We start from the raw sequence: 60,948 nt of genomic DNA on the forward strand, positions 1-60,948 counted from the left end.
CCCCCTGCTCGTCCCACTTTAGGGTGAGGAAGGCTCAGAGGAAGAGCTCGGAGCGAAGCCCGCTGCGGGGCAGGGAAAGGGGAGCCCGTGGCAAGGGGTGCAGCTGGGAGGGACACCCCAAAAATCCCCCGAGCACCCCACTCCCCGCCCGGGGGGCAGCACGGGGGGCTTGGGGGGGGACGATCTGCAAATGGCCCATCAGCACGTGCTGGGGGCATCCCGCCCGCAGGCAGGGGGGGCTGGCAGCAGCCTGGGGGGCGCGGCTGCACCCCCCGCCCAAAGGTGGGACGGGGCCACCTCCTGCCCCCCCCGGCCACCTCCTGCCCCCCCAAACCCAGCCCCCCCGGGATTTCTTGTGCCCAAAGGGCAGCGGCGCAGCTCGGGGGGGCGAGCTCTGCCCCCCTCCCCGTCCCCCGAATTTACAAAGTAAATCATAGAATGGGGGGGGGCTCAGCGCCCTGCGCCGAGCAGGGAAACTGAGGCACGGAGCGGGTGAGGGGCGCAGGGCGTACGGTGAGGGGTACGGCGAGGCTGGAGGCGGCATCGGGGGGGGGTCCCACGCCCTCCCGGGGCTACCCCCTGCCCCGTGGAGGCCCCCCCCCGCCCGTGCCCCCTTCCCCACACCGGGCACCTCCCCGCCCGTGCCCCCCGCCCCACCTGGGGCATCCCCCCGGCTGTGCCCCCCTGGCCCGGCACCCGGGGGGGCTCCTCATTTTCACCTCCACTAATTAGAGCTGCGCCCCCCCCCCCCCCAGCTGCCTCCCACCCCACGGCCTCGCGGGGCGGAGGCCACCGCGCCTGGGGGGTCGTTCAGCCCCACGGGGGGTCGGTCAGCCCCAAGGGGGGGTCGTTCAGCCCCACGGGGGGTCGGTCAGCCCCAAGGGGGGTCGTTCAGCCCCACGGGGGGTGGGTCAGCCCCAAGGGGGGGTCGGTCAGCCCCAAGGGGGTCGGTCAGCCCCACGGGGGGTCGTTCAGCCCCACGGGGGGTGGGTCAGCCCCAAGGGGGGGTCGGTCAGCCCCACTGGGGGTCGGTCAGCCCCACGGGGGGTCGTTCAGCCCCACGGGGGGTGGGTCAGCCCCAAGGGGGGGTCGGTCAGCCCCAAGGGGGTCGGTCAGCCCCAAGGGGGGTCGTTCAGCCCCACGGGGGGTGGGTCAGCCCCAAGGGGGGGTCGGTCAGCCCCACTGGGGGTCGGTCAGCCCCACGGGGGGTCGTTCAGCCCCACGGGGGGTGGGTCAGCCCCAAGGGGGGGGTCGGTCAGCCCCACTGGGGGTCGTTCAGCCCCAAGGGGGGTCGTTCAGCCCAAGGGGGGGGTCGGTCAGCCCCACGGGGGGTCGTTCAGCCCCACGGGGGGTCGGTCAGCCCCACGGGGGGTGGGTCAGCCCCACGGGGGGGGTCGGTCAGCCCCAAGGGGGGTGGGTCAGCCCCACGGGGGGGTCGGTCAGCCCCAAGGGGGGGTCGGTCAGCCCCAAGGGGGGTGGGTCAGCCCCACGGGGGGGTCGTTCAGCCCCACGGGGGTCGGTCAGCCCCAAGGGGGTCGTTCAGCCCCAAGGGGGGGTCGGTCAGCCCCACGGGGGTCGGTCAGCCCCAAGGGGGGGTCGGTCAGCCCCACGGGGCGCGGGCTTTGTCTTAGCACAACAGCAGAAAAAGGCAATTTTGGTTTGGTGCTTGCGCTCCTGCCCCCCCCGCTTCTCTTCCCACAGCACCTCAATTTTGGGGGTGACTCTCCGGGGGGGAGGCAGAGGAGAGGGACCCCAGCATGGGAAAAGTCTTTGTCCTGCAAAAACGGGCCCTTTTCCGAACTCCAAACTCGTGCGTTTCCTGAAAAAAAAAAAAAAAAAGCAGAATTTTGATGCTTTGGGGTAAAATCGCGGCGCATTTGCACCCCAAAAAGCTGCGGGCTCGGAGCTGCTGCAACGCCCCCAGACCCCCCAGGAGCCCCCCCGCCCGCCAGGCTGGGAACTGGGGAAATGCAGGGAAATGCAGGGAAATCCAGGGAATTCCGGGCGCTCGTGGCCTGGGGCGAGGGGAGCAGCGCTGCCGCTGGGGGGGCTCCCTGGGACCCCCGGGAAGGGGCGGGGCAACCCAGGGAGCGGCGGCGGGGGGGCGTGGCGTCTGGCTCCGGGGGCGTGGCGTGGCGGCTAGGGGGCGTGGCGTGGGGGGGGGACGCGGGGGCGTGGCCTATCCGGGGCGGTTTGGGGGCGTGGTTTGACGGTCCGGGGGCGGGGCGTGGAAGCTAGGGGGTGTGGCGAGGCCTCTCGGGGGCGGGGCGGGGCGACCCGGGGGAGAGGCCAATCAGGGGCGGGGCGGGGCGGGCGCTTCCGGGGCGGGGCAGGCGGTGGGGCGGGCCCGGGCGGGCCGGTGGGGCGGGGGGCGGGCCCGGGGCGGTCGGTGGGGCGGTGGGCGGGTCCGGGGCTGTCGGTGGGGCGGTGGGCAGGCCCGGGGCGGTCGGTGGGGCGGTCAGTGGGGCGGTGGGCGGGCCCGGGGCGGTCGGTGGGGCGGTCGGTGGGGCGGTGGGCGGGCCCGGGGCTGTCGGTGGGGCGGTCGGTGGGGCGGTGAGGCGGGCCCGGGGCGGTCGGTGGGGCGGTGGGCGGGCGCAGGGCCGGGCCGGTGGGGTGGTGGGCGGGCCCGGGGCTGTCGGTGGGGCGGTCGGTGGGGCGGTGGGCGGGCCCGGGGCGGTCGGTGGGGCGGGGGGCGGGCCCGGGGCGGGCCGGGCGGCGGTGGCGGCGCGGGGCGGGCCGGGAGCGGGCGCTGCCATGGCGCTGAACCTCAGCAAGAACGGGCGGGCGCTGCAGGAGGCCTACGGGCGGGTGGTGGCGGCGGGGAGCCCCACCGACTGGTGAGGGGGGGGCCGGGGGGCGGGAGAGGGGCTGCAAGGGATGATTGGGGGGGGCGCGGGGGGCTGTGGGGGGTGCTGGCGGGGATTGGGGGGCATGGGGGGGCTGCTGGGGGGCTGTGGGGGGTGCGGGGGGGGCGGTCAGGGGGTGAGGGGCAGGGAGAGGGGCTGTGGGGGTGGGGGGGTGTTTGGGGGGGTGTGAGGTATGCAGGGGGGGATCAGGATGCCTGGGGGGGGTGGGGTGCATAGGGGGGATCTGAGGGGGTGGGGTGGGGATGGGGGGGTAAAAGCGAACCCGGGGGGTGTGGGGGTGTCTGGGGTGGGGTGGGGGGCCTGGGGGTGTGTAGGGGAAGATTTAGAGCAGGGCCAGTGTCTGGGTGGGGATGTGGGGTGGAAAGGGTCAGTTAGAGGGTGTGGGGGTGTCTGGGGGGGATGTGGGGTGTGTAGGAGGGGCGCGAGCTGTGGGGGTGTCTGGAGTGGAGGTGTGGGGTGTGCAGGGGAAGGGGGGTGGGATACAGAGAGGTCAGGGAGGGGTGTCTGGGGGGGGGATGTGGGGTGTTGGGGGGGATGTGGGGTGTTGGGGGGGGATCAGGAAGTATCTGGGCTGTGGGGCAGGGGGTGTGCAGGGTGGGGGGCCCTGTGGAGCTGTGCATCGGGGGCGTCGGGGGGGATGCGGACACCCTGGATGGGCACTGTGAACACGGGGGAGTTTTTGGGGTGCGCTGCAGGGGGTCCAGAGGAGTTGGTGCGGGAGAGGAGGGTGCTGACAGGCTGTGAGGTTTGGGGCAAGCGTTTCTCACCGGGCTGGATAAAACCTCTGCTTCTGGCTTTATTTTAGGGCTCTGTTCACCTACGAAGGCAACAGCAACGACCCTGCGCGTGGCCGGCTCCGGAGGTGAGCGTGTTAGGGGACCGTGCCCTCGTCCCTGGCGCTGCCGGCCGAGGCTGGGGCTGCTTGCAGGGCTCAGCTCACGAGGTCTGGCCGGCTTTTGTCGCTCAGCGCTGCTGGCGGCATCCAGCCTCTGCCTGGAACAGCTCCAGCGGTGGGAAGCGGTGCCTCGCTCCCTCGCCCCTCAGTAAAGGGTGATTTTTGGTTTAATCCCCGAGCCTGTTCTCGCCCTTCGACGCTGGCGAGGGGTGGCCTTGGCGGTGGGGCGAGGGCGCGCGTCTGGGAGCACCAGAGTGTTTGGTGCAGTTTCTGAGTGAGGAAAATAGAGAATAGTCTTGGCGGCAGGCGGGAGAGGCACATGCGTGGCTCTGTCTTCTTCTTCCCTTTGGTTTTCCTCTGTTCTGAAGGATCCAAATTTCAGGTCCGTGTGCCTCTTTGCAGTCCTGAAGTATTTTAGATCCCAGCCGGCCGCAGCGCAAGATGAGGGAAGGACCACGAAGTGCTTCCAAGCTGGCTTTCTCAGGCTGGCAATTCCATCTCGCTGCTGCTAAAGTGCCTCTTCTTTCTTTGGTTCCCTGTTTTGTGGGACTTTTTTTATTTTTTTATCCGGCTGCCGATTCCCACACAAATGCTTCTTGATGCAAAGCTAAAGCTGGTAGAAAGCAACACATCCAGGCAGGTTTCTCCACTCGCTAGATTTGCATCCTCCAGCGCTCAGCTGTGTTCCCTCGCCGGCTGCCTTTCTCATTTGCAAGTGTTTCTCACAACCCACGAAGCTCGCAGCGACTGTGGTCAGGTGAGACGTTTCTGGGCAGCTTTGCAGGGTCTGGTGAAGCCCGTGTTGCGGGTGGTTTGGTGCTGGCGCCTTTTGTTCCGCAAAAAAACCCGAGCTGCAGGCGAGGGCTGTGGAGCCTTGGGAGGCTGCAGAGGATGCAACTGCCTGAGCACCAGATCTGTGCTGGAGCGCGGCTGCGGGGGCCTGCCGATGGGGCTGAGACACAGATTTGCTGCTGTCGAAGAGTTAGGGTTGCATGGGAGAGGGATCTGAATTTAGGGCTCGTGCGGGTGTTAGCTGCTTGGCGAGTTTTGTGTGCAAATTAAAAAGTCCTGTGTGGTTTTTATGCTGGACCCTGCTTGGTTGGGCACAGAAAAACTCTGCCGCTCCCTGCTACCGGACCTCTCCGCAGAGCTCTGCTCCTCCCAGCACTTCCCTTTGTGTCCTTCCGTGCCCGCCGCCGCGGCGTTAAACATTGACCCGGCAAACACCCGGGCCCGGTCCCCTCCCAGCAGCCGGCGAGGGCTGCCGTCAGCCGACCGGCTTCAGACTTCCAGCCTTAAACTTTTCTGCTGGGCTTGGAAACCACCGTGCTAAATTTAAAGCCAAAGCATAAATATTTAATAGCGGAGAAGAAAATGATCTGGGGTCCTGCTGCAGTGCAGAGCAAAACAGACTCGGCTGTGCAGTTGCTGCCAGTGTTTGATGGTAAGCAGTAGCTCGCTTTCCGCTTTTCAGAGGTCAGACAAACCAAAGTAGGAGGAATCGTGGTCTGTGGGAATTTTTTGAAACGAGAGCACATTTTTGCCTTTTTCCTCCTTTTCTGGTGGTTTTTTGGCATACGCTTTTAGCGAGAGCAATGCTACGGTTCGTGGGGCAACGTAGCACTTTCCATCGCTCGCCTGTCTTGCACAACCCCTCTGCTGAGCCTTGCACAATTCTTTTTTCCTTCTGTGCAGAGGTGGGCTTTCTCTCCTCCTTCACCCCTGAGCTCGTAGCTGAGAGCAGCCCCTGCAAAGAGGTGCCTGGAGGGGCCCTGCGGGCTTAACACCAGCGAGGAAAGCGCGAGGGCAGGAGGTTTCCTCCTACGGTTGGTGAGCATGGCCGTACCCTGTGCTAGCGTTTCGGTTTCTTCTCTACTTCCCATTTGACGAAGCAGGGCTCGTCACAGCCGCCACCGGACTTAGAAGGTGAGATGGGAACAAGGTGTAGCCAGTTCCTCCGCCACTTCTTGGGACCTTTCCGATCATCACTGAGCTGTTTTCCGGCGGTGGTGGTGCTCGCCAGAGACCTCACAGTGCGGTTTCATGTAGGAACCTGTGGGCAGAGTTTGCAGCTGCCTGCTCTGGTTAAAGCCTCTAACTTACGTCTGGGGCATGTGAGCATCACCTTTCCCTTCTCTGTCGTCGCTTGGCTTGTGTTATGGACCCGGGATCTTTCCATGTGTGGATTTGTGCTTGTCGCAGCAAAGGTCTGAGGAAGAGGAACTCTGGCGGTGAAGGCTGCTGGGGAGGGAGGCGTGGGTGAGAGCAGGCTGAGACTCGGCTCCTGCACAAACGAGCAGGTGACGGAAGGACTAGGGCAAACGTGAGGGGTCTGAAGTACTCTCGGTGTAGGACAGGAATAATCTTCAGGAAATAAAGAGCCAGGAGGCTGCAACCTCCACAGGCTGGGCCGTTCCCACCACGTGTACGTGATCTGCTTTTCTCACGCCCTCTCGTTTCTCTCCCGGGACAGATGGTGGCCTGGAGGAGATGGTGGAGGAGCTCAACAGCGGGAAGGTGATGTACGCCTTCTGCAGGGTGAAGGATCCCAACTCCGGCCTGCCCAAATATGTCCTCATCAACTGGGTGAGTGGGGACCTGGGGGGGACGTGGTGGAAATAAACGACCGTTTCTCCCTTTGATTCTCTCTCGAACCGTAATTGCCGAACGCTCGGCAGCCAGCACGTTGAATCCGCTCCACCAAGCTGCAGTACCGAGGGCGTACCGTGCTCACTGCTGTGGGCGTGTAGTCCAGACCCCGTGGACACAGGTGAAGAGAGGCTGGGAGGATTCTCTTCCCCGTTGCGTCTCTTTGGCCACGTAGCTCGCCCAGCTGGCAGTGACGCTGCCGGTAAATGGCCCTGAAGCCGTCTGAGACGGGTTGAATGAGGCGCTTGAGGATGAGCAGGAGCCTGGAGCCCTCATTGTCCCTGGGCAGGAGGCTCACCGTCTCCCTTGGGGCAGCGCTCGCTGCAGAGCAGGGGCTTTTTCCACGCAGTAAACACTGGTGAGGCCCTCGCCGTGGCCAGCATGGATGATTTGCAGGCTTAGATCAAGGTGCTGCTGCTATAAAACCAGCCTGGGATGGGATTCTCAGGTGAGCAGGTGCCGACGGTTTCTCTTTGCAGACTGGCGAAGGCGTGAATGACGTGAGGAAAGGAGCCTGCGCCAACCACGTCAGCACTGTAGCAAACTTCCTAAAGGTCTGGTCCCTTTCCATTGCGTCCTCCCCAGATCGGTGGGCCCCCGGCTCGGGAACCTGCGTGCCGCGTGGCTTGCGCTGCTCTTTGGGGTGGCACGGAGGCGTCTGTTTGCAGGCAGGACCGTGCCCAGGAGAGGCTGGGCAGCGCTGCCCCGGCGCTTGGTACTCCCTGCGGTGCGTAACCCAGGCGTGCGTTTCAGAGGCTGATTCGCAACGCAAACCTCTCGCAGTCGAAAACGGCTCTGGAGACTGCAGAGGAGGTGAAACGAGCCTCTCGCTCCCTCGCAGGCATTTGCTTTCCCAGAGTTGTGTTATCTTAGAGTGGCCGGTGACCTCCCCTTGTCGCCTGAGCCCTTTTCCTTCCCTTGGGAGCTCGAGGAGCGCAGGCAGGGCCCGTCGAAGCCGCGTGGTGGGTTTAGTGGCCCCTGGAGTCGCCCTCTCACTCCTGTGCCGGCTTTCTCCCTGCTCAGGGGGCTCATGTCACCATCAACGCGCGCGCGGAGGAGGACGTCGAGCCCGAACTCATCATGGAGAAGGTCGCCAAGGCCTCTGGGGCCAACTACAACTTCCACAAGGAGAAGCAGCAAGTTCCAGGACTCGGGCCCTCAAGCTCCCGTGGTGAGTTTGCTCTGTGGGGGCTTTCTCGTCCCTCTGGGCTCGCAGTCGGGAAGGGCAGGGTCCGGGACCGCCGTCACCCTGGGGTGGAGGGGGCTCCCCGTGCTTTGACGTGACCGAGGAAGCACCGATGACTTTGCCGAGGGCTGGTTCCTCTCTCGTTGCAGAGTGAATCAGGGCAAGAGCACGGGGTGGTGGCAGAGCTGAGATGTCCTTGCAGCAAACAGAAGGACTAAGCTCTCCTCTGCATAGGCCCAACCATTGTTTTTTTTAAGCAGGACTGATTCCCCGCAGTTCTGTTCAGGTTTTGAGAGACACAAAAGCTCCAGCTTTTCAAATTTGCAGAGGATCTGCGAGGCCTGGGGCTTCTCCGAGGCTGTGGTGCAGCCGAGGGACAGGGAGCAAGACGTGTCAGTGCAGTGGCATTTTGACCTGCTTGCAGGCGAAAACTGAGGCTTCCCTCGGTGCTGTGAAGTGTCGAGGCCAGAGATCTCAGCAACTCCCTTTCTTTCTACGTGGAAATGTTCTGTAGGAAGGTGTTTTTTTAACACACACACCAAGCAAGTGAGGTTTCTCAGCTGTACAAAGGAGAAGCTCAGCTGCACATGCTCTCTGACTCTGAATTGCTCGCCGCTGCTCTGAGATGTGGGTAAAGAGCAAATCTGAGCATGCAAGACGCTCGCTCTCCCCCTGGCCCCGCTTTGGTGTGGCAGTGCCAGGTTCCCATGTGTCCTGGTCGCTTCTTTGCTGGCTGCTCCAGCCTGGGCTCCACTGGCGACCTGATTTTTGCTTGAGGCATGATGAAAACTAGGTTGGAAGTCCCTGTTTTTGGTGACATGCACATCACTGGGCCTTGGCCGGCCCGTCTTTAAAGTCTGGGGCAAAGCATCGGGTTGCAGTAACTTTTAAAAAGTCACAGACTGTGCTGAAATGCGGGACCGTGCTGGTTTTGCTGTTATATTCTACCACAAAGTGTCTCTTTTTTTTTTTTTTTTTTTTTTTTTATTCTTCATGTTATGTATCTTCCGTTGACCCTTTCAACCCAGCCTGCTGGCCCGTGCTGTGTGGGGCTGGGTGCCCTCTGCCAGGGGAAAGCAAAGAGGGTCTGGCCGGTCCCGCAGCAGCAGGAGAAAGCTGCCAGAAAGCCATGGGGACACATTTCTGCAGAGAAATGAGAAACTGTGATTGCTCAGTGACTACTGCTCACATGTGCCACCTTCTGCCTCCCCCCAGGGCTCTGTCTATCAGAAGACGAATGCAATGTCCGAGCTCAAGAGAGTCAATAAAGATAATTTCTGGGCCAAAGCTGAGGTGAGTGCTGCCGCTTCTCTTCAGCAGCCAGGCACGAGCAGGACAAGGCATTTGGATGTAGCTGGAGATTCTCTCCGTCTGCATCTTCCCTCTCTAACCTGGGCTCTCCTGCCCAGAGATCCAGACCTCTGGCAAGGTGGGGATGATGGATGGGTCGGAAAGCAGCACGGGGCTGGGCTGGCTGCAGAGGTCCTGCTGCCTCAGGTGGAAGGGGAGGAGGAAATTGGTCTTGAAGAGCAAGATGCTTTTTATCTCATCTTAATTTGGCTCAGGGCTGCTGGGGCAGGCGCAGGGGGAGAGGGCTGGGCTGCAGCCCAAGCTCCCAGTGGCTGGCAAACTCCATTTGGGTGAGGGGGCTGGCTTTTGACCTTCCTGAAGGCAGCTCTCCAAGGCTGAGCAGCAGGGCAAGTCTGCTCTGTATTTGCTTCCCATTCAGGTTGCTCTACACCGGGGGTTTCACAGGGGTTTAGCAACAGTGCGTGAAATCTTCAGGCTGCGGAAACGTTACGGGCGCCGCACGTCCTGGAGCTGCCAGGAGATCTGCCGTGCCGGCTGGTGGCACAGCGCGGTGTGCAAAGAACAGGGGGGGGTTCTCAGAGCTGGCAGCATTAAACCCACAACTTGATGCACGTCTCCCATTAGAAAGATGAAGAAAACCGCCGGCTGGAGGAGAAGAGGAGAGCGGAGGAGGAGCGGCAGCGGCTAGAGAGAGAGCGTCGGGAGCGAGAGCTGCAGGAAGCGGCGGGGCGAGAACAGAGATATAAAGCGAGATCCAATGAAATCGAAGCCCAGAAGTGAGTCCCTGCTACTGCTGAGCGTTCGTAATGATTCCCAGAGCCCGTCCCGCGCTCTGGGAATCTCTCGGCTTTGCTCTCAGTGGTGCTGTGTGCCCTTGTCACCACCTCCTCCGAGCTGCTGTCCCCTCTCCAGCCCCTGCGCTGCCAGCGGGTTGCTCCTCAGGGAGTGGCAGATCGTGTCCATGCGTTCCATGCTGCTGCAATCGCTGCAATTCCAGGAAACCTCTTTTAAGACAGCAGCTGCGGAGGGGATCTGCCTTGGCTTGCGCTGGGGCAGGCTCAGCCCGGCCGCCCCCACGGCACGCTGCCCTCGGGCACGGCGATCCGCAGGTCCGATCCTCCTGATAGCCCCCGCACAACCCGAACGTCGGTCTGCTCCTGCCGACGTGCGAATGAGTTGTGTTCACCTTTGCTCACCTTCCTGGAGTGGTGGTGGAGGTTCGGCCTGGCTGATCGGGCTGACCTGTGGGCTCCTCCGGCTGGGTGTTCCTGAGCAAGCCCCTGGGGTGGAGAGCGCATCTTCTCCCCGGCCAAACCGCCGACAAGCCTGGCTGCTTGTCCAGCGTCACCCATGGGTCTCCCTGCCCATGGATCCTGCCCCCAGGACCGGGTCACCCCCTTGCAGGGTGCTTCTGAAACACGTTGTTGAAACCTGTGGCCACCATTCATGGGGTGCCGGAGGTCCGGGCCGGCTGGTGGAGGGCTCTGCGCCCTGCAGAGAGGAGGCAGCGTGTGCCGGGACTGGCATTGTGCTGATTTCCTTCCTCTCCGAGCCCAGCGTGACCCCTGTTAGGTGGTGGAGTTCGCTTCGGCGAGCAGGAGTGGGCACTGCCTTCCTGTTTTGAGCTCAGATGGGGAACTCTGCCCGGCCCTGCCATGCCGGGTGCCCTTGTCTGTGCCCCTGAAGGAAGAGATTTCCCCAGTTTGGTCCCACTATTTGAAGCAGTTCCTGCTACTCTGCCCCTCTCTCCCCCTGCATGGCTCCGGGGGTGGCCTGTGGCTCCTCGTCTGGCCTCGGAGGTGAGGGGGATTCTCCTTCCTTTGGTCTTCCTAAAGAAGCAAAGCGTAGCTGCAGCAGGGTGAGGTCCCAGGGCAGCCCTGTGCAGAGCAAACCGCTTGTCCTGCCTGTTTTGTTAACCCTGATTTGTCGTTTGTCGCCGCAGGAGACTCCAGCAGCAGCAGGAGGCAGAGAACAGGGACAGGGAGCAGCAGCAATGGGTGAGCTTCGGCGTTGTCCCCCGTGGCGAGGTTTCTTCATACATCCCCCGTGACGGAGAGGACAGGGTGCCGTGGTGCAGACCGTGCTGTGGGCAGAGGCAGGGGGTGGTGGAGGAGCACCCTGGGTGTTGTCACGGCAGGAGGGGGAGGTGGAAAGGCCCACGGACACACTCTGGCAGGAGAGGTGCCACGAGCTGGTCCTCCAGGTCTCTTGTCCATCCTCGATTTTGTTGGATGGGCTTGGGTTTCCTTGGATCTCGCTTTATATCTCTGCTCATGCTGGCTGTGTGCTCCCAACGGCCGGTCCAGCCGCAGCCCCTGGGGAAAGCAGAGTTTAAAACTCTGGAAAAGAGCCTGGGGACACCGGAGGAAACCAAGTGCTTATCCTCAGCCCAGCAAAGCTCCTGCGCTCCCTCCCAGATCCAGGGGGTTTCCTCCCCATTCGCTCTGCATGGCCGTGTCTGTTCCTTGTTCCCATTTCTCGGTCCTTGGGGCTGGATTGGGGAAGGAGGGGGCTGGCTTGGTGCCCGCCAAGGCTGTAGCAGACCCTCTCTTGTGCTGCAGAAGGAGCAAGCCGAGGAGTACGAGGCCAGGCAGCGGAAGGGCTTCAAGAGAAGTGAATCGGTGGAGAAAGCCCAGGTACGCTGCCAGGAGCCCGAGCGCTTTGCTGGGGAGGCTGCGTCGGCTCGGCTCCCCGCCTTGCGTGGCGGTGGGGGTGCTGCTCCCCCCCATCAAGGCCTTGACCGCGGGGTCTGTGCGCTCTTCACCTTCGCAGGAGGCTGCGTCGCTGATAGCGCAGAGGGCGGTGAACCCCCGGGACATCTTCAAGCAGAGGGAGAAGTCGGTGCCGGCGGACACGGTGACGGCTTCCCAGCCAGGTACGGCGCGGGGCGCAACGCTCATGGCGGGTCAGGCAGTGTGAGCCGCTTCCCGTTCCCTGCACCGGGGGGAATCTGTGCACGGAGAGCGCTCCCAGTGCGGGGAGCACGTGTTTGGGATGGGCGCGTTACCCGTGAGGCCATGGTTCCCACTGAGCACGGGTAGCTCTCATCACACCCGGTGCTCTCTGCCATAGGCAGAGCAGTGTCTCACACCCAGCTCGCGCAATGTTTTTTCATGGTAAGGCTCTCGCTGCGGGCTGCGCCAGGTTTTAACAGCCGAGACTGAAGTTTTCCGTACTTTGACTCGACACGTGAAGCGTAAATTTAATTTTTAAAATGAAAATTAAATATATTAATGCCAGAAAGGGACCACTGTTGCAATCTATCCTGAGTACCGTAAATTCCGCCCGATCTTTTTGCACTGCCTGAACCAACAGGAGTGTGTCCCTTTAGAAGAGACTGATCTGATCTACCAGATAGAAACCAGGAAGCTGTGAAAAGCAAAGCTGAAACTAGCTGAGGAAGTCACTGAGAACACGTGATATCCCTGGATGAATGTCTCCTCCTCAGCTCAACCTCCCTGAAAGTAGCTTGAATTAATTTGGAATAAGCGCTTTTGTTTTGCGATAGGAGCACAAATGTGCTTTCTTGCGTAGGCAAGCCATCAGTGGGACAGGGTGAAACCCCACGGCAGGAAAATGTCTTTCTTGCTGTTTAAACATCCTGGGGGGGAGGCCTATTTCTGAGGGTGAGAAATCCCTTGGGATTTCCCATGTTTGAGTTGGTATTTGATGTTTTTCAATGGAGGAAGGGAAGACAAATGCCCTGGCACTGATAAAACCCATGGACGAAGGGTAGGCTGGCCAGTCTTGGTGCTTATTCACTGCTGCGCTGGGGTAGGGCTTGTCTCGTAACTCTCCTGCTTTGCTTTTGTTTGCGTTCTTGGCATAGATGGGGGAGATAACAGCGAGTAGTTACCTTCTGCCAAAGGAAAGCACGCTGGCTTAGAAGGCTGGCAGCAAGCACTTCGAATCGTGCCTCTCCCAGTTGCCGGTCCTAATGTCTGTGAAATCCAGGGTGCTCTGAAAATCACCGTAGAGAGGTGGAGAGCAGGACCGGGGGGGTGGTGTGCTCCAGCTACTCTTCCTCCCCAAAACTGTGTCTTTTTTTTTTTTTTTTTTTTTTTTTTGCTTGGCTGCAGCTACTGCTGTAACCAGTAGACAAACTTGTTTTCCACAACCAGGATTAGAGCTGGAAAATCCTGCTTAGGAGGATAACCGAGCAGTGGGCTCCTAAGGCAAAAAGCATCCAACAACACCCTTCAGTGACTAACTCCTGGGGAGCCACGGGGCTGTCGCCATGCGGCTGGAAGCCTCGACGCCTGCCCGGCTCCTGCAGCACGTTTGATCCTTTTCTAGGCAAGCTTCGCAGCCCTTTCCTGCAGAAGGAGGTGAATTCTGTGCCAAGTCCTGCCTCTCCTGTCTCTCCTGCCCGGGATGCTCCCCCAGCCTCCTTCACCCCCTCCTCTGCTTGGGGGACTCCTCCAGCCTCTCCGGTACCCACCGCAGGTGCGTGGCTTTGCTTCCTCGGCTACCCAAAGCTTTTCACCTCGCCTCTCCAAATAGGTCCCCGAAGTTGGGCATGTTGAGGCCAGGCTCCGAGTTTCCGTTCCGTTTTGCCACACCTCGACAGAGCGCGAGTGGATCTTTAGGTCACAAACCCGCAGGCTTTGTCTCTGGCCGAAGGGGACGGCAAGGGCTGAGCACGATGCTGGGGCTGGGGAAGGAGGAGAGTTATTGCTGCCTGGTGCAAAGGCCCCTTCCTTTTCTTCTCAGACTTAGCGGGAGGTTCAGCAGCCAAGGGGATGAGGACATCTCCTGGCTGAAAGGCTGAAATTCAGCTATGTGCACTCCCAGAGCCCCTCTCTGGACCTCCTGTTGCAGGGGCTTTGAGGTTCGCACTCAGACCTCTCCAAAATGCCTTTGAGACCCAGCAAAGGAGGCTTTCTGCCCCCACGCAGTGATTTCCCTCTGGGCAGCAGAGCGCGGTGACAGCAGCCAGCTCTAGCAGTTAGACGGGGCTGGGTTTCGCCATCCCAGTAAAGCCCAGAGGATCGTGTCGTTGATGCAGGGCTCCAGTGACACCAAACTGGGTGGGAGTGTCGATCTGCTGGAGGGTGGGATGGCCCTGCAGAGGGACCTGGACAGGCTGGACCGATGGGCCGAGGCCAACTGTGTGAGGTTCAACAAGGCCAAGTGCCGGGTCCTGCACTTGGGGCACAACAACCCCACGCAGCGCTGCAGGCTGGGGGAAGAGTGGCTGGAAAGCTGCCTGGCTGAAAAGGATCTGGGGGTGTTGGTCGAGAGCGGCTGAACATGAGCCAGCTGTGTGCCCAGGTGGCCAAGAAGGCCAACAGCATCCTGGCTTGTGTCAGGAATGGTGTGGCCAGCAGGAGCAGGGAGGTGATTGTGCCCCTGTGCTCGGCGCTGGTGAGGCCGCACCTGGAATGCTGTGTCCAGTTTTGGGCCTCTCGGCACAAGGAGGACATTGGGGTGCTGGAGCGTGTCCAGAGCAGGGCAGCGGAGCTGGGGAAGGGTCTGGAGCACAGGGCTGGTGGGGAGCGGCTGAGGGAGCTGGGGGTGTTCAGCCTGGAGAAGAGGAGGCTGAGGGGAGACCTGATCGCTCTGCAGCTCCTGACGGGAGGGTGTTGGGCTCTTCTGCCAAGTAACAAGTGATATAGAACGAGAGGAGATGGGCTCAAGCTGCGTTGGGGACGTTTAGGTTGGATATTGGGAGAAATTTCTTCATGGAAAGAGTGGCCAAGCATTGGAACAGGCTGCCCAGAGAGGTGGGGGAGTCCCCATCCCTGGAGGGGTTCAAAAAATGGGCAGAGGTGGCACTGGGGGACATGGTTTAGTGGGCATGGTGGGGTTGGGGTGACGGTTCGACTGATGATCTTAGAGATCCTTTCCAACATTCATGATTCCTAGTTTTTACTTTCATTAGAAATAATCCAGCCACCAAGCCAGGAAACATGACATTATGACTCTGCCCTTAATGGGTTGAGTGGTGGACTTGGTAGTGTTAAGTTAACTGTTGGACTGGATGATCTTAAAGGTCTTTTCCAACCTAAACGAGTCTATGATTGATGACTCTATGATTTCTGTCCCGTCCACCCCAGCGGCCGAGGGCCCGGGACGGCTCCATCGGTCCCCGGCTGCAGTCACCGCTAGATGCTGCTCTTGGCCAGGGTCTCTGCGCCGAGCCTTCCCCGACAGCTTTGGTGCTCAGCACGAGGAGCAGCTTGGAAGTGGTTCATCTTGAGCGCGCTTATTCCTGTCCCCCTCGCAGATCCTGGATCTCTCCCTCGTCCTTTTTATCGTTCCCTAAACCCCTGCTCGCCCCGTGGCTGGGTTCGTGCTTGCTGGACCCATCCCCTTTGCAGGACAGGGCGCCCGGGTGACATCCAGCTCATAGCAGGAGTTTGGTGGCACTGCAGCCTGGAGCAGGAGTCGGATGAACGAGGGGACAGGGAGAGGTTTTGGTGACGGATATCGTGGCGACATACTGTGCGTTTCTTTTGCAGGGCGAGACGCTGGGTACAATTCAAGCGTCCCGGCTTCCCACGCAGAAGAGGCAAATCTGTACGAGGAGCCGCCGGACCCCTCGGCCATCTATGAAGAACCGCCTCAGGTTGATGCATGGGGGAGGATAGGGGGGGCAAGGGGAACCTGAGAGCTGGCCAGGATCCTCATGCAAGGGAGCATGGCTTTGTCTCATCTTTTAGGATGAGTCTGGAACCCGCTTACGAGCGTCTCTTTGGGTACAAACTCACCCTCCGGTGCTCGGAGCCCGGCTGCCGGGGCTAAAATCAGTAGGGAAACGAGAAACCCCAGAGCTCGCACGCACTCGGGCTGCGTCCGCACGGCGAGGGGATGCGGCTGCGTCCCTTCCCAGCGCTGGCAGCGAGAGACGCTGGGCTGAGCGCCCGTCGCCCGTCCGCACCCTGTGCCCTGGGCGCTCCGCTGGGGTCACCCCCCCGTCCCGGGGGCAAGGGGAGAGCCTCTCATCGGCCTCTTTGCCAAAGCACTTTCTCCTCCTTCTCCGGCTTCTTTGCGCGTCCAAAGCCAGAGGAGCTGACAAAGCCCAGCTATTTTTGGCACGTCCATCAGATTCTCCAGCGTCTAATAGCGGGGTTGTGTCATGCTGCAGTATTTCCCTTGGAGATGTGGTGGCCGTTTGGTTTCCTCTCCTCTATTCATCCCTCTTGTCCCCCTCCCCTCGCAAAACCATAAGCGTTTCAAACATACTTAATTTTCGCGTTCTCAAATTTGTCTGGAAGCGTCCGGCTGGTTCAAAAGGAGCGGGAGATGGGCTGAGTGATCGCCTCAGCCTTTCTGTACGAAAGGAAAGTCAAAAGCAGCCAGCTCAGGTCTCAAAATAGTAATGAGAGAGAAATGCTTGGAAAACTGGAGTTGGAGCTTGTCCAGCTGCAGCAGGCTTAAACGTGGGGGTGATGAACCACTGTCTGCAGCGGAGGTCCCGAGGGATCGGCTTCCAGAAGCATTGTCTGCTGCTGGTCTCCGGTATTTCTGGTTGTGACGCTGGCTGCTGGGCCAGAGGCACTGCAGGATCGGTGCCGGTTTGTGAGCCAAACCGGAGAGCTGGCCGCCTCCGCTCTTCGGTGCGAGGCTCGTTTGCACGCTCAACTCCTTTACCTCCTGGCAGCGACGCGGGGAGCCCCCAGAAACAGCGTTTTTATTCTGGGGGTGGCACCTGGGACCTCTGGCATGCAGTTCTCCGAGGCTCGGGGTGCTGATCTAAATCTCTGGGTGTTGCATGGTGTTGTGCTACTCCCTCCCACTGTTTTCTCCTGCAATTCCCGGTGTGCAACACCTCCTGATCCACCCGGGAAACCAAGCAGGGCTGCAAGCAGCAGAGCGGGGTGACGTGCACCCCGTGTGACGTGCGTTGGGGTGGCGAGACCCCGGCCCGCAGACCCTTTCTGTGGCTAATGAAGCACGAGCTGCTTGGCACAGCATCATTCACGCTGGTAACTCGCTTTTCTGCCTCTCTCCTGAAGGAACAAGTTGATGATGCCAAATACGAGTACCCGGTTGAGTACCAGCAGCCGCCGGACCTGACGGGGAAGGGGCTGTGCGCGCGGGCGCTGTACGACTATCAGGCTGGTAAGGGCTGCCGAGCGCTGGCTTCCCCTGAACTGGGCAGGGGTTTGCTGGGCCCGGTCCGTTCCCGGAGAGCTGGGCAGGAGCCATCACCCATCGTGCCGGGCGATCCCGCGGCAGGGTGCTAGATAGGGCGTCTCCCATCCAAATTGGAGCTGGAAAAGGAAGGAAGCAAGCTGATGGCTTCTCTTTTTTTTCTTTTTTTTCCCCTAACATCTGTTTCTCACTCACCTCCCTGTCTTCCCTCCCCTGCCTCCTGCCCCGGAGCCTGTTTTACCCAGATATTCACATCTTCTAATTTACTGCACCCCCGGCCTTTCACAGCAGCAGCGGGGCTGAGCTCTCCTTGCTTTTTTCCAGCCGTAAAAACAGCAGGCTGCTGTGACGAGTGGCTGTCGAGGGGTTTGGGCCCCGGCAGGACACAGCCCCAGGGAAGCCACCTGGGTCACGGACCCCTTTCTTTGAGCATGGGGGTGTCCGGCGGGGGGGCTGCGTGCCCGGCGCGGCGTGTCCGGGCAGGAGGGGCTCCCAGCGTCTCCGGCTGTGCTGGGGTGGGGATCGGGTTGGGTTTGACCCCCTCCCTCGCTCTGTCTCGTTCCAGCTGATGACACCGAGATCTCGTTTGATCCGGAAAACATCATCACCAACATCGAGATGATCGACGAAGGCTGGTGGCGCGGCTACGGTCCTGACGGCCACTTCGGCATGTTCCCCGCCAATTACGTGGAACTGATAGAGTAGGGGGGCTGTCGGGGGCTGCGGGGACCAGCGCCGCTCCGTCCCCCCGGGAGCACTTGGCTCCTGCCTGATTCTTCCAAATGATACGTGGCTTTTATTTCTTTTTTTTTTTTTTTTCTCCAAGTGAAGTGCCATTGCCCTGCTCCCTCAGCAGCAGGGCTGACGCAGGCGCTGCTCTCCTCCGCCCTCTCCTGTGCCCCGTAGCTGGCCCTGGGTCAGGATGAAGGGTCCGATCCCATCCTGAGCCCCTGCAGTGCTGATCTCCCCCTCCTCCCTCTGGTTTGGAGTGTGAATTCTCTTTCAGGGCTGTAGGAGGAGATGACAAATCCCTTATGGGGCATTTTCAGGGAACAATTTGCCTCTCCCCCCGCGCTCCCTCTGACCCTGTGGCCTCAGAACCAGCGTGGCCACAACGGAGACACTGCTTTTCCCATTTTGGCTCGCTGACAAAGCTCACTGGATTGCTTTTAGCATCTCGCAGGCTCCAACACCACCTCGAGAGCCAAAACCTGGCTCCACAGCATTGCGGCCACCACGCTGAGCACCGAGAGCTTGCCACCGGGGCTGCCATGAGCGTCCCTGCATTTTCCTCCCTGCTCTCCCCACCACAGGGGTTTTCTCTGCCCTCCCCTCTCCCCAGACCACGCTGCGGGGATTTGAATCGGGTGTGAGCAAGCTCCCTGCAGCGGAGATCAAACCAGGCCAAAGCGGGTGGTTTGGGTTTGGGTTTTTTTTTTTTTTTCTTAGCAAAACCTGTGAGCGTGGGATTCCCCCTGCCCATCTCCCTAAATTCACTGTGAACAAGGAAGAGCCCAGCCCAGCTGCCACCTTCCCCCCCTTGTTGAGTTCCTTTCCTTGGTGTTGCTTTAGAAGTAGAAGGAGTTTGGAGATGCTGGCGGTCCCGGCTCGCCCACCCCTCCCACAGCTGCTGGGGGACGCGGTGGCTCCTTCGAGCCCCTTCCCCTGGGGTCGCGTGGGCTCCTTCCCCCCTGCTCACTCCTCCTGTGCCGTCCCCGTCCCTCCCGGCAACAATAAAAGGGCTTTTCTTTGGTGATGGCTGCAGCAGGATCCGGCCGTGCGGTCCCAGGCGTGAATTGGGGTGAAATGCCGGTGTTTTGGCACGGGGCTGGGCAAAGCTCACGTATTCCGAACATCAGCCGCGAGCGCTAACAGGAAATCTTTTAATAAGGCGAAGCCGAGCCACCCATGTTTTCGCAACGGGTGATCGTGCCCAGGCTTGTGCTCCGGAGAGGGGAGCGAAGGGAAGGGTAATTAGGTAAATAATTAGCCCCAGCGCTAATTATTTGAGTCTAAGGGAGGGAGATTCGGTCAGAAAAGCAGCCGGAGGCAGCGGCTGGCAGAAATGAGCAGGCAGCGACGGGGGTCCCGGGGTCTGGACGGCCCTGGGCGTGTAGAGGGGCTTTAGGGGCGTTTTGGGGATTTTGGACCCCGAGGACATCAGGGATGCAGGGACCATGGAGAGAGCAGCGGGGTGGGGACAGCAGGGACATGGAGGAGAGGAGTTTGGGGATGCAGGTACCAGACAGGCAGGGAAGCTGGGGATGTGGGGACGCTGGAGACCCAGGGCTGGCAGCCAGGCGGGTGCCAGGGGCCATCTCCCGCCTCTCCCAGCCGCGTTGGCTCACGCAGGGACCAGGGCTCCCCGGTCACCTTGTCACCCACGGGCGCTGCCAGGTCCCGGGGGACATCGTGCAGCAGCGAGCATCACCCCGTGGGGCAGAGGCCTGGTGCCCTCGTGACGCGCGTGGCCTTGCAGGATGCCGCCGGGGGTGGCATCGCGGTGGGGTGCTGGGGACATCTTCCCCCGCGCTGCCGCAGCCCTGCCCTGCCTGCGTCCCCTCCTGTCCCCAACCCTGCCCGTGTCCCCCGGTCCGCACCCGGCGCAGCGCGACGCACGGCTTGGCACCAACCCTTTATTCGCCCGGGGCCGGGCACGGGATGGGGGAGACGTGTGGGCACGGGGGTGGCACGGGTGTAGAGGCAGCGTGGGGACAGTACGGGCGTGACGGAGCACGGGGGTGGGACAGCGTGGGCACGGGGGTGGCGTGGGCACGAGCAGGAAGGTGGTGAGGGCGTGAAGGCGGCAGAGGTGCGGCAGCGGTGAGGGTGCGGGGACAGCGTGGGCATGGCACGGGCTTGGGGATGGGAATGACGGGCATGGGGTGGGCAAAGGCACGGGCTTGGGCATGGCATGGGGGTGTGCATGGAGATGGCGTGGGCATGGGGATGGGAATGACGGGATGGGAAAGGGATGGGGATGACGGGATGGGAAAGGGATGGGGATGGGAAAGGGATGGGGATGACATGGGGATGGGAATGATGGGGGCATGGGGTGGGCAAAGGCGTGGGCTTGGGCATGGCATGGGGGTGTGCATGGAGATGGCGTGGGCATGGGGATGGGAATGACGGGATGGGAAAGGGATGGGGATGACATGGGGATGGGAAAGGGATGGGGATGGGAAAGGGATGGGGATAGGAATGGGATGGGGATGGGAAAGGGATGGGGATAGGAATGGGATGGGGATGACATGGGGATGGGGATGACATGGGGATGGCAATGACGGGATGGGAAAGGGATGGGGATGACGGGATGGGGATGGGAAAGGGATGGGGATGACATGGGGATGGGGTGGGCAAAGGTGCGGGCTTAGGCATGGCATGGGGGTGTGGATGGAGATGGAGATGGCGTGGGCATGGGAATGACGGGATGGAAATGGGATGGGAATGACATGGGGATGGGAAAGGGATGGGGATGGCATGGGGATGGGAAAGAGATGGGGATGGCATGGGGATGGGAATGATGGGATGGGAAAGGGATGGGGATGATGTAGGGATGGGAAAGGGATAGGAATGACATGGGGATGGGAAAAGGATCGGGATGACGTGGGCACGGGGTGGCAAAGGCACAGGGGTGTATGGGCATGGGGGTGGCACAGGGGTGGTGTGGGGTTGGCACGGGATGGCGTAGGGATGAGAATGACGGGGATGGGGATGGCGTGGGTTGGGGGCGGCATGCGGGTGGGAATGACGTGGGGATGGGACGGGGCTAGCACGGGCTGGGGATGGCACAGTCGCGGGGACAGCTGAGCAGGGCACAGGCGTCGGCAGGGAGCTGGCAGAGCCGGCACAAGCCTGGTGACGCCGCGGGCCGGGCGCTGGCCCTGTGGGCACCCGCTCCCTCACTTCCAGCTGGTGAAGAACTGCTTGAAGAGGGGTGTCTCGCGGCCCTGGGGCAGGATCTCCACCTGCCGGGACAGGGACGGGGACCGGGATGGGGTGACATTGCCCATGCCAGCCCCCAGGCGCCCCATGCCGCCGGCACCCACCTGTGTGCGGGGCGAGTGGCCCATGCGGGCGATGAACTCCTCGGCCACTTTCAGGGCCGCCTGGCGCTCCTGCTCGTTGGCCTTGCGCCCTGCGGATGGGGATGTCAGAGCCGCGCTGGGGGTGGCCCCTGTCCCCACATGTCCCCTCCCCGTCCCCCTCCCCGGGCACCTTTCCAGACGTAGACCTTCCCGCCGGCGCCGTTGTCCAGCACGAAGCAGTCGTCGGAGCAGAGCAGGCTCTGGCTGAAGGGGCTGCTCGCGGCCACCTGGCTCAGGTCCATGCGCCCGGTCGCATCCGACACCTGCCCGCAGCCGGGACGTCGCCGCGGGGCCACCTCGGGGCCCCCCGGCCGTGCCCAGCCCCGTGTCCTCCCCACGCAGCTGCTACAGCGTTCCCCAGCTGTGCTCTGCCCCAGGGCCACCGTGGTGTCCCTTGGCTGTGCCCAGCCCCATGGGCCCCCCAGGGCCACCATGGTGCCCCCTGGCCGTGCCCATCTCCTAGGGCCACCACAGCATCCCCCGGCCATGCCCAGCCCCAGGGCCACCACGGTGTCCCCTGGCCATGCCCAGCCCCAGGGCCACCATGGTGACACTCAGCTATGCCCAGCCCTGGGGCCACCGTGGTGTCCCCGAGGTGGCCTTGCCTTGTAGAGGACGGCTGCCCTCGCGTTCTTCTGATCGGCCACGACGTCCTCCTCGGGGCTGCCCTCCTGCAAGGTGGGCTTGGGGCCCAGCACCTGCCGGGTGACGAGGCGGGGGGTCTCAGCCATCCGCGGTGACACTTGGGTCCCCCCCTCCTCCCAGTGGGGACCTGGCGTACCTGGAGCATCTCAGGCGGCTCCTCGCCGTCCGCCACGATCTCCAGGCGAGCCTTGCCGCCCCGCTCGCCGTCCCGGATGGCTGCGGCCAGCTCCTGCGCCTTGTTGCGCTCCAGCACGTTGCACCTGGCCCCGCACCAGACGAAGAGGGTCTGGGGACAGCGAGAGGGACAGCGGTGACGGAGCCATCCCACCTCCCCCGGGCCACCATGGTGGCCCCCAACCCACCTCGCCCAGGTCGAGGATGAAGCAGTCGCCGGTGTTGAAGCTGGCCCAGCTCAGGCCCCGCTCGCTCGCCCGGATGTTCTTCTTGCCCTTCACCTGGTAGAGTTTGCGCACGGGGCCGGCGCCGGCGCCGGCACCGGCACCGGCGCCGGGGTGGGTGGGCTTAAACGCCGAGTCCACGCCGCCCTCCTGCCAGCACAGGGGTGCTGAGCGCCCGGTGGGGGTACCCAGCACCCGGCGAGGGTGCCGAGTGCTTGGCGGGTGCCCAACACCCAACAGGGATGACAAGCACCCAGCACGGATACTGAGCACCCGGAGGGGAGGCTGAGCACGTGGTAGAGGTGCTGAGCACCCAGCGAGGGTGCTCAGTACCCATCAGGGATGCTGAGCACCCACCAGAGAGGCTGAGCACCGGGTAGGGATGCCCAGCACCCAGCAGGGATCCCATGTGCCCCGTGGGGAACAAGCAGGGTGGTGGGGATGCTGAGCACCCGTTGGGGATGCTGAGCACCCGTCCGGGATGCTGAGAGCCTGTTCGGGAGTGCTCAGTGGGGATGCTGAGCGCTGGGAGCACCCGGAGCACCCATCAGGAACGCCCGGCGCCCGTACCTGGTAGGTGATGCCGTGGGGGAAGTACTCCATGAAGACATCGGACTCGTTGCCCTGCACCTCGCGGTGCGTCACGGGGCGCTCGCCCAGCAGCGTGTTCAGCTGGGTGGAGAGGAGGGCGCAGGCGCCCTGCTCGTCCCGCGAGGAATCCCGGCCTGCGGCGGCAGCCAGCGCTGAGCACCCCGCGCCCACCGCCGCCCGCCCTGTACCCCCACCCCCCGGGGCTCACCCATCCAGAGGTGGAGGTGGGCTCGCTCCTCCGGCCCGTTGTGCAGCACCAGGTAGGCGTCCCCCGAGAAGAAGATGCCCCACGTCGCCTCGGGGACTTCCACCGGCCGCAGCTTCTCCACGCGCCAGATGTGCAGCCCCGGGCGGGTGGCGGTGGGGCCGAAGGGGGAACCGCTGCGGGGCGAGGCGCGGCGTGAGCCGGGGCGGGGGAGGGGAGGGGGGGTGGGGAGCGGGGTGGTACCTTTTGGGGAGCGCGGTGTACATGGCGTCGGGGAGGCGGTGGAGCGGAGGGATGGACGGACGGACCTGTGGATGGAGGGACACCGTGAGGTGGACGGCACAAGAGGTGGAGAGCCAGGAGGTCGGGGACAGCCCGACAGGGAGATGGGTGCCCCAGCGGACAGATGGACACCCAGGACAGACAGCCACCCCAACAGGCACCCAAAGGGGCAAGTGGACACCCTGATGGACACCTGGAAGGATGGACGGACCCCTACACACAGATGGAAGCCCCTATGGACAGGTGGACACCCCATGGACGGACGGACACCCCAATAAATGGACACCCGGGAAGACAGACAGACACCCCAATGGCCAGATGTACCCCGACGTACAGCTGGACGCTTGGAAGGACAGACAGACACCCCGGCGGACAGACAGACACCCCAGTGGGTGGGAAGCCCCCAGGACAGACAGCTGGACAGCCCCAGAGGCGCACACCCCGCGATGGACAGACAGACACGCCAAAGGACACCCTGATAGACAGACACCTGGCTGGACAGATGCACAGCCCGAAGGACACCCACATGGACAGACAGACACCCCAACAGACATTTCCCCACCCCCCCCCAATGGACAGACAACCACACAGACAGACACCCTGGCGGACAGACGGACGCCCCGACAGTCAGACAGCCCCTCGCTCGGGCGGACGGCAGCAGGCCGCGGCAGGACAGACGGACGCCCCGACAGCCGCAGAGCCTCCCGCCAGCCGCGGGACACCCGGAAGGCAGCGGCCGTGACTCAGGCGGCAGGAAAGGGTGGGGACGGGGGGGCCGGGCCCCACGTGGGCCCCCCCGGGGGGGCACGTGGCCTCGAGTGGGGTCCCTCATGCTCGGGGTGGGGGCACTGAGCCCTGGGACCCCCACCCCGCTGGGACCCCCACCCCGCTGGGACCATCCCGCCCTCCTGGGGACCCCCCACTGCTGGCACCCCCACCCCACTGCTCTCCCCACCCTCCAGGGACCCTCCTGCACTCCTGGGACCCCCACCCCGCTGGGACCCCCACCCCGCTGGGACCCCCACCCCCCTGGGACCATCCCGCCCTCCTGGGGACCCCCCACTGCTGGCACCCCCACCCCACTGCTCTTCCCACCCTCCAGGGACCCTCCTGCACTCCTGGGACCCCCACCCTGCTGGGACCCCCACCCTCCTGGCACCCGCCCCCCCCTGCTGGGACGCCCACCCCCCTGGAACCCTCCCACACTCATGGGACCCCCACCCTCCTGGTACCCGTTGTCCCCCAGGGGACTGAGTGCCACCCATGGGCCACCCCCCCCGAGGGGGTGGTCCCAGCCCTCCACCCTGCCAGGGGCTGAGGCAGGTCTGGGGGGGCTTTACTGGGAATACTGGGAAGGGAGGGGCTGCACTGGGTGGGGGATACTGGGAGCTGTACTGGGAAGGGAGGGCTGCACTGGGGGGGGGCACTGGGAGGGCACTGTACTGGGGGAGATGTAACTGGTGGGGGGAGGCTGTACTGGGAGCGGCATGGGGGGGACGGGGGGGCACTACTGGGGGCTGCAGGGGCGGGGCTGCAGCGGAGGCTCACTGGGAGCTGCACTGGGAGGCACTGGGAGGCGCTGGGAGCTGCATTGAGAGGGACTGGGAGGCACTGGGAGCTGCATTGGGAGGCACAGGGAGCTGTACTGGGAGGGACTGGGAGGCACTGGGAGCTGCACTGGGAGGGACTGGGAGGCACTGGGAGGCACTGGGAGGGACTGGGAGGCGCAGGGAGCTGCACTGGGAGGCACTGGGAGGCATTGGGAGGGACTGAGAGGCGCAGGGAGCTGCACTGGGAGGCACTGGGAGGCATTGGGAGGGACTGGGAGGTGCAGGGAGCTGCACTGGGAGGGACTGGGAGGCGCAGGAAGCTGCACTGGGAGGGACTGGGAGGGACTGGGAGGCACTGGGGGGCATTGGGAAGGACTGGGAGGCACAGGGAGCTGTACTGGGAGGCGCAGGGAGCTGCACTGGGAGGCATTGGGAGGGACAGGGAGGTGCAGGGAGCTGCACTGGGAGGCATTGGGAGCTGTACTGGGAAGCACTGGGAGGCATTGGGAGGGACTGGAAGGCACTTGGAGGGACTGGGAGGCGCAGGGAGCTGCACTGGCAGGCACTGGGAGGCACTGGGAGGGACTGGGAGGCACTGGGGGGCATTGAGAAGGACTGGGAGGCACAGGGAGCTGTACTGGGAGGCGCAGGGAGCTGCACTGGGAGGCACTGGGAGGCATTGGGAGGGACAGGGAGGTGCAGGGAGCTGCACTGGGAGGCACTGGGAGGCATTGGGAGGGACAGGGAGGTGCAGGGAGCTGCACTGGGAAGCACTGGGAGGCATTGGGAGGGACAGGGAGGTGCAGGGAGCTGCACTGGGAGGCATTGGGAGGGATAGGGAGGTGCAGGGAGCTGCACTGGGAGGCACTGGGAGGCATTGGGAGCTGTACTGGGAGGGACTGGGAGGCGCAGGGAGCTGCACTGGCAGGCACTGGGAGGGACTGGGAGGCGCAGGGAGCTGCACTGGCAGGCACTGGGAGGCATTGGGAGGGATAGGGAGGTGCAGGGAGCTGCACTGGGAGGCACTGGGAGGCATTGGGAGGGATAGGGAGGTGCAGGGAGCTGCACTGGGAGGCACTGGGAGGCATTGGGAGCTGTACTGGGAGGCACTGGGAGGCATTGGGAGGGACTGGAAGGCACTGGGAGGGACTGGGAGGCGCAGGGAGCTGCACTGGGAGGCACTGGGAGGGACTGGGAGGTGCAGGGAGCTGCACTGGCAGGCACTGGGAGGCACTGGGAGGCGCAGGGAGCTGCACTGGGAGGCGCAGGGAGCTGCACTGGCAGGCACTGGCAGGCACTGGGAGGCACTGGGAGGCGCAGGGAGCTGCACTGGCAGGCACTGGGAGGCACTGGGAGGCACTGGGAGGCGCAGGGAGCTGCACTGGGAGGCACTGGGAGGCACTGGGAGGCGCAGGGCGGGGGCCCCCCCAGCTCCCCGCAGGCCCCAGCCGCAGCATTGCTGGGAAGTGACTCACGGCCGGGGGGGGCCACGCGTGTGACGAGTGCGGGCGGCCTGAGCCCGCCACGTGGCCTCCGTGCGGCCCGGGGAGCCTGGGGGGCCAGGGCGGGGGGGGCACCCACTGCACCCCCTTAGCGCCTGGGGTGGCACCGCGGGGGGCTGGGGGGGCCAGGCACCCACCCTGCCCCCCCGTCCCCGGGAATGGGGCGGGGGCCACGCGTGTGCGTGCACTGCCGGGTGCCCCGCATCCCGCGTGCAGCGCGTGGTCCGTGTGCGCGGTACCTCCTCACACGCAGTGCGTTCTGTGTGCTCCACGGGCAGTCGCCCACGCGTGTGCAGGCTCTCATGTGCAGTGCATGTCCCGTGTGCAAGGTCTCATGTGCAGGGCGTGTGCAGTGCGTGCACAGCGCGTGTCCTGTGTGCAACACCTTATATGCAGCGTGTGTCCCGTGTGCAAGGGCTCATGTGCAGTGCATGTCCCGTGTGCAAGGTCTCATGTGCAGGGTGTGTGCAGTGCGTGCACAGCGCGTGTCCTGTGTGCAACACCTTATATGCAGCGTGTGTCCCGTGTGCAAGGGCTCATGTGCAGCACATGTCCTGTGTGCAGGGTCTTTTGTGCAGTGCGTGTCCCATGTGCAGTGTCCCATGTGCAGGGTCTCGTGTACAGTGTGTGTCCCATGTGCAGTGCGTGTCCCATGTGCAGGGTCTCGTGTACAGTGCGTGTCCCATGTGCAGTGCATGTCCCATGTGCAGGGTTTCGTGTACAGTGCATGTCCCATGTGCAGTGCGTGTCCCATGTGCAGTGTCTCTGCGTGTGCAGCGCGTCAGTGTGCCGCTCTGCGCGATGGTGGGGTTCCCATGTGCTGTGCATGCAGTGTCATGTATGTAGCGTGTGTGCACACACGCAGTGTCTGTGTGTCTGTACCAGCCTGCAGCGCGTGAGCGTGGGCTCTGTGTGCCGGGGGCCACGTGCCCACGCGGTGCTGGCGTGCAGGGCGCAGCGTTTCCACGTGCAGCGCCTGCAGCGGGCGTGCCGAGGGCCGCAGCACGTGCAGGCGCTTCGTGGTGCACATGGTGTCAGTGCCGCCGCGGCGCCAGCGCCTGATGGGGCGCAGCGTTGGTGCCAGGCTGGCGCACCGCATGCGTGGTGCCGCTGCCCGCACGGTGCCGGTGTCGGTGCCCGTGCAGTGCTGGTGTGGTGGTGACACCGGCGTGGTGCCGACACCGGCGCGGTGCCAGCGCTGGTTCCCAGCCAGTGCCGTGCCAGCACCCAGTGCCATGCCGGTGCCAGCACGGTGCTGGGCCTGTGCCGGCGCGGTGCCGGTGTTGGCGTGGTGCCAGTGCCAGTGCCAGTGCCAGCACGGTGCTGGGCCTGTGCGGTGCCGGTGCCAGCGCGGTGCCGGTGCCAGTGTGGTACCGGTGCCGGTGCCAGTGCCGGTGCCAGCACGGTGCTGGGCCCCACGCAGTGCCAGGCCCTGTGCCACGCTGCACCCGTGTCGTGGCGGTGCCGGTGCCGTGCCGTCCCCCTGCAATCCGGACCCCGCACGGTGCCGGTGCAGCCTGGGATCCCCGTGCAGTGCCGGTGCCGGTGCCGGTGCCGTGCGGGTCCCCGGGCAGTCCCGGCCCCGGTGCCGTCCTGGTCCCGTGCAGTGCTGCTGCCGGTGCCCGTGCCGTGCCGGTGCCAGTGCCATGCTGTGCCGGTCCCGTTGCCGTCCTGGTCCTGTTCCCGGTCCCGTTGCCATCCCGGTCCCGTTCCCATGCCAGTGCTGGTCTCGTTGCATGCCGGTGCTGGTGCCGGGGCCGTGCCGGGGCCGGTGCAGGTTCTGGTCCCGGTCCCGTGCCGGTCCCGGTCCCGGTCCCGGTCCCGATCCCGGTGCGGTGCCGTGCCGTGCAGGTCTCGGTGCAGGTTCCGGTCCCGGTGCCGGTCCCAGTGCCGGTGCCGGTGCCAGTGCCCGTGCAGGTTCCGGTGCCGGTCCCGGTCTCGGTCCGTGCCGTGCCGGTGCCGGTGCCGGTGCCGGTGCCGGTGCAGGTCCCGGTGCCGGTGCCGGTCCCGGTCTCGGTCCGTGCCGTGCCGGTGCCGGTGCCAGTGCCGGTGCAGGTCCCGGTGCCGGTCCCGGTCTCGGTCCGTGCCGTGCCGTGCCGGTCCCGGTGCCGGTGCCGGTGCCGGTTCCGGTGCCGGTGCCGGTCCGGCCCGTGCCGTGCCGGTGCAGAGCGGGTCCCAGGCAGCTCCGCTGCAGCTCGGTGCCGCCCCCGGCTCCTGCGCCCGCCCCCATCCCGCCCGCCCGGGCTGGCCGGGGCCGGGGCCGGGGCCGGGGCCGGTGCGGGTCCGGTGCGGCGGACGCGGCGATGGCTGCGGCGGGGCCGCCCCGCTCCTGCCTCCTGCTGGCGGCCGCGCTGCTGCCGCTGCTGCCGCCCGGGGCCGCCCCGGGCCCCGCCGCGCCGCCCGCGCTCACCGACGCCGAGATCGAGGAGTTTCTGCGCGGCTTCCTCGGCCCCGGCGAGCGCGGCGACGGCGACGGCGACGGGGATGGCACCGAGCTGGCCTTCGGCGGCGACCTGGGCTTCGGCGGCGGCGACCTGGGCACCGGCACCGAGCGGGGCACCGGCACCGGCACCGGCACCGGTGAGCGAGCGGCACCGGCACCGCGGGTCGGGGCTGCCCCGGGCCCGGGGCCCCGCGGGGGGCGGGGGGGGCCGTGGGGACCCCCCGGGCTGGCCCGGGCCGCCCCTCACCCCGCGGCGGGGCGGCTGCCCCCTCCCCAGGCTCCCCGGAGCGGCTGACGGAGCCCGAGAAACCCAAGAAGGGGAAGAAGGAAAAAGCCCCCAGACCCACCAAGAAGCCCAAGGAGAGACCCCGGGGCTCCAAGAAGGACAAGGACAGGGACAGGGACAAGGACAGGGACAGGGACAGGGGCAAGGACAAGCCCCCCAAGAAGCCCAAGGAGAAGCCCCCGAAAGGCTCCGAAAAACCCCCAAAAGGCTCCAAAAAGCCCAAGGAGAAGCCACCCAAGGCCACCAAAAAACCCTCCGGCAAGAAGCCGCCGGAGCCACCGACCACCCCCCAGGAGCCCCCCACCACCCCGCAGGCCCCGCGGGGCGAGGACGACGTGGGCAAGCCCCGGTTCCCGGAGCAGCCTTCGCCCGAGGAGGAGGAGGATGGAGGTGGCCGGGGTGAGTCTTGGGGGGCCCGATCTCACCACCAGCTGGGTTGGGGGGGGCTTGGCGCACCACGGCGTCACCCCGTGTCCCTCGCTCGGCTTCCCGGTGGCACCCCACGGCTGGCCGGGCTTTGTCCCGCCGGGGTCACCCCCTCTGCCCCCACCGGCCTTCTTTCTGGGATTTTCTTTTGGCGGGGGGCTGCCGGGGGGGCCGGGCTGGGGGGCTGTGGGACACCGCCAGCCCCTCTCTGTGTCCCTGTCCCCAGGGGAGCTGGAGGAGCTGCCGAGCGAGCTGGGTCGGGAGGAGTGGCACCCTAAGCCCGAGCCTGGTGAGTGCCCTGTCCCTGGGGCCACCTCCCTGTGTCTTGGGGCCACCTCCCTGCACCCTCGTGCCACCTCCCCGTGCCCTGGTGCCACCTCCCTGCTCCCCAGAGCCACCCCTCCTGCACCCCAGGGCCACCTCCCTGTTCCCAAATGCCACGTCCCTGCACCCCAATGTCACCTCCCTGCTCCCCAGGGCCACCCCTCCTGCACCCCAGGGCCACCTCCTTGCAACTTGGGGCCACCACCCTTCACCCCGGTGCCACCTCCCTGCTCCCCACGGCCACCCCCCTGCACCCCAGGGTCACCTCCCTGCTCCATGGTGCCACCTCCCTGTGCCCCAGGGCCACCTCCCTGCACTTTGGGACCACCTCCCCGTGCCCCAATGCCACCTCCCTGGTGCCACCTCCCTGCACCCCGGGGCCACCTCCCTGAGTCCCGGTGTCACTCCCCTGCTCCCCAGGGCCACCCCCCTGCTCCATGGTGCCACCCCCCTGCACCCCGGGGCCACCTCCCTGCACCTTGGGCCACCTCCCTGTGCCCCAGGGCCACCTCCCTGAGTCCCAGTGTCACCTCCCTGCACCTTGGGGCCACCTCCCCGTGCCCCAATGCCACCTTCCTGCTCCCTGGTGCCACCTCCCTGCACCTTGGGCCACCTCCCTGTGCCCAAGTGCCACCCCCCTGCACCCCAGGGCCACCTCCCTGCACCTTGGGCCACCTCCCTGTGCCCCAGGGCCACCTCCCTGAGTCCCAGTGTCACCTCCCTGCACCTTGGGCCACCTCCCTGTGCCCAAGTGCCACCCCCCTGCACCCCAGGGCCACCTCCCTGCACCTTGGGGCCACCTCCCCGTGCCCCAATGCCACCTCCCTGTTCCCAAGTGCCACCCCCCTGCACGCCGGGGCCACCCCCTGCGCCCCGTCCCCACGTGCCCCCTCCCCGCAGAGGTCCCCGAGGAGCCGGAGCCACCGACGCTGGACTACAACGAGCAGCTGGAGCGGGAGGACTACGAGGACTGTACGGTGCCGGGGTGTGAGCGGGGGGGAGCGCCGGGGTCCCCCGGCCTGCAGGAAAGGAGGGAGAGCGTGCCCCCCCGCCTCGCACCCCCAAAGTCAGGGCCACCCCCTCTTTCTGTCCCCAGTCGAGTACATCCGGCGGCAGCAGAAACCCCGCAAGCCCCCCAGCAGGAAGAAACCCGAGAGAGTCTGGCCCCAGCCCGAGGAGCCATGTAAGCGGGGGGGCAGGGGGGGCTGGCACTGCTCGGGGTGGGGCGGGGGGACGGTCCCCAGCCTTGGGCACCCAGGGGAGCATCGTTTTGGGACAGCCTGGAGCTGGGGTGGGCACGGGGGCAGCATGGGGACTGCATAAGGGGTGCAGGGACCCCGCAGGGGTGTGGGGACCCCATAGGGGCCTGGGGATCTCTTGGGGGCACAGGGATCCCCTGGGGCTATAGAGGGGTCCTGCAGGGACATGGGGACCCCGCAGGGCCATGGGGGATCCCGCAGGGACACAGGGACCCCCCAGAAGCACGGGGGGCCCCGCAGGGCCATGGGGGATCCCGCAGGGACACAGGGACCCCCCAGAAGCACGGGGGGCCCCGCAGGGCCATGGGGGATCCCGCAGGGACACAGGGACCCCCCAGAAGCACGGGGGACCCCGCAGGGCCATGGGAGATCCCGCAGGGACCCCCCAGAAGCACGGGGGGCCCCGCAGGGCCATGGGGGATCCCGCAGGGACACAGGGACCCCCCAGAAGCACGGGGGGCCCCGCAGGGACATGGGAGATCCCGCAGGGACCCCCCCAGAAGCACGGGGGGCCCTGCAGGGACATGGGGACCCCGCAGGGACACAGGGACCCCCCAGAAGCACGGGGGGCCCCGCAGGGACATGGGGGATCCCGCAGGGACCCCCCAGAAGCACGGGGGGCCCCGCAGGGACATGGGGGATCCCGCAGGGACACAGGGACCCCCCCAGAAGCATGGGGGGCCCCGCAGGGACACAGGGACCCCCCAGAAGCACAGGGGGCCCCGCAGAGACATGGGGGATCCCGCAGGGACCCCCCAGAAGCACGGGGGGCCCCGCAGGGACATGGGGGATCCCGCAGGGACCCCCCCAGAAGCACGGGGGGCCCTGCAGGGACATGGGGGTACCCCATTCTCCCCCCAATCCCCGTCACGTCCTCTTTCGCCCTCCCCAGCGAAGCCGGAGGTGCCACCCCCACAGCCACCCCCCCCGCCCGTCCTGGTGACCGAAGGGGACTACGAGGAGGGCTTCATGCGACCCGACTACGACGACCGTGAGTGACGAGACGGGGGGGGGGCCAGGGCACCCCAGGACCCGGCCCCACGGGCAGGGGTGCCCCCTCCTGCCAGCTGGGTGCCGGTGGCACCCGGCCCTGCCCTCCCCGGCCCTGAAGGGGTCCCCCAGCCCCCAGCCCCGCTCCCCCTTTGCACCCGCAGTGGAGTACGGGCTGCCCCCCCCCGCCGAAGCCCAGGAAACACCCGGACAAGGAGGACGAGATGGAGACGGATGAGGAGAAGCTCAAGCCCTGTGAGAGACGGGCAGGGGCGGGGTGCTGGGGGGGTGGCACGTCCGGGGGGGTGGCATGTCCACGGGTGGGTGGCACATCCCCGGGGTGGGTGGCATGTTCTCAGGGTGGGTGGCACATCCCCGGGGTGGGTGGCACATCCCCAACATCAGTGACGTGCCCCAGGGTGGGTGGCACATCCCCGGGGTGGGTGGCATGTTCTCAGGGTGGGTGGCACATCCCCGGGGTGGGTGGCACGTCCCCAACATTGGTGACGTGCCCCAGGGTGGGTGGCACGTCCCCAGGGTGGGTGGCACGTCCCCAATGTCAGTGGCACGTCCCCGGGGGGGTGGCATGTCCCCAGTGTCAGTGGCACATCCCCAGTGTCAGTGGCACATGCCCAGTGTCAGTGGCACGTGCCCAGGGGAGGGTGGCACGTCCCCAATGTCAGTGGCACGTCCCCAGGCAGTGGCATGTCCCCAATGTCAGTGGCACGTCCCTGGGGGGGGGGTGGCATGTCCCCAGGGTGGGTGGCACATCCCCAGTGTCAGTGGCACGTCCCCGGGGGGTGGCACGTCCCCAGCCACTGCTCTCCTGCCCCAGGGAAGCCCAAGAAAGGCGGCAGCAGCAAGGAGGAGGAGGAGGATCCCTGGGCGGAGGAGAAGGGCCAGGACCGCAAAGGTGGGTGCCAGCCCCCCATCCCCGTCCCCTCGCCCCCAGCCCCCCGGGCCCTGCCCCCTACCCCCCCCTCACGCGCCCCTTTTCCAGGAAAACCCAAAAAACCAGGGGGGAAGAAGTGGGAGCCGGACGAGGACGAATGGGCCCCTCCAGAGGAGAAGACGAGTGAGTGTCCCCATTCCGGGGGGAAAGCGGGCACCGCGCTGCGGGGGGGGACACCCATCACCCCCCCCCAATGTCCCCAGGATGTCCCCCCATCGGCCTGGAGTCCCACCGCATCGAGGACGACCAGATCCTGGCCTCCTCCATGCTGCGCCACGGGCTGGGCGCCCAGCGCGGCCGCCTCAACATGCAGGTGAGGGTCACCCACCCACGCCCACCCCCGGCACCAGCGGGCCCCCTCCACCCACGTCCCCCTCGTGTCCCCACCCCAGGCGGGCACCAACGAGGACGATTTCTTCGACGGGGCTTGGTGTGCCGAGGACGACAGCCGGGCGCACTGGATCGAGGTGGACACCCGCCGCACCACCAAGTTCACCGGAGTCATCACCCAGGGCCGCGACTCCCAGATCCAGTACGGGACCGGGGCCGAGCGGGATCCAGGGACACGGGGTGGGGGGAGCGGCACGGGGACCCCCTCCCAACCTGTCCCCGTCCTCCCGCAGCGAGGACTTCGTCACCAGCTTCTACGTGGGCTTCAGCAACGACAGCCAGAACTGGGTGATGTACACCAACGGCTACGAGGAGATGGTACGGGACCCCAAAACTGGCTGGTTGAGGGGGCGGCGACGATGGGGACCCTCTCCCCCCCCCCACCTCGGCTACATCTCCCACCCCCCCGCAGATGTTTTACGGCAACGTGGACAAGGACACGCCGGTGCTGACCGAGTTCCCCGAGCCCATGGTGGCCCGTTACATCCGCATCTACCCCCAGACGTGGAACGGCAGCCTCTGCCTGCGCCTCGAGGTCCTGGGCTGCCCCCTCTCCAGTAAGAGCCACCCCAAAGCAGGGGCTGGGGGGGGTGTGAGGGGGCTATGGCTCCTGGCCCCCCGCCCCCACCGTGTCTTTGTCCCCTCCGCAGCTGTCAGCAGCTACTATGCCCAGCAGAACGAGGTGACCTCCACCGACAACCTGGACTTCCGCCACCACACCTACAAGGACATGCGGCAGGTGGGCACCTCCGTGGGGTGGGCACCTCTGTGCGAGTGGGCACCTCCATGGGGTGGGCTCTTTCATGGTGGTGGGCTCCTCCGTGGGAGTGGGCATCTCCATGGGGTGGGCTCCTCCGTGGGGGTGGGCACCTCCATGGTGGTGGGCTCTTTCATGGTGGTGGGCACCTCCGTGGGGTGGGCTCCTCTGTGGGGGTGGGCACCTCTGTGGGGTGGGCTCCTCCGTGGGGTGGGCTCTTTCATGGTGGTGGGCACCTCCATGGGGTGGGCACCTCCGTGGGAGTGGGCACCTCCATGGTGGTGGGCACCTCCGTGGGTTGGGGTCTTTCATGGTGGTGGGCACCTCCATGGGGTGGGCTCCTCTGTGGGGTGGGCTCTTTCATGGTGGTGGGCACCTCCGTGGGTTGGGGTCTTTCATGGTGGTGGGCACCTCCATGGGGTGGGCTCCTTCATGGGGGTGGGCTCAGCCCCCCGAGCACTGCCCCCCATCCCCTGCCCGCCCCGCGCCCGCAGCTGATGAAGGTGGTGAATGAGGAGTGTCCCACCATCACCCGCATCTACAACATCGGCAAGAGCTCGCGGGGGCTGAAGATCTACGCCATGGAGATTTCCGACAACCCGGGCGAGCACGAGACGGGTGAGAAGGGAAGGTGTGGGGGGACCCGGCCGCGGTCCCCTGGCGCAGGCAGGGGTGCGGGCAGCACGCTGACCCTGCCTGCACCCTGCCTGCACTCTGCCTGCAGGCGAGCCCGAGTTCAGGTACACGGCGGGGCTGCACGGGAACGAAGTGCTGGGCCGGGAGCTGCTGCTCCTGCTGATGCAGTTCCTGTGCAAGGAGTACCAGGACGGCAACCCCCGGGTGCGGACCCTGGTGACCGAAACCCGCATCCACCTCGTGCCCTCCCTCAACCCCGACGGCTACGAGCTGGCCCGTGAGGCGGTAAGGGCACGGCGGGGCGGTGGGGTGGGATGGCGGGACGCGGCCCCCGGGCTCACCGCTGCCCCGGGCTGCCCGCAGGGCTCGGAGCTGGGCAACTGGGCGCTGGGCCACTGGACGGAGGAGGGTTACGATCTCTTCGAGAACTTCCCCGACTTGGCTTCGGCGTTGTGGGCGGCTGAGGAGAGGAAGCTGGTGCCCCACAAGTTCCCCAACCACCACATCCCCATCCCGGAGCACTACCTGGTTGAGGATGCCACGGTGAGCCGCGGCACCGGGCACGGCGGCGGGGCGGTGACGGGGAGGTGGTGCCTCACGCCGCCGTGCCCGCCTCGGCAGGTGGCGGTGGAGACGCGGGCCATCATGGCGTGGATGGACAAGAACCCCTTCGTGCTGGGAGCCAACCTGCAGGGCGGGGAGAAGCTGGTGTCCTACCCCTTCGACACGGCCCGGCCCGTCAGCGAGACGCCGGCAGCCGCCCCTCGCCCACCGGACGACTACGAGGACGACAACCCCGAGCTGCAGGAGACGCCCGACCACGCCATCTTCCGCTGGCTCGCCATCTCCTACGCCTCGGCCCACCTCACCATGACTGAGACCTTCCGCGGGGGCTGCCACACGCAGGACATGACCAACGCCATGGGCATCGTGCAGGGGGCCAAGTGGCACCCCCGGGCTGGCAGTAAGTGGGTGCCACGCCATACGGCGTCGGCCTGCCCGCCCCACGCTCCCCCCACCTGAAGGTGCGAGCGAGCGGCTGGGTGGGCACTTGGTTGGTTGTCTTACAGGCATGAACGACTTCAGCTACCTGCACACCAACTGCCTGGAGCTCTCCATCTACCTGGGCTGCGACAAGTTCCCCCACGAGAGCGAGCTGCAGCAGGAGTGGGAGAACAACAAGGAGTCGCTGCTCACCTTCATGGAGCAGGTAGGCGCTGGGACGCGCAGGGCCGGGAGCCGGCAGCCGCCCTGCCTGCTGCACGTGGCCCCTCTCGTCCCCCTTCCTCGTGTAGGTCCATCGGGGCATCAAGGGCTTGGTGACGGACCAGCAGGGAGAACCCATTGCCAACGCCACCATCGTCGTGGGGGGCATCAAGCACAACATCAAGACAGGTAGGGCGCGGGGCAGGGTGCCGGGCAGGGTGCCGGCAGCACCGTGCCGCCTCCTTCACACCCCACTGCCTCCCCTCGCTGCCCGCAGCCAGCGGCGGGGACTATTGGCGCATCCTGAACCCGGGCGAGTACCGCGTCTCGGCTCGGGCTGAGGGCTACAACCCCAGCGTCAAGACCTGCAGCGTCTTCTACGACATCGGGGCCACCCAGTGCAACTTCGTCCTGTCGCGTTCCAACTGGAAGCGCATCCGGGAGATCATGGCCATGAATGGGAACCGGCCCATCCGCCGCATCGTGCCCGGCCGCCCCATGACGCCCCGTGAACGCATGCGCCTGCGTATGCGCCTCCGGCACCGCATGCGGCTCCGGCAGCAGATGAGGCTGCGGCGTCTCAATGCCACCACGGCCGCCAGCGGCCCCACAGCCCCGCCACCCACCACGGCCCTGCCCTTCCCCTTCAGCAGCACTGCCTACGCGCCCTGGAGCCAAGAGCCACCCACAGCCGGGACCTGGGAGATGGAGACCGAAACGGAGGTGGTGACTGAGCTGGTGACGGAGACGGAGGCCTGGGAGCTGGGCACGGGGACGGTGCAGCCCTTCACCACGGCCGAGACCTACACAGTGAACTTTGGTGACTAGGAGACACTGGTCCCCTCGCTCCTGCCTTGAGCCAAGGCCAAATGCTCGCGGCTGGTTTGGTTTTTGCCTGCCACAGGCTCCGGCATCTGCTTCTAAAGCCTTCCTCGAGCCCCGGGCAGCCCGTTCTGGGTAGTCCGCCCCGGGTGGGCTCCAGCTTCTCACCCGCGCTGCTTCCTAGGACTGCAGGGCACGCCATGCCGACGCTCGCCCCAAGGGCTGGGCGGCTGCGGAGCATCCCCCTTGCCGGGTGCCAGAGCCGGGCAGGAAAGGACGTGCTGCCCTGTCCCTCGGGGCCGGGCAGCGCCAGCCCTTGCCTGGCAAGGGAGGGGGCGAAGCAGGACCCAGCCCTCGCCCCGTCCCCGTCCCCCGGCGCAGCAGGGTTGTAGGGGTGGTCCCGCTCTCCAGGGCAGGGCCCGCACGGAGGCAGGCGCATCCCCTGTCCCCTCCACACGGTTTTTTGTTACACAAATAAATCAAGTTATATTGGTACGAGCATCTCTCCTCTCCCGGGCGCCCGACAGCTCCATGCCAGCCCTCCCAGGAGGGCAGACAGAGATGACACAAAGGCGGTGGGTGCCGGGACCCTCCAAGAGGCCAGGGGTTTATCGAGTCCGCGCCCTGCCTGCTCAGTCAGTGCCCGACCTCCATGTCCCCGTCATCGTCCTCGGCCCCGAAGCCGGAGAAGCTGATGGGCTGGCAGCTGAGGTCACGCAGGTTGATGAGGCAGGCGGTCTGCGTGGTGCTGAAGGCAGGCACCGTCACCAGCAGGACCTGCTGCCCGTCCTCCCCTGCAAAGACGGGCAGGCATCAGGCGGATGAGCCCTCGGTTGGCACCCCGGCGCGGGGTCCCCGCCCCGAGCGAGGATCGGGGGGTGCTGCAGGCTGCGGGACTCACCTTTGAGCAGCTTGGACTGGAAGCGGGGAGCGTTGCCGCAGAAGTAGACGTGAGGGCACTCGGTGAGGATGAAAGGGTCCGATTTGTAAAAGGGGTAGCAGCCTGGGAGGGATGGAAATTAGGAGGGGAATCTGCACCCGCACCCCTTTGGCGGGCAAACCACCCCCAGCCTTGGTGGCCACCCAGCTCTCGCCTTACCCAGGGTGTCTGGGGCCGTGGGGCTGATGTGTCCTGCCAGCAGCGTCCACTCCAGGATCTCCAGGTAGTCATCCATGCTGCTGTATTTGAAGATGTCACTGACGTTTTGCCCTGACGTCCCCAAAAACCTACAATATTTTGGGGGAAGGAAGCAGAGATTCGGACGGCTGTACTTGCCCCGCGATCCCACGCCACTGGCAGTTGTCACAGAGCTGGTGGCACACCAGGATTTCTTTACCTGATGCCGTCCACATCGGCCTGGTAGGGGTTGGTGACCAGCTGGAGCGTGGAGTAGGCACTGGCGAGGGGCAGCATGCAGTGATGCAGCGGCTGCTGGGGCAGCGTGTAGTTGGTGGGGTCAAACTCACCAGGCATCACGTCCACGGGCACGGAGGTCTGCGGGCAGAGCGGGGATTACTGGGAATTACCAAACCACCCTCCTTTGAAGGGGCTCAGAGCAAAGCCCCGGCTGGAGCTCGCTGCCGGCTCTGCCTCGCTCCCCGATTTGGCTCCCGCCATTTCCGCGCAGGAAGCCCCGCTTGGCTTCACCACAGAGACCAGATGCTGGGAGAGGGATCTGAAGCTGGGCTGTGCGCTGCTTTCCCTTCTTGCTGCATTCCCGTACGGCACCATATGCAGTGCTCAAAGGGAAGCTGGGGGCCGGGGAAGGGGTGTTTGCCACCCACAGCCCTGGGGCTGCTGGCAGAGCGCTGCTTCCCTGGCTCCGGAGCCAGGCTCCCTCCCCAGGAAGGCACCCAAGTCGCCGGCCAACCCCATCCTGCTCCAAGCACTCACGCAAAGCTGCAGCAGGATCTCATCCAGCATCTTCACAGCCTCCACGCTTGCAGCCTGGGTCTTCTTGGTCAAGTACTTGGCCTGGGTCAGCGGGGAGACAGTGAGGGAACAACCATGAGCCCCCCCGATTCCTCCTTCCCCACCTCCGCGGGACTCCCCATGCCAGCCTGGGCCTCAAAGAGCACGGTCAAGGCTGAAGAAACCTTCCCTGCCATACCTTGTTGATGGTGTCCCGGCTCTGCGTGTTCTGGCTCAGCAGGTTCCCCGCCAGAACAACGCGGGCGATCTGCGCGGCACAGCTCTGCTCGCCCTCGGCGCCCAGCTGCCCCGTCACCACGTCCACCAGCAGCTGCGTGCTCAGCAGGGACTCGCCGCTCCCGCTGCCCAGCCCCAGCCCCGACACCAGCAGGACGAACCTAGGTGGAGAGGCTCGGGCAGCACGCCGTGCTCCCTGCCTGCGCCGATTCCTGCCTGCACGGCGACGCCGGGGCCGCCTGCGCCAAGGGGCTTCAGAGAGCCAGGTGCGGGGGACGCGAGCCCCCGCCTGCGAATCTCTTGGCACGAGGCACCTACTCCGATGGGCACGTGGGGCAAACGGTGCCCAGGGCTTAGGGATGCGGCGGGGGACACGGTGCCAGCCCTGCTCCGGTCACCGCAGAGACTCACCGGTCCGAGCTGGGGCCTTTCCAGGGCAGCGGCCGGGGCAGGTTGGCAAAGCAGTGATCCTCCACCAGGAACTTGCCATCGTCCTGCTCGGAGCCGTACACGGCAAAGATGGTCCCTACGGCAGAGCGTGGGCGGTCAGCCCCCGGCCAGGGCCCCTGAGGTGGCTCCCACCGAGGAGCCATCGTCCCCTACCTGTCACCAGCTTCTGCACCTCGACAGCTCCTTCCAGCTTGATCCGCTGCAGCTCGTCCTCCAGAATCAGCTCGTCAGAGGGGTGGATGTACTTGGGCAAGGGCGGCTGAGGCACCAGGTTGTGCTGGGGGGGGACACAGGGCAGGCTGTGATGGCATCAGCAAGGCCCAGCTGCCCCAAAGGGCCCTTCCCTGCCCCAGCCAAACCCCGCTCGTGGAAACCAGAGCACGGGCGCGTGACTAACGAGAGCCGCCGGCACGACCCCCTCCGTCGCCGGCCCGGCCAAAGCTTTGCTGCTGCTTTGAAGGCGGCGCTTTGGAGGCCCCAGCAGCTCTCGGCGCTGCTCGCCAGCTGCATGCCGCCTGGATGAGCTGGTTTTGCTTAATGCTTCCCCGCAGCGCCCCAGCGAAGCAAACACGAGCACGGCTCCCCGGCCAAGGAGGAAGCGGCTCAGCCAGGCGGCGGGAGACGGCGCTCTGGCTCGCCTCAGGAAACGTGTTTGCAATCACCGCCCGGGCAAGCGCTCTGCTGCCTTTGAACCCTGCCCGGCAGGCACGGTGCTAACCTCATGCCGTGATGAGCAGGCTCCGAACTTCCCAATGTGCTCCCCACGAGCCGGCTGGGAGCAAACAGGCCCCCAGCACGGCACAGAGACAGCAGAGCTTCTCCGGATGCCCCCCTCGTCCTCCTACCCTGCAGCAGGGAATGGAGGTTTGCTCTGCCAACCTCGCTGGATCCAAACCCTCCAAGGGCAGGAAAAGCAACACCAAGCAGGCGCGTACATGATGCACGCTGGCACAAAGGGTGACACCAAGAGTGGTGCGGTGGCTAGGGCCACAGTGGGCACGGAGAAGATCACACGCTGGCTCCCCGGGTCAAAGCCCGGGCAGTTCCCACTTGCTCGGCCACAGCGAGCACGAGGGAAGTGATGGAAAGCCGGCTGAGGTCCCGGTGTGTGTTGGCACGTCCCCCAGAGCCGTGTGAAGGAGGAGCGGGGGGGCCCACGGGAGGGAACGTCCCCACTGTTACCTCCTCGCTGATCTCCTGCAGGATGGAGGGCTGCAGCTGCATCGCCTTGAAGAGCGTCCCCACCACGCAGCACTTCTCACCCGCCCGCAGCTCGCAGAGCTTCCTCACTGCCAGGCCATTCCCTGCGGAGAGAAACGGGGCTCAGCTGGCCTTGGGGACAGCTGCGAGGGCAGGCAAGGCTCGAGGCTGGCCGGGACCTGCTGAAAGGGCCCGAACGTCAAGGCCAGGAAGAAGCAGTGGGGGAACGTTGCAAAGCCTCTCGCTTTTCCTCGGGGCACGGAGCCGAATCCACATGTGTAGGCCAGATGGGGCCAACAGAGCATACCAGAGAGCCAGCACTGCCTGCAGGCATTTCCTCTGCGTTGAGGGGGAGGAAAGCTGGGTCACACCGGGGTCTGGGGGACCCGCAGCTCCCAGCCACCACCAGGACAGCATGCAGAGCTCCTGCCGGGCCCACAGGCCCAGCTCTGCCTGGGAAGGGAGGGCGCAGGGGCCTGGGATTGTCCTGCCTGGGCACAGAACCGCTGCTCTTGCCCTTGGGCACGAGGGGCTGGTGTTCCCGCTCCCCACCCAGGGGACGACCCACACATCCCACTCAGATTTGACAGGCAGGAGAGGTCGTTCACCGCCCCCAACTCTGCCTCTGCCAGGGCCGGATCCTCCGCCCCGAGTCCCTGCTGGAAGCCAGGATCCCCATCGCAGCTGGGCATTTGGGAAGATCCCAGCACGAAGACAGGCTGCCGGGGAGCGGCAGGGTTTCCTCTGCCTGAAAGGCACAAATAGGTCCCTGGGCTTTAGCCAGGGACCCACAGGGGAACGTGGGCCGGGGGGACCAATACGTGCCTCAGGAGGTGCAAAGAGCACTGCAGCCCCAGCGCTTCATCGTCTTTGTGGCTGGGGAGCATGTGCAGACAGCAAAAAATACGCATCTCCCTCACCACAAGCTGAACCCCAGACTTCTCACCTCACCCACAAGGACCCAGAGATGCTTCAGCCCCACCTGTTACATGTCTGTGGGACTTTTATTTCCCCCTGTTTAAATCAACCCATGAAGCCCATCCACCCCGAGCCTCAGGCCCTGGAGGGAGGAGGACCGGCTGCCGGGCCGCGCTGGTGCTGCGAGAGCTGCCGGGCTCCTCTCCCAGAACAACGCTGCCAAAGCCCGCCGCCGCACCGGCCCCTCCGTCAGGTCGTCCTTTCTGGCTGCAGGCGGTGGGGTGACGTTTTCGCCACCAAACTCGCCCTTTGCTAATCACGCGCCTGCTGAACGTGACTCCTGTCCGGTGGAAAGCACCCCGCTGCGATCACAGGCACCCTGGGCTCAGCAGAGCTGCAAACACAGGTTCATCAATACCAGGAATGCAAACACTCGGAGTCAGAAAAACAATCCAGTTTTAGTTTCTTATTCTTGGCTCTAACCCCCCAAATGTGCATGTTTAGGAGCAGGGGGGCTGCTCTCTCCAGATTCTGCCTGCAGGCGATTCTTGCTGTGAGACAAACCCCAGAAATCTCATCCCATCACACAACTCCGGGAAGAGGAGCTTTACAAAACCGCTGGTTCCCGTACCCTCAGCAAAATCCAGGGTTACAGTGCAGGGCAGCCAGCCAAGGAACAACATCCGCTGTGGCACCGGCACAGCCCGGCGCAGGCTTTGCTTCCCCTCAGCTCTGCGCAGCCCGTGGGGCCGGGGAAAGAAAAACAAGTGGCCAGCCCGAAAACCTCCATAGAAGGGCAAAGCCGAAAGCCTGGCTGGCTGAGGAAGGTGAAATTCGATAACAGGCTTTTCGCCACACTCGGGGAGCCATGCGCCACGCCGAGGCCTGCCAGAAAGCTCAGCCACCGCGCTCTGGCAGCGGCGAGGCGCTTGCTTCATCCAGCGCTGCCGTTGCGCCTTTGGATGGAAACTCTCTAGCGCAAGGACCCCGCCTGCTAACCGCGAACGCCGGGCGAGGAAACGACCTCCCCAGGTGCAAGCGACGCCTCTCCCGCCCCCCGCTTCCTGGCCAGGGTGGCCGCCAGCCCCTCACCCCCACAAACCTTGCGCTTAACTCGTGCTCCCACCAGCGAGCGGGAGCTTTAGCCTGGCCGGGTGAACAAAAAAAAAAAAAGTATTTCTCCGCACAGCTGATGTTTAAAGCTGATTTTAGAAACGTTGGGATGCTGTCTGACAGAGAAATCATCCCTGAAAAACACACCCGTGGGTTATATGACCCGTAACGTGTGTGTAAGCTTAGGAACTGATAGCCAGCACCCGCCGAAAAATCACCAAACAGCTTCCAACGGGTGCGTGTTGGCCGCGGGGCTTTGCCCTCCTGCCCCAAAGAGGGAGGTCACTCCCCAAACCCACTCACCCCACTTCTGTCGTGCCCGCTCCTCCAGGATGGGCCGCATCTGGATGAGGCGCGCGGCGTAGATGTGAGCGTACTGGCGGCTGAAGCTGCGCTCGCCCAGACGGAACGGCTGGGAACAGTCGGCGTACGCCGAAACCGGCACCCTGGCGAAGGTGGAGGCCTCGGCAGAGGGGGGGGCCAGCAAACCCTGCGCTGTGGGGGCTGCCTGCTCCGAAAACATGGTGGGCGCCGGGCTGGAGCTGTGGGGCGGGACACGGCAGGATTTTAACGGCGGGTCTGGAAAGCAAAGGGGCAAATTAAGGATCCCATCAAATTAAGGCCAGCCAGGCAGCACAGCCCCAAGCCCGGCGCACCCCGGCCATCACTGTCACCCCACGCCGCCGCAAATCCCTCCCTGGAGGCGGCCCCCACCCCCAAACTGCCCCCTTTGCCCCCCAAAACGCAAAGCAGGTCTAGGTCTAACCCCCCCCTGCCCTGAACACCGCACCCCCTCCAGCACCCCCCCTCCCCTCCAACACCAGGGCACCCCCAAACTCATCCTGGCACCAGAAAAAGCCCAGGATGTCCCCCCCAAATCACACCCCGGCAGCAGGACACCTGAAGCCCCCCCAAAATCCACCCTGGCCACAGGACCACCCTGGGACCCCCCCCAACACACCCTGGCACCGAGGGCCCTGCACAGCCCCCTGGAAGCCCTCCAGCACCGGCCCCCCCCAGGACACCCCCTAAACACCCCCCCGGCACAAAGACCCCCCCAAAACACCTCCTAGCACCAGCCCCCACCGAAAACACCACACCCCGCCAAAACACCCCGGCCCAAGCCCCCCCAGGCAGCAGCACCCTATGGGGCCCCCCCGGCCCAAGCCCCCCCAGGCAGCAGCACCCTATGGAGCCCCCCCCGGCCCAAGCCCCCCCAGGCAGCACCACCCTATGGGGCCCCCCCCGGCCCAGGGCCCCCCCGGGCCTGCCCAGAAGCCAAAGGGTCCCCGGGAGCCCCCCCGGGCCAGGCACCCCAGGCCCCCCCGGGCACCCCAAAAGGCAACCGCCCCCCCCCGGGCCCCCGGCTGCGGCCCCCCCGCCCGCAGGTCACGTACGGGGTCAGAGGTCAGAGGTCAGAGGTCGGGGGGCGCCGGCCCGGCACCGCGGACCCGCCATTGGTGGGGGAGGGAAAGGCGCGAACGCCGCAAAGGCCGGAAGTCGCGTGGCCGCCGGGGGAAGTGACGTCACGGCGGCGGGTCGCTGTGGCAACGGCTGGCGGCGGCGGCGCGAGGCCGTTACTGTGGAAACGGGGCGGGGGGGGACACACACGACGGACACCGGGAGCCCACGGAGCCCCGGGGGCACGGGGACACCGGGACCGGGCCCAGGGACCCCATGGGGGGACAGGGGACACCGGGGCTGCCGGGGGGGGGCACCGGGACCGGCCCCGGACCCCACATTGGTCATGGGGGGACAGGGGACACCGGGACCGGGCCCCGGGCCCCAGGGACCCCATGGGGGGACAGGGGACACCGGGGCTGCTGCGGGGGGGCACCGGGACCAAGCCCCGGGACTCCACATTGGTCATGGGGGGACAGGGGACACCGGGACCAGGCCCAGGGACCCCATGGGGGGACAGGGGACACCGGGGCTGCCGGGGTGGGGCACCGGGACCGGCCCCCGGACCCCACATTGGTCATGGGGGGACAGGGGACACCGGGGCTGCCGGGGGGGGACACCAGGACCAAGCCCCGGGACCCCACATTGGTCATGGGGGGACAGGGGACACCGGGACCAGGCCCAGGGACCCCATGGGGGGACAGGGGACACCGGGGCTGCTGCGGGGGGGCACCGGGACCAAGCCCCGGGACTCCACATTGGTCATGGGGGGACAGGGGACACCGGGACCGGCCCCGGGACCTCAGGGAGCCCGGGAGGGGACGGGGGGGGACACCGGGACGGAGCCCCAGGCCCCCATGGAGCCCACGAGGGTCCGGCCCCACACCCAGCTCCCACCCCGCATGGCGGGGGGCCCGCGGGCCGCCCCCCAGGTGCCCTTTGCACGGCCCGGAGGGGCTGAGGCTTTGGGGTGCCCGGCAGCACCCCCACTCCCGCCGCCGGGGGCTTGTGGGGCTGGGGGGGGCGGTTTGGGGGGCCCCGGGGCTCGGGCCGGGCCCCCCCCGCCCCCCCTTCCTGCCGCGGGGGCGGAGGGCGGAGGTGCGAGGGAGGAAGGGGTTTGGCGAGCCGGCGCACCTCCATTTTAAGGGCTTTTTGGGTTTTGTCGGCGCTGAGTGGCGCAGCTGCCCCCACAGCCCGCTCGCGGGGCTATAAAAGCCGTCAGAGTGGGACGGTTGTTTGTCACCCGCTGTCACCCGCTGTCACCCTCTCCAGCGGGCTCGCCATGGCTGCCGCCTTCCTCCTGGTGCTGGTGGCGGTGGGAGGTAGCGGGGGTCCCTCCTGCCCCGCGTCCCGGAGGGTGTGGAGAGGGGGCGGCGGGGGGACGGGCACCCCGGGGTGGAGGGGGGACGTGTGGGGATGGACATGGGACAGCGGGGATGGCACCAGGGGACGGGGTCTGCGTGGGGACGCTGGGATGGCGGGCGGGAGGCAGGTGGGGACGGTGGGGACGAGGTCTGTGTGGGGACCTGGGGATGGCGGGGACGGGGCCTGCGTGGGGACGCTCGCCCGGGGACGGGGGGGACAGGAGGACGTGGGGACAGGCAGACGGAATGGCGGGGAGAGGGCCCGCACGGGGACCTGGGGACGGCGGGCACGGGGTCCTTGTGGGGACAGGCACCCCGGGATGGCGGGGACAGGGTTGGGGTGGGGACCTGAGGGTGGTGGGGACGGGTTCCGCGCGGGGCGATGGCGGGGAGAAGGTTCACGTGGGGACCTGGGGTGGTGGGGACAGGAGGACACGGGGACAGGCAGGAGGGATGGCGGGGGGGGCTGAGCAGGGGCTGGAGGGGACGGGGGCTGCATGGGCACGGGGTCTGGGGGACCTCGGTGACGGGCACGCGTCCCCGTGGCCGCGCTCACCGTCCCCGCGCAGCGGCACGGGCCGCGGTGCCCGAGCCCTGCCAGGGCGGCCCCACGTCCTGGTGCCAGGACATGGCCACCGCCGCCCGCTGCCGCAAGGAGCAGTACTGCCGCGACCTCTGGGACAGCCTGGCCCTGGTGAGCGCCGGCCCCGCCGCCCCACGGCCTTGACGCCAGCCGTGGGGCAGCCCCTCGCCCGCATCGGGGCCGCGCCGGGGGGCCCGGCACGGCCCTGAGGGTCCGCGTTGTCCCCCCGCAGTGGGACGTAGCCGAAGGGGACGTGGCCGAAGTGGAGGTGACGGCGCAGGGCAAGGGGAAGAAGTGCCAAGAGTGCATCAGAATCGTGAAGAAAGTCAAGGAGATGGCGGGGGATGACCCTGACGATGTGAGGGGGCGGCTGGGGGGCTTGGGGGAGCGGGGCAGGGGGCCGGCGCCCCACACGCAGCCCCGCTGACACCGCCGGGGCCGGTCCTGGCAGGCAGCGGTGGGCGAGGCGCTGGACAAGGTCTGCAGGGCCCGGAGGAAGGGCCGGAGCCGCACGTGCAAGGGGCTGGTGAAGAGGTACCGGGACCAGATCAGCAGTTCGCTGCAGAACGGCGATGAGCCCCAGGACACCTGCGCCGCCATCGGCTTCTGCTAGTCCTGCGGTCAGCACCCGCCCCGCGTTCTGCACCCCGCGTCCTGCACCCCGCAGCCTGCACCCCTCCACATCCCTCGCTCTGCATCCTGCACCCCCCATCCTGCACCCCACCACATCCCACGCTCTGCACCCCGCACCCTGATCCTGCACCCTGAATCATGCACCCCGCATCCTGCACCCCACCACATCCCACGCTCTGCATCCTGCACCCCCCACCCTGCACCCCGCAGCCTGCACCCCTCCACATCCCTCACTCTGCATCCTGCACCCCCCATCCTGCACCCCGCAGCCTGCACCCCTCCACATCCCTCACTCTGCATCCTGCACCCCCCATCCTGCACCCCGCAGCCTGCACCCCTACACATCCCTCACTCTGCATCCTGCACCCCCCATCCTGCACCCCACAGCCTGCACCCCACAGCCTGCACCCCTCCACATCCCACGCTCTGCATCCACGCTTCACATCCCACGCATCATGCCCCCCATCCTGCACCCCGCATCCTGCACCCCACCACATCCCACGCTCTGCACCCTGCAACCCAGTCCTGCACCCTGCATCGTGCATCCGGCATCCTGCATCCCAGCATCCCAAATCCTGCATCCTGCAGCCTCCATCCTGCATTCCCACACCCCATATCCTGCACCCCATACCCTGCACCCCACATCCCTCATCCTGCACCCCAAGTCCTGCATCCTGCAGCCTCCATCCTGCACCCCACATCCCACCCCCCCCGCCCCAGGGTGGAAGGGCACTTGGGGGTCCTGTGCCTCCAGGAGGGAGCCTGCCTGCACCCCATAGGGTGCGAGTGAGACAGGGGACCCCAAAATGCATCCTGGAGAGGGGAAGGAAGGTTGGAGGAGCCACGTTTGCTGGCACCTGCGTTGGGGGTGACGGGGTGATGGTGGCCCCCGACTCACTGCTCCTTCCTTGTCTCTGCAGGACCCAGCCCCGCAGTGGCCCCAGGTGCCACCCCCCAAACCCCGAACCCCCCCCCAGCCCCGCCTGCCCCCCCGGACCCCGGATCCTCCTCCCCGTACAATAAAGCATCTCGCCTTGGGCCAGCGTCCGGCAGCTCCTGGGGACGGTGGCCCTGCTGTCCCCCGTGCCAGGGGTCCCCTGGGAGCCCATTCTTTGGGGGGGGGTGGGTGGGCTGTCCCTTGTGTTGGGGACACACCAACTCCATGGGGACACTAGGAGCCATGCAAGGGTGCAAAGCCCAGGCTGAACGGAGCCACTTCCCTCCCCGGAGCCGCTGCGGACAGACGGACAGACGAGATGCCCTCATTTGGTGGTTTATTCGGCCGGAGCGAGTGGCGGGGGGCCCGCTGTCCCCTCAGTCCCCCTTCTCGTCCCCGTGGGTGATGATGTAGCACAGGGACTTGTAGTCGGTGTTCCCCGAGACGTCCATGGGCGTCACCGCGAACATCTGCTCCACCTGCGTGGGGACAGGGGCTGGGACGGGGCCCTGCGGGGTGCCACGAGGGCGTCCCGGGGATGGGGACCCTGGGGACAGGGGGTCTATGGGGGACACACAGGGACCGTGGGGACGGGGTCCCTGTGGGCACATGGGGTCTCAGGGACAGGGACAGGGGAAACGTGGGGGACCTGGGGACCCCAGGGACAGGGCCTGTGAGGGTTGACGTGTGGGGATCTTGGGGACAGTGTCCCTGCAGGGCACGTGGAGTCTCAGGGATGGGGTTCGGGATCGCGGGGATGGGGCTGGGCACACGGGGACCTTGGGGACAGGGTCTTTGGAGGACACACAGGGATCATGGGGCTGTGTCCCCCTCCCCGTGCCTCCCCGCAGGCAGGCAGAGCCGGGCGTCCTGAGCGTCCCCCGAGGGTCCTGTCGCCCTCCTCGTGCAGGGACACTGTGAGGGGACAGGGTGGGCTGGGGCCAGCGCAGGGGACCGTGACGGCGACGGCCGGGGGAGCCGCCTCACCTCCTCTGGGGAGAACTTATCCGCCTGGGTCAGGAGAAGCTGCTTAAACCTGCGGGAAGAGGGAACGGCTGAGCCCGGGGTCGGCTCCTGACCCCACCCCAGGGGACGCAGGATCCAGGCGGGTGCCCCGAGGGGTCCCCGCTGCCCCCCGCTCACTCGTCCCTGTTGCCGGTGCCGGTGCCGGCGGGGTCGAAGAGCTCGAAGGCGTTGAGGATGGACTCCTCGGGGTCGGTGCCTGGCGGGGGAGGCGTCAGGTGGGGTTCGGGGCCGATCCCTGGGGGTGTCGGGGGGCACCCGGGGCCACTCACCGTTCAGCTGCTCCCCGAAAAGCGTCAGGAAGACGGTGAAGTTAATGGCCCCTTCCCTTCCTTCAGCATCTCCTCCAGCTCCTTGTCGCTCACGTTCGCCTTCCCTGGGGGGGACACACGGTGACGAGGCCACGTGGCACCAGGCACAGGGGGCAGCCGGGCCCCAGGAGGGGAGAGCGGCCGCTGGAGATGCCGGCCGGAGCGCCGGGACGCCTCCCTCGGGAAATACAGCGAGCGGTTCCCTCCGCACGCCCCGCTGCCTCGGCCGCGCACCAGTGCTGTCCCCGCACCGGGCACCGGCGCTGCCCCACGCCCGGCGCCACGTCTGTCCCCACGCTTGGCGCCGGCACCGTCCCCGCCACGGGCTTGGCACCGTCCCCGTCCCCACCCTTGGCGTTGGCACTGTCCCTGCAGCCGGCATCGCCGCCGTCCCCCCGCTTGGCACCGTCGCTGTCCCCCGCCACCGTCGCCGCCCGCCTGGGCGCCGCGGCCAGCCCTGCCCCAAGGCCACGCGGCGCCGCTGACCCAGCGGCGAGTAGGTCTCCTTCAGGCCCGCCCTGGTGATGATCCCGTCCCGGATCTGGTCGATGCAGCTGAAGGCCTGGAGCAGAGCGGGCGGGGGGGGTCAGGGGGGACCGAGCTTGGGGACCCCCACCCTGGGACCCCCACCCTGGGACCCCCAGCCCTGGGACCCCCCGCCCTGGAACCCCCCTGCCCTGGAACCCCCCTGCCCTGGGACCCCCCGCCCTGGAACCCCCCCTGCCCTGGAACCCCCAGCCCTGGAACCCCCCGCCCTGAAACCCCCCGCCCTGGGACCCCCTGCCCTGGGACCCCCACCCTTGGACCCCCCACCCCGGGACCCCCATCCCGGAACCCCCACCCTGGGACCCCCACCCTGGGACCCCCACCCTGGGACCCCCATCCCAGGACCCTCCACCCCGGGACCCCCCACCCTGGGACCCCCACCCTGGGACCCCCATCCCAGGACCCCCCCCACCCTGGGACCCCCATCCCAGGACCCTCCACCCTGGGACCCCCATCCCCAGGACCCCCCACCCGGGGACCCCCACTCCAGGACCCCCCGCCCCCCTACCTCCGTGAACTCCTGGATCTGCGACTGCTCGAGCTTGGAGAAGACGCTGGAGGATCCCGGCTGCGCCCACCTGCCGCGCCTGCCCGCCCCGCTGCCGGCCTGCGGGAGCCAACCGGGGCGCGGGGAACACTTGGTCCGGCCCCGGCCAATCAGAGTGCAGGGAATCCCCTTTTTTGGCCTCAGCCAATCAGAGCACAGGGAATCCTTTTTATTTGGCCTCAGCCAATCAGAGTGCAGGGAATCCCTTTTTTTGGCCTCAGCCAATCAGAGTGCAGGGAATCTTTTTCTTTTGGCCTCAGCCAATCAGAGTGCAGGGAATCCCTTTTGTTTGGCCTTGGCCAATCGGAACAGAGAGAATCCTGCTAGCTGTGGTCTGCTACCAATCAGAGCTCAAGGCTGTCTTTCCGGTGGCAACCAATCAGAAGACAGGGAATCCTGCTGGCTGGGGGCTACCGCCAATCAGAGCGCAGCCCTCCCCCGTCCCGGACAGCCAATCAGAGCGGCAGGGATCCCCTGCCAGCGGCTGGCTGTGGGGCTGGGGGCGGCGCCCCCGGGGTGGCCCCCAAACCCCTCGGCAGCCCCCGCCCCCCGTGGGACCCCACGCCCTGTGGTGGCCCCAGGACCCCAAGATGCTCCTGGATCCCGGGGCGCCCCCACGTCCCAGGGGGGTCCCAGACGCCCTGGGGGGCCCAGACCCATGTGGTGGCCCCAGGTGCCCAGGGGCGTCCCCGGACCCCCCAAGGTGGCCCATACTATGGGGTGGCCCCACAGCCCCGGGGCCGACTCCAACAGCCCAAGGGGGTCCCAGACCTGGGGTGCCCCCAACCCCCAGAGGAACCCCAACACCCTGGGGTGCCCCCAGACCCCAGAGGGACCCCAACACCCTGACCCTCAGGGGACCCAAAACCCTGGGGTGCCCCCAGACGGACCCCAACACCCTGGGGTGCCCCCAGACCCTCAGGGGACCCAAAACCCTGGGGTGCCCCCAGACCCCAGAGGGACCCCAACACCCTGGGGTGCCCCAGACCCCCCCAGGGGACCCCAACACCCTGACCCTCAGGGGACCCAACACCCTGGGGTGCCCCCGACCCCCAGAGGGACCCCAACACCCTGGGGTGCCCCAGACCCCCCGGGGGACCCCAGTACTTTTGGGTGCCCCAGACCCTTCAGGGAACCCCAACACACTAGGGTGCCCCAGACCCTCAGAAGGACCCCTGGCACCCTGGGGTGCCCCCCGTGCCCAAAGGGACCCCAATACCCTGGGGTGCCCCAGGAGGACCCCAATACCCTGGGGTGCCCCAGGTCCCCAGAGGGACCCCAACACCCCAAGGTGCCCCAGATGCCCAAGGGGGACCCCCACACCCTGAAGTGCTCCCAGACCCCGTGGGGGACCCCCAATACCTTTGGGTGCCCCAGACCCTTCAGGGAACCCCAACACCCCGGGGTGCCCCAGAACCCCAGAGGGACCCCACCACCCTGGGGTGCCCCAAGCCTTCAAGGGGATCCAAATCCCTGGGGTGCCCCCACACCCCCAGAGGGACCCCGACACCCAGGGGTGCCCCCAGTCCCCCCCGCAGCATCCCCACACCCTGGGGTGCCCCCGTCCTCGGCGCCCAGGGGGTCCCCGGCCGCACTCACCATCCCCGCCGCAGCCCTGGGCTGGGGGTCCCCGGGGCGCCCCAGTTTTTATCCCCCCCTTATCGCCCCGAGCTAAATCGAGCAGCGGATGCGGGCGGGCGGCCGAGCCAAACTTGGCGCTGGTGCCGGGCGCTGACACGGCCGGGCTGTGCCGGACACGAGCCAGGCCGGGACCCCCGGTCTCACCGGAGCGGGGGGACGCTATTTTTGGCTGCGTGGGAAGGGGGCCGAGCCCCAGCACGTGTTTGGGCTGGGCTGGAACCACTGCGTTTTGGGGTTCTGCTGCTGGCGGGAGCGGGATTTAGCCCCTGGGGGGGTCCGTGCCCCTTTTGGGGGGGTCAGCGCTGGGAGGGGGAGGCTGGGGTGCCCCCAGGCTCTGCCTCCCACCCTGTCCCCATTGCGGGGACAAAGCTGGAGGGCATCCCCGAAAATCAGTGTCCTGCCGCATCCGGCACAGCTCCGGCGCACCCCAGTCTGTCTCTGCACCCCCGGGGCTCGCTTGTGGGGGCTGACCCGGCCCCCTCCTCCCCCCAGACGCCCAAGTACCCCCCAACCAGCCCCTTGTCTCCTGGCCAACCCCCAAGGGGGTCTCAGTCCCAGCAAAGGGGCTGGGGGGGGCACATGGGGGTCCCGCTCCCTGCGGCTGGGTCCCCAGAGGGGAGGACACAGGGGGCCAGGGAGACGCAGGATGACCCTCAGCAGCCCCCACACCTGTGGGGCAGCCCCATGGGGGGGGTCTCCCTGTGAACATGAGGAAGACGAGGAGCTCTGGCTCAAGCGGTCCCAGAGGAGAAGTCCACGCAAGCCCCATTTATTGGGGAGCCGGGAGCCGCCTTCGCCGGCGGCAAATCCCTTCCCACGTCCGTCGCTGCTCCTCGCAGAGCTCCGAGCGGGACCACCGTCATCCCACCCCCCCGCCATCATCATCCTCATCCTCCACCCGAGTCCTCTCTCACTGCCCCATCATGCAGGCCATTTTGCAGGCGACGGCCGAGATGAGCGCGGCCCCGCGCCCGCTGCCTTCCTCCGACTGGATGAAGGTGATGTCGCAGCCGGGCGTCAGCTGCCGAACCGTGGCATGGAAGCGGTCCTTGAAGCTGCCGGAGGGGAAAAAAACGGGGTCAAGGTTTGGGGGATGCAGGAGGAGGAGGAAGGGGGCCGTGGTGGGAGGAAGGCTCCCTGGGGATCCTCACCTGGGATGGAGCTTGTAGACGGAGCCATCGACCCCCACGGTAATTTTGAGGGTCTCCTGGCTCCGGCTTTCCCGCATGCGGTTGATGACGCCGGCCAGCCCGGCCGAGCACATCTGGGCGGCGCGGGTGGAGACGCTCTCGCAGACCATCCGCACGATGTCACAGTCCGTCCCCGAGGGCAGCAGCTCGAAGGCCGTCAGGATGTTGTAGATCTGCTTGCGGTCGCCGGAGTCGCTGGGATGGGGAGAGAGGGGTGCGTCGGCCCGGGGACGGGGGGACGCGGGGACCCCGTGTGGGGCGGTTGTAGAGGGCTGGTGTGGGGTGAAAGCATGGGGGAGCCCAGCTGTAGAAGGCTGGTGTGGGGCGATGGGACAGGGGACCCCAATATGGGACAGGGCAGGCTGGTGTGGGGTGATGGGACAGGGGGACCCCAATATGGGACAGGGCAGGCTGGTGAGGGGCGATGGGACAGGGGACCCCAATACGGGACAGAGCAGGCTGGTGTGGAGTGATGGGACATGGGGACCCCAATATGGGACAGTCAGAGCAGGCTGGTGAGGGGTGATGGGACAGGAGACCCCCATGTGGGACACCCAGCTGTGGGGTGATGGGACAGGGGACCCCAATATGGGACAGGGCAGGCTGGTGTGGAGTGATGGGACAGGGGACCCCAATATGGGACAGGGCAGGCTGGTGTGGAGTGATGGGACATGGGGACCCCAATATGGGACAGGGCAGGCTGGTGTGGAGTGATGGGACAGGGGACCCCAATACGGGACAGGGCAGGCTGGTGTGGAGTGATGGGACATGGGGACCCCAATATGGGACAGTCAGAGCAGGCTGGTGAGGGGTGACGGGACAGGAGACCCCCATGTGGGACACCCAGGTGTGGGGTGACAGGACAGACACCCCAAGGCGCCTTGGACTGGTGTGGGGTGACAGCACGGAGGACCCCAGAGCGGGGCAGGGTAGCGGGCTGGTTTGGGGGTGCCGGCCCCCCGCCGCGGCCCCGCCAGCCCCGTACCTCTCGATCTGCGACACAAAGCGGGTCTCGAAGCTCCCGCGGGTCTTGAGCTTCTCGGAGGCCTCGCCGTTGAAGAGCAGGTTCTCGTCCACCAGCTTCAGCAGCACCAGCCGCACGATCTCCCCCATGTACTTCCCCCCGATGATCTTCTCGTAGCTGCGGGGGGGATGACAGGCGAGGGGGCGGCCGTCAGGGACGGGATTTGGGGGAGCCACGTCCCATGGCACCCCCTCTTTCCTTCCGCTCCCTTGCCGGACACGTCCCTGCACGTGGGCACGGCGGCCAGGGCGAGGGACCCCCGCTTCGGGGGTACCTGTGATGAGCTGCTCCGGCCTCAGCTGAGCCCGGCGTGGCGCGGGCGGGCAGGGGGAAGGAGAAGGGTGGGCGGAGGGGACGCGGCTGGGGATGGAGGGGGACGCCCAGAGGACCTGGATCTGTCCTATTCCTTACAGTTGCTGACCGGGGTTAAGTGAGGTCTCGTCCACCACGCGGTCGTACTCCAGGAGGAACTCGTCCAGCTCCCCCGAGGCGCCGAAGGCCCCCCACTCCGTGTTGACGCACATCCGCCCCTCGTCGCCCTCCACCAGCTCCACGTTCTGCATCTCCTCCATGTAGCAGGCGTTGCAGCCTGTCCCTGCCAGCGGGAACCGGGGATGGGACCGGCTGCTGGTGGCGGCGGGGCGGGGGGGGACAGCGCTGACCCCCAACACCCCGACGGCTCCATGGGGCAGCCAGCGGCACGGCGGGGGGGCTGCGCTCGGAGCCGTACGTCCCGCTCCCGATGCGGATGGGGAAGCTCTGCCCTCCTGCTCGCCCCCGGTCCCTCCGCGCAGCCCCAGCCGGCTGCTTGTCCCCGGCGGGTGTCGGGGACGGCCACCGCGGGCCCCAGGGCCTCTGGGTGCTGCGCAGCGAGGGCGGCCCAGCCTCCGGAGGAGCTGGTAAACAGCCCGGCGCGGTGTTTACCCAGGCCGAGGGGACGGCACGAGCCGGTGCGGAAAGCCCAGATGGCCGTGTGGTCGATGGCACTAAAGATAGCCTGGGTCTGGGGGGCGGCGGGGGGCTGCTCCCCTGCGGGGAGGGGGCAAAGGAGCCTGCGGGGTTCAAACCCATCCCCACCTCCCAGGCCCCCCGGCACGGCCAGCGCCGGCCGCCGTCAGTGGGTCCCCACCGTACGGTGAGATGCCGGGGCCACCGGTAGCCTGGAGAAAGGATGTCCCTTGGGGACCCCCCCACGCCGCGGGTGACCAGGGACATCGTGGTGACCCCCCCTTTCCACCCCGAAGGTGCCCCCAGCACCGTGCCGGGGCCAGGCGCTGCCGTCCGGCATCCCAACCTCAGGAGACCTCGGCAAGGTGCCGCTGCCACCCCCCTGTCCTCGGTGTGTCCCCCCCAAAAGGACAAGCCCCCGCTCGCAGCAGGGGAGCGTGAGCGGGGCCATGGGAACGGTCCCCCCTCGCCTGCCGCGCGTCCCTGCAGGAAGGGGCCGTCTTACCCACAATCATCCCAACCTCGCACCGGTGATCTTCGTAGTAGCAGGAGATCATCGTGGCCACCGTGTCGTTCACCATCGCCACCACGTCCATCTCGAAGTCCTGGGGCGGGGAGAGGGACCATCGGGCTCTCGCCGGGGGTCCGGGCTGTCCCGCAGCGGGCGGTTCTGGGGTGGGGGGTCCCCGAGGGCGAGGATGCATGCATGTGTCGTGCACACACACGTGCACACGCATGGAATGACCCTTCCCGGGGACACGCCGGGCTCCGGCGGCCCCGTTGCAGCCGTGGGTGCCGGGGTCTCCCTGCCGCTGCGGTACCGGCACAAACCGATCATCTCACCCCTCGCCGTTTGATGGCGTCTCTCAGGAGCCCGACCACGTTGTTCCCTTCTGCGCCGGAGGCTTTGAAGCCCTTGGTCCAATTCAGGAGGATGCCCTGGAGCGAGGGTAAGACCGAAATGGGGCTGTGGGTGTAGCTGGGTCACGGGGACCCCCAAGTCCTCACGCTGCCCGGCCACCCCCTCACCTTGTCGATGTCCTCGTGCCGCACGGGGAAGGAGAAGGTGAAGCCCAGGGGCAGCTTTTTGTGCTTCATCTGGTGCTTGTCCAGGAAATCAGAGATGCACTCGGAGATGTAGTCGAAGAGCTGGAAGAGAGCAGGTCCAGCCTTCGCCGGGGGCTGTCCCTCATCTTCCCCCTGCGCGCGGCCGGCCACCGTCTCCAACCGCGGGTCCCCCAAGTGTGGCCACCTCCCCGCCACCCCTGGCCTCTGCCAGCTGGAGGGACGAGGGATGTGCCCACCGGCGTCCCCACCGAAACGCGGCAGGGTGTGCACGGGGACCGTGCGGGAGGGGACGCCATGCCCTGTGTGCCCAGCTCACCATCTCAGCCGTCCCCGTCATGGCATCCTCCGGGATGGAGTACATCTGGTGCTTCGTCTTCACCTTCCACTGCCCTTCCTCCCCCTCGCCCACCTTCACCAGCATCACGCGGAAATTGGTGCCGCCGAGGTCCAGCGACAGGAAATCTCCCACCTCTGCAAAGCCGGGGGGGGACACAAGGTGACCGGCTCAGGGGGGTCCCGAGCTCGGCGAGGTCCGGGGAAGAGGTGAGGCGGCAAAGGACCCGGAGCGATGCCCGTCCAGCCCGGCGGCGCCGTACCTGAGCCCTCGGGTGTGGAGCGGACGTAGGTGGGCAGCATTTTGACGGAGGCTTCCTCGTGCGTCTCCAGCTTTAGCCCTCGGTCCATCTCTTTTTGCATCCGGTACATCACCTTCTTCAGGTCCTCCTCCTTCAGCCGAAACTCCGACAGGATCTGCTCCACCTGCGGTGGGACAGATGGCATCAGCTGGGGATGGAGGATATGGGACCGGGGTGGCCTGAACCGCAATAAATAATCCAAATTTTCCTTCCCCTGGCCCTGGTTTTCCCCATCGGCGCACAGACATGCCGAAACACCTTATCCCATCTCTCCGCTGTCCTGCCTCCAACCTAACGGGCACGCTGCTGAATCCACAGGACCGGCACGAGCAGCCGCTGGCCCCAGATCCTCTCCCGGGGCTGCCTGCCAGGCGCCGGCTGTCAGCATAGGGCTCCCGTGCCGTCGCCTTCAGCAGCTTCATTTTCCACGAGCTGGGACGGTTGCATGGAAGCCGGAGGTGTTCCAGCAGCGCTTAGACCAGAGACCCGGGACATCCCATCCCACCGAATCCCAGGATCTTTCCCGGCAAGAAGCGCTTCCAGTGACGCCATTTAGGAGCTCAGCGGCTCCCACTGAGGACGTGGGACCCCGCCATGTCTGCGATGAGGATGCTGCGTCCTCCTTGGTCCCCCGGGAGCATCCCTCTCCCTGTATCCCCCCGGGAAGCGTGGGTTCCATTTTCCGCCCATCAAACTCGGCGCGAACGGGCGGGGGGCAAGGGCAGGCGGGCGGGCGGGCAGGGCCGCAGGCAGGATATAAAAAGTATTATTGGGAAGTGCTGCCTTGCCTCGCTGCCAGGGAGAATCGCAGGGCCCACTCGAGGGAAGCGCCTGGCAGGCAGGACCTGTATTTTACCCTTTACGTAGCAACCCGGGGCTCTGCCGCCGGCGCAGCCCTCCATTAGGCCACGGGCACGTAATCGGGGGCAGCAGCCCCGGGCTGTCATGGAGCCGGGGAGGGGGAGCGAGCGCGCTCCTGCTCGGCCAGATGCAGCCGGCGGCATTAGAGGGCTCATTAGTCACCGGGATGCGGGCAAGCTTTAAAACGCTCCCGCTTGCACTTTCGCCGGCAGGCGGATGTTTTCCCTGAGGCCGCTGCCGCTTCCCGATGTGTTTCAGGGTGGGGGGGGCTCCATAAAAGGCTTTGGGATGTGGTTTGGAGCACCCCGGCATGGGGAGAGCGCCCACCGCCTCGGCTCAGCCAAACCTGCGGCCGGCTCGCCCCGATCCCCCCAAGTGCGTCCTGATATCGCACCCGGCCCCGGACGCCGTCCCTCAGCCTCCAGCCCCCCGAGCGGGGGCCGATCCCGAATATCTCCTCACCCCAAAGGCTCCTGCCTCCGCAGAGCCCTCGCGCCCGGGCAGGCCTCAGCCACCGCCCGCAGCCGGGTGGGATCCCGGACCCCAGCACCTCTCCGGCCATCCTCCCCACTCCGCCCCGGTGCGAAGCCGGGGGGTCCGTTCACCCTGAACCCCCCGAGGTGCCATCAGACCAGATGCCAGGAGACGCGGCTGCGCCACGGAGGACGCCGCTGTGCCGGGGGAACGGCAGCGGGCACCCCAGAAAGGGGCTGGGGCGGCCCAAGGCAAGCACCGCGGCGAGGTTCACCACGACCCGGAGGGTGTTCAGCCCGGGATGGGTGGAAAAAATCCTGCCAGGAAAAGCACGGAGCTGGATTTGACCATCTCGCCTGAGTCGTCGGCTGAAGGTATTCAGTGCGAAGCCATCCTGCGGCACCGTTCGGCACATGAGCACCAAATATGCCGTGGTCAGAGGGTCCCCGTCCCCAGGGTCAGCACCCGAGGGTAGCACACAAGGGTCCGAGTTTTATTTTTCCAATGTTTTTTCCATCTCAGGCGCCGCGTGCCCCGACTCATCCCTTCTCTCACCTCCGAAACAATGGCTTTCGCTCTTCCTTGGCAGGATTTGGCTCTTCCCATGCGACCGAAAAAGGCTCTTTGCCTTCCCAAAGACACTGTTTTGCTCTGACGCATCCCGCAAAGGGGACAAAGCTGGAAACCGCAACAGGCCAAGGCTGCGGTGGCTGGCGATGCCCGACCCTGCCAGCCACCCGCTCCTGCCCCCGGCACGGTGCCGTGTCCCCTCAGGGTCCCCTTGGGCGTCCCGGTCCGCAGCGGGGAAGCACCTGGCTGTCCGCACCCATGGCACGGCCCCGGGAGCTCAATCCATCTGGGAGAGGAGCCGGGAGCAGCTGCCCCCCAGCCGACGTTTGGCCGGGGATGAGCCCGGGTGCCCGCCTCCCCGGGTTGCCCTTGGTGAACACGTGAGGCCAGCGGTGGGAGGCGAGGGGCCGCGTCCCCATCCCGGGGGCGGCAGCCCCTCAGCTGGCAGCAAGATGCCAGCGGCGATGCCCGGATGGTGGGAGCTGCCCAGCTCCTGGCTCCATCCCGAGTCCCTGCTGGCGTGGGGATGGGGCATGGCCCACGTCATGCCGGGACCGGCGTGCCAAAACACCAGCGCTGGGCACCCTCCCCGGAGCGCACCGGGGGGAGACCTCGGGGATGGGGACCCCCCCCGGGCACATCGGGGCTGACCCCCAGGCTGCACGGCTTTGTCCCCGGAGCCGGCGTCTGACCCGCCAGCCGTCCTCCCCCTCCCGGCTACCCCTCTCCCTGGTGGGGACCGTGCCTGGCGGGAGACCCCCGCCGTGCCCGGCCGCTCCCGCAGGGATGGCTGGCAGCCTGGGGGGGACCCGTGCCGCCTCCCGCACCCACCGGCTGCCCCCCACCCCACCTCCCCCGCCAGTCCCCCTGGCATTGCCCCGGCGGCGGCCTCACCTTCTCCTTCCTGCCGCTCTCCATCCTGGCTCGGGTGATCCAGCATGGGGGCAGCCGTCGGGGCGGGGTGGGCTGCGGGCCGAGCCGTCCCCCCCCAGCCCCCGGGCACCCCGCCGCCCGCGCCTGGCCCAGGGAGCGAGCCCCCTTCCCCGTCCCGGCAGTCGTCCGGCCGGCGCTGGGCTGCTCCGTCCCTCGCTCCGCCGGGGGATGCTCCACTTTCGCCGCTTTATCTCATCCGACGCCCAGCGGCGGCCGCCTCCCCTCCGACACCCGCTGAAGGGGGGTCCCGATCCTCGCCCCCCCTGGCCTCCGGACCCTCAAGCGGAGGGGCAGGGAGAGGGGCCCGGCGCCCCGGCGGGCTCAGCCCTCTCGCCCCACATCTCGGGGCCACGGCCCTTTGCGCCTTCGCTCTCCCCCGCTCGCTTCCTTTCACCGGTAAATCTATTTACCGGCGTGCCGGCTGGTTTCAGCGTGGCGAGGGGTTGCGAGCCCACCCCGGTGGGTTTCTACAGCCAGCGGGGAAGTCCCGGTGCAGCGGCGAGGCTTGGCCGGGACCCCCTCCCCGCCGGGGGGCTCGCCGGCCCCGTCATGCGAAGCACCACGCCCCGGGCCACCCGTGTCCCCGCGCCAGTTGTCATATCAACGGCTCGATGTCCTGGCCGCGGTGGCAAGCACTCCACCGGACGGCTTAGCAACCCGGCACGCTCCCATGGAGACCGCGCCAGGCCGCAGGAGCCGGTCGCTCCATGACAAAGGTTACGGCCGCCCCGGCAAGGGGCGGAGGGTGACTGGGAAGTGCTCCGTGCCCCCAGGATGGGAAAAGCTCCGGCGGTGCCGGGATCGATGCCAGGCGCCGTGACGGACTGCGGAGAGCCGCCGGTTTTGGGGGACGGGGGACGCGGCGGTCCCCCCTTATCCCCGGATCGGTGCCGTCGGCCAAGCGTTGGGGGGTACCTGGGGAAACGCCGGCTTATGGGGGTCCCGACGGGCAAGGGGATGCTCCCGGCCATGGGCGGACCCCAAAACCTGCCCGCAGCAGCACCCCCTTGGGCATGGAGCTGGGGAGGGGGAAGGGAGAGTCCCCCAGGAAGCCGGGTGGGTGCTGGGGGGGCTGACAGCCCCACGGGGGAATGAGGGGGCTCTGGGCAGGGCAGGGAGTTTGGGGGTGTCACGGCAGGGCCCAGGTGGGGACAGGGTCACCCCACCGTGGGGGCACCTTCCCCGCTGGCCCCAGGGAGGGTCCTTACCCCCGAGGGGTCCGAAACTTGGGGGGGTGCATCCACATGGCATTGGTGGGCCCCCCCGTTAGAGGGAGAGGCCAGCCCCACCCAGAGGGGTCCCCCTACCCAGAGGGGTCCCCCCCATGGGCACAACAGCCCCACGGAGGGGTCCTCACCCCACAGGTGGGTCCCCACGCCCCGGGAGGGGGCCCGCCCCCCCCCAGAGGGACCCCCACCTCATGGAGAGCCCCCAGGGCCGTGGGGAGAAGCCACCCCACAGAGGAGCCCCCACCCCACGGGGGACTGCCCACCCCATGGGGAGAGGCTGTCCCCACGGCTGGGGCCCAGGGGGAGCCCCCCCCCCCCAAGGGACCCCCCCCCAAGGGACCCCCCACCCCACACGGGGACCCCCCAGGGACCTCCCCGCCAAGGGACCCCCCCCAGGGCCCCCCCCCACCGCCCCCCCCCCATGGTCCACCCCCAGGGAT

General features: G+C 66.7%; 7 protein-coding genes across 9 annotated transcripts; 3 read left to right on the forward strand and 4 right to left on the reverse strand.

Annotated features, from left to right (window-relative positions):
* The first annotated feature begins 2,754 nt into the window (after nt 1-2,754).
* On the forward strand, nt 2,755-17,730 carry DBNL (drebrin like). The gene is given in 16 exon segments (XM_075724090.1): nt 2,755-2,837; nt 3,673-3,706; nt 3,708-3,729; nt 6,236-6,348; nt 6,891-6,965; nt 7,435-7,542; nt 7,544-7,582; nt 8,813-8,890; nt 9,533-9,684; nt 10,851-10,905; nt 11,470-11,544; nt 11,681-11,783; nt 13,205-13,354; nt 15,373-15,479; nt 16,870-16,975; nt 17,574-17,730. Coding segments are annotated over 16 exon segments (1,440 nt in total). The 3' UTR covers nt 17,714-17,730.
* Nucleotides 17,731-20,910: 3,180 nt separating this feature from the next.
* On the reverse strand, nt 20,911-23,201 carry CAPG (capping actin protein, gelsolin like). 3 transcript variants are annotated; one of them, XM_075724094.1, is made up of 9 exons: nt 23,179-23,201; nt 22,939-23,111; nt 22,710-22,864; nt 22,104-22,289; nt 21,914-22,027; nt 21,702-21,794; nt 21,227-21,359; nt 21,058-21,146; nt 20,911-20,976 (listed from the first exon to the last, which is right to left on the reverse strand). In XM_075724094.1, exons 1-9 carry the CDS (start codon nt 23,199-23,201, stop codon nt 20,911-20,913), a joined length of 1,032 nt encoding a protein of 343 aa, XP_075580209.1. The 3 variants fall into 3 exon arrangements, with proteins under 3 accessions (XP_075580209.1, XP_075580208.1, XP_075580210.1); XM_075724093.1 differs by having other exon boundaries at nt 21,878-22,027; XM_075724095.1 differs by lacking the exon at nt 21,702-21,794 and having other exon boundaries at nt 21,878-22,027.
* A 5,371-nt stretch (nt 23,202-28,572) lies between these two features.
* AEBP1 (AE binding protein 1) lies at nt 28,573-36,766 on the forward strand. Its single transcript, XM_075724083.1, has 21 exons — nt 28,573-28,849; nt 28,990-29,397; nt 29,651-29,713; nt 30,649-30,720; nt 30,845-30,931; nt 31,900-32,002; nt 32,167-32,252; nt 32,833-32,910; nt 32,998-33,072; nt 33,153-33,262; nt 33,342-33,481; nt 33,573-33,657; nt 33,752-33,896; nt 33,990-34,078; nt 34,591-34,714; nt 34,821-35,017; nt 35,096-35,275; nt 35,354-35,696; nt 35,803-35,942; nt 36,028-36,127; nt 36,216-36,766. Exons 1-21 carry the CDS (start codon nt 28,573-28,575, stop codon nt 36,764-36,766), a joined length of 3,453 nt encoding a protein of 1,150 aa, XP_075580198.1.
* Nucleotides 36,767-37,396: 630 nt separating this feature from the next.
* POLD2 (DNA polymerase delta 2, accessory subunit) lies at nt 37,397-43,113 on the reverse strand. The gene is made up of 10 exons (XM_075724060.1): nt 42,894-43,113; nt 40,542-40,663; nt 39,513-39,636; nt 39,321-39,435; nt 38,872-39,070; nt 38,655-38,735; nt 38,098-38,255; nt 37,860-37,987; nt 37,662-37,763; nt 37,397-37,554 (listed from the first exon to the last, which is right to left on the reverse strand). Exons 1-10 carry the CDS (start codon nt 43,111-43,113, stop codon nt 37,397-37,399), a joined length of 1,407 nt encoding a protein of 468 aa, XP_075580175.1.
* Nucleotides 43,114-45,983: 2,870 nt separating this feature from the next.
* GNLY (granulysin) lies at nt 45,984-46,551 on the forward strand. The gene is made up of 3 exons (XM_075724217.1): nt 45,984-46,049; nt 46,171-46,296; nt 46,390-46,551. Exons 1-3 carry the CDS (start codon nt 45,984-45,986, stop codon nt 46,549-46,551), a joined length of 354 nt encoding a protein of 117 aa, XP_075580332.1.
* A 1,334-nt stretch (nt 46,552-47,885) lies between these two features.
* On the reverse strand, nt 47,886-50,595 carry MYL7 (myosin light chain 7). Its single transcript, XM_075724218.1, is given in 8 exon segments — nt 47,886-47,987; nt 48,496-48,544; nt 48,652-48,730; nt 48,804-48,848; nt 48,851-48,907; nt 49,329-49,404; nt 49,897-49,995; nt 50,554-50,595. Coding segments are annotated over 8 exon segments (549 nt in total).
* A 1,891-nt stretch (nt 50,596-52,486) lies between these two features.
* On the reverse strand, nt 52,487-59,286 carry GCK (glucokinase). The gene is given in 11 exon segments (XM_075724092.1): nt 52,487-52,631; nt 52,728-52,961; nt 53,752-53,907; nt 54,202-54,385; nt 55,244-55,343; nt 55,582-55,677; nt 55,768-55,887; nt 56,123-56,277; nt 56,403-56,565; nt 59,241-59,273; nt 59,275-59,286. Coding segments are annotated over 11 exon segments (1,398 nt in total).
* Between the last annotated feature and the right edge of the window lie 1,662 nt (nt 59,287-60,948).

The sequence above is a fragment of the Pelecanus crispus genome, chromosome 21, assembly GCF_030463565.1.
Source record: "Pelecanus crispus isolate bPelCri1 chromosome 21, bPelCri1.pri, whole genome shotgun sequence".
NCBI lineage: Eukaryota > Metazoa > Chordata > Aves > Pelecaniformes > Pelecanidae > Pelecanus > Pelecanus crispus.

Bases quoted from the DNA above. Each gene is read 5' to 3' on its own strand.
- GNLY (XM_075724217.1), top strand. From the start codon at position 45,984: ATGGCCACCGCCGCCCGCTGCCGCAAGGAGCAGTACTGCCGCGACCTC. The intron at 46,050-46,170 runs GTGAGCGCCGGC...GTCCCCCCGCAG, and splicing joins TCTGGGACAGCCTGGCCCTG to TGGGACGTAGCCGAAGGGGA. The intron at 46,297-46,389 runs GTGAGGGGGCGG...CGGTCCTGGCAG, and splicing joins CGGGGGATGACCCTGACGAT to GCAGCGGTGGGCGAGGCGCT.
- POLD2 (XM_075724060.1), bottom strand. From the start codon at position 43,113: ATGTTTTCGGAGCAGGCAGCCCCCACAGCGCAGGGTTTGCTGGCCCCC. The intron at 39,436-39,512 runs GTAGGGGACGAT...GCTCTGCCGTAG, and splicing joins GGTGCAGAAGCTGGTGACAG to GGACCATCTTTGCCGTGTAC. The intron at 38,256-38,654 runs GTGAGTGCTTGG...CTCTGCCCGCAG, and splicing joins AGATCCTGCTGCAGCTTTGC to ACCTCCGTGCCCGTGGACGT.
- AEBP1 (XM_075724083.1), top strand. From the start codon at position 28,573: ATGGCTGCGGCGGGGCCGCCCCGCTCCTGCCTCCTGCTGGCGGCCGCG. The intron at 34,715-34,820 runs GTGAGAAGGGAA...CTCTGCCTGCAG, and splicing joins CCCGGGCGAGCACGAGACGG to GCGAGCCCGAGTTCAGGTAC. The intron at 35,697-35,802 runs GTAAGTGGGTGC...GTTGTCTTACAG, and splicing joins GTGGCACCCCCGGGCTGGCA to GCATGAACGACTTCAGCTAC.
- CAPG (XM_075724093.1), bottom strand. From the start codon at position 23,201: ATGTACACCGCGCTCCCCAAAAG. The intron at 21,795-21,877 runs GTACGCCAGGTC...GTCACCCGGCAG, and splicing joins AGCCGCCTGAGATGCTCCAG to GTGCTGGGCCCCAAGCCCAC. The intron at 20,977-21,057 runs GTGGGTGCCGGC...CTGTCCCGGCAG, and splicing joins GCCACTCGCCCCGCACACAG to GTGGAGATCCTGCCCCAGGG.